The sequence below is a fragment of the Rhinatrema bivittatum genome, chromosome 19, assembly GCF_901001135.1.
Source record: "Rhinatrema bivittatum chromosome 19, aRhiBiv1.1, whole genome shotgun sequence".
Classification (NCBI taxonomy): Eukaryota; Metazoa; Chordata; class Amphibia; order Gymnophiona; family Rhinatrematidae; genus Rhinatrema; species Rhinatrema bivittatum.
The window spans coordinates 17,638,044-17,710,132 of NC_042633.1; the positions used below are offsets into that span (position 1 = coordinate 17,638,044).

The 72,089-nt window shown below is 47.6% G+C and overlaps 1 protein-coding gene across 1 annotated transcript; it reads left to right on the plus strand.

The window, feature by feature from the left end:
- The first annotated feature begins 1,244 nt into the window (after positions 1-1,244).
- LOC115080274 (vomeronasal type-2 receptor 26-like) lies at positions 1,245-54,364 on the plus strand. The gene is made up of 3 exons (XM_029584426.1): positions 1,245-1,517; positions 20,376-20,502; positions 53,469-54,364. Exons 1-3 carry the CDS (start codon positions 1,245-1,247, stop codon positions 54,362-54,364), a joined length of 1,296 nt encoding a protein of 431 aa, XP_029440286.1.
- Positions 54,365-72,089: the final 17,725 nt, after the last annotated feature.

Sequence of the window (72,089 nt, forward strand, 5' to 3'; positions counted from 1 at the left end):
CTAACCGGTCTGTAGTTACCAGCCTCTTCTCTGTTACCACTCTTGTGAAGTGGGATCACCACCGCTCTTCTCCAATCATTCAGCACTACTCCCGTTTCTAAGGATCTATTGAGCAGGTCACATCTCTGAGCTCCCTCAGTATCCTGGGATGAACCTCAGCAGGCCCCATGGCTTTGTCCACTTCCAGTTTACCCAGCTCTTCCCATACATTACTTACTGTAAATGGAGTTACATCTACTACACTCCCCTCCAGTTTCTTGTTAACTCCAGGGTCCTCTTTAGTGAACACCAAACTGAAGTAGTCGTTTAATGTTTCTGCCATTTCTTCGTCTCTCTCCACACATTGATCCTTTTCACCTTTCAATTTCACTATATCACTTTGAACTTTTCTCCTTTCTCTGATGTATCTGAAAAATGTTTTGTCACCTCTCTTTATCTCTTTGGCAATCCTTTCTTCCGCTTGAATTTTTGTCGTCTTGATTACTTTCTTTGTCTCTCTCAGTTCTACCAGATATTCTTCTTTGTGCTCCTCCCTTTGGGATCATTTATATTTCTTGACCGCTGTTCTTTTAGCCTTTATTTTGTCAGCCACCTCCTTTGAGAACCAAATAGGTTTCATTTTTCTTTTTCATTTCTTTACTTTTCTAACATAAAGATTAGTTGCCTTGGAAATTGCTCCTTTTAGTTTGGTCCACTGTTGTTCCACATCTCTCTTGTTCTCCCTGTCTTCTAGTTCTTCCTCCAGGTACGTCCCCATTTCATCAAAGTCTGTGTTTTGAAGACAGGCCTTGTGCCACGAAGCACCCTACACAGCCCCCCATGAGCTGGTCATGGACCACGATGGTGGCACGCCAGGAAAGGTGGACAAGCAGGAAACTTGGAAGCAGTACGAAGAGCCGGAGATGAGGACATCAGAACCAGGACTGGAACATCAGGCACATGGAACTCCGGAACATGGAACATTAGGAATATCAGGAACACAGAGTATCTGGACACGGAACAGGCGACGAAGGAGCTCTGATGAGGAACAAGACCAGGAACATCAGACGAAGGAGACCAGGTACATCAGGAACATCTAACAACAAACGAAGAGCCATCAAGACAAGCGAAGACCACGGAGAACCTTGCATGGTGAAGGAAGCACAGACCACTGTTAGGATTCATGCGAAGGCCCCAAGGAGAACAAGCTGAGTCTATTTATAAGGCTGGACGAGGCATGGAGTTATGAGCTCATCCGTGGGGCCATGGGGCTTTTCCCGCCGCTGGCCTTTAAATGCAGAGAAGAGGCACAGATGCCTATGCAGGGCCCAAGGAGTGAAGGAAGTCGGCGTCCTTGCTGCATAGATGAAGGCAACGGCGGCGGCACTCCTGCCGTGAGATGGTATAGTTGGCAGCGGCTTCCCCTGCCACGTGGAGGCAGAGACAGCGGCAGCAAAGGGGCCATGAAGATGGACAGCGGCATCGGGGAATCCAGGCCGCGTGGGAGTGGCCGACAGCAGCAGCTCACAACCGTGAAGGTCAGCAGAGCCAGAGTCGGGCCCAGAGAATGAAGGGAAGGTGGTTGGGCGCCGGCCCAATCTGCATGGCGCAGGCAGCGAGGTGAGAGACTGCTCGCGAGCCCAACCACAAGCAGCCCCCCTACCTGTTTGGTAGGGGGATGCATTCGTTTGCAACGTATTAGCAATCCACAACGTATATGTCCATATTCGTAGTATTCGTGGGGTCGCGAAACATATCGCGATTCCCCACGAATATAACATATCATCCATTCCATACGTTTGGAGGTGCATGCTTTTCTTAGCCGCCATTTGAAATCGGAGAATGCCCTTTAAGTGTATCCATAGCCAAAAAACAGCCTTTTCCTGTGAGTCATCAGTGACCTCACAGCCCTGTCAGATTGGGTCGGACAGGTTGGCAAGGAGACCAGAATGCAACATATCAGCGATAAGAAGTTTTGCAATGCAGCCAATCGTGCTCTCACTCAGTGGTCGGTGACGCTTTCCCTGATGACCCAGCACTATGTATATTTAAGCACACAGCGTGCCACGCACTTTCTTTGCAGGGGTGATCTGGGGAGGCCGGGAGGTGGTCTTTCTCTGCGGGACGTGGCTGCACGCAAAGCTAGTCTGAGTTCTCAAATCTGTATTCAATTGCTAGCTAGGCTAGTTACTTAGATAGAAAAAGATATTTGTTCTTCATTTGGCTGCAGAGCCAGCTAGCCCTGGTTTTTTTTTTAAGCACTTTTTTTTAGTTGATCTGAGATGGTCTCTCTGTGCCAGGGAGAGAAGCTTCTAGTAGTGGCATTTTGTTATTTAATTCACCACCTGGGGTAGGTTGCAAGCACCATTTGGGTGATATGGATGGGAGAGATGTATTCAATTTCTAGCTAGTTTGCTAGAATTTCCATTGAAAAATATATTTCATTGATTTTCCTGCTGTGCCAACAATTTTAGCTTTTTTGTTAACTGCATTTGTTTAATTGAACTCTCTCAGTCTCTCTGTGCACTGGGCATCAGTGCCAGTAGGCACTGGGTAGTTTAGAAGATTCAAGTATATTGGGAGAGCACAGCTTTCTGAAGCCAAATCCCCAGTGAGCCTCTTTTGTAGTTACAAGCTCGGTGTGTGCACACACATTACATTAGTGCATATCAAGGCATTGTGCCTGTGGGCAAGCAGTTTAGAAGACTCAAGTATATTGGGAGAGCACAGCTTTCTGAAGCCAAATCCCTAGTGGGCCTCTTTTGTAGTTACAAGCTTGGTGTGCGCACACACATTACATTAGTGCATATCAAGGCACTGTGCTCGTGGGCAGCCAGTAGGCAATAGGCAGTGACATTAAATTATAATATCAGGGAAATCTAGATGTGGTCGAGTGATTGGGACTGGCAGAGGAGGCACTTCAAAAGGCACTAGTGCCAGTCCCCCATTAAAGTTAAAAAGGGACCTGTTGCAATCTAAACTCTTTGGAGGGGCAGGTAGTTCCATCCAGAAAAAAATGAAATCTAAACATGATGCATCGCCACCACCTGTTTCTGACCCTGTAGTTTTGGAGGTGAGGGAAGAGGAGGCTGAGTCATGCAAGACAAAATGGCGACACCCAAAAGCAGCAGTGGGACAGCAGTCTCGACTTACTGTTGACAATGTAGCGCAGGCACTGTTTGCTTCTGATTCCGATGTAGAATCATCTTGTGTGGGATTCTCATCAGAAACGGAAGAAGTAATAGCTGACGAAGTTTTAGGAGGATCAGTTAGTCCTTTCTTAGCCTCCACTTCAGTGCAGCAGGGGAGAGATGAAACTGATGATGATGAGGAGGAGGAGGAGCAGTCAGCGCAGGCACAGAGAGTGACTGAGGCCCCTGGCATTGCTTCTCAGGGTGCACCCACTACTTCAGCTCCAGTGCCAGCATCCACCCCCAAGGCTATACAGAAGGGAGGATCACGAAAGACATCTGCAATCTGGAGCCACCTTAAAGTGACGGAGGGCCTGTGTTTTGCTCAGTGTAATTACTGTGGCAGGGCCATTAGCAGAGGCAAGCAAATGGGACATCTATCTAATTTTGGCATGACGCATCATATGAAGAGGCAACACCCAACAACAGTACTGCCAACTGGGGATGGTGGCAGTACCAGTCAGGGGACCCCTTCCAAGCAGCGTAAACTGGTTGAAAAGGAGCAGTGTCACCCCATGCCCTCAGCCTCTTCTAGCAGTCAAGTGGCAGGCCAGCAACCCCCTGACATGTGGCAGAAGCGACAACCCATCATGGAGGAAATGGGGTGGAGTGCGGTAACACTATCCCGGGGTAGGAGACAGGCAGCCTCAAAAGTTGTAAGGAGGAGCATTGGGGAAATGATTGCCCTTGATGACCAGCCCTTGCAGATAGTGGAGAATGAGGGTTTCAAGCATTTTCTGAAGGTCGTAGTTCCAAATTACAAAGTCCCTTCCAGAACCACATTTAGCAGAAAGGACATCCCCAGCCTGTACAAGCAGTATCGCAGTCGCATCCAAGTGCTGCTAGCTAAGGCAGAGGGAGTGTGCATTTCATCTGCGATATCTGGATCGCCATGAATGCTGCACACTCTTACCTCTCCCTGACAGCACACTTGTGGAACCTGGCTCAGGCAGGGGCAGGAAGAAGCTCTATTACTGAACAAGTATCAGGGTGGGAGGTGGGCTTTACTGCACACCCACCTGATGGACCAGGTCCATACCCCAGCCAATATTCTAGCAGGCATCAGACAGATGCTGGAGGGCTGGCAACTACACCAGTGAGACAGGAAAATACAGGCAGGGTTCTTTGTCACAGACAACGGTGCAAACATTAGGGATGTGAATCGTTTTTTGACGATTTAAAATATCGTCCGATATATTTTAAATCGTCAAAAATCGTTAGAGGCGATATTTAATAGGAATTCCCCCGATTTATCGTCAAAAATCGTAAATCGGGTGAAGGGGGAGGGGAAGGGGAGGGCGGGAAAACCGGCACACTAAAACAACCCTAAAACCCACCCCGACCCTTTAAAATAAATCCCCCACCCTCCCGAACCCCCCCCCCCAAAATGCCTTAAATTACCTGGGGTCCAGTGGGGGGGTCCCGGTGTGATCTTTTACTCTCGGGCCTCCGGTGCGTTGTAGAAATGGCGCCGGCGCTACCTTTGCCCTGTCATATGACAGGGCAAAGGTAGCGCCGGCGCCATTTTGTTTTTTGACCCCCGACGTCAGGAGCGTAGGAGATCGCTCCCGGACCCCCAGGGACTTTTGGCCAGCTTGGGGGGGCCTCCTGACCGGCGCTACCTTTGCCCTGTCATATGACAGGGCAAAGGTAGCGCCGGCGCCATTTCTACAACGCACCGGAGGCCCGAGACTAAAAGATCACACCGGGACCCCCCCTCTGGACCCCAGGTAATTTAAGGCATTTTGGGGGGGTTCGGGAGGGTGGGGGATTTATTTTAAAGGGTCGGGGTGGGTTTTAGGGATGTTTTAGTGTGCCGGTTTTCCCGCCCTCCCCCGATTTACGATTTACAGAATATTTTAAAAAACAAAACTGCGACGATCCGATTCCCTCCCCCCCCCCCCAGCCGAAATTGATCATTAAGACGATCGATCACACGATTCACATCTCTAGCAAACATGGTTAAGGCAATAACTGAGGTGCGCTTTAAGAACATCCGATGTTTTGCACACACTCTGCACCTGGTAGTGAAGTCGGCTCTGGGGTTGGAGTCCAAGCACCAAGAGAATGGATACTTGCAGGACTTAATATACAAGTGCAGGAACATAGCAGCACACTGTTAAGGCGGGGCAGGTTCTCCGACAAAAGCAGACTGATTTGGAGATGCCTCACAAGCGTCTCATTCAAGATATTGCCACCCGGTGGAATTCCATCTTTAGGATGCTGCAGAGGTTAGTGGAGCTGCAGACACCCCTTCATGAACTTTCTGGTTCAATGGACATAGGTGTGCAGAATCCCCTAGGGCATCATGATTGCTTAGTCATGAGTCAGCTGATAAAAATCCTGCAGCCCTTCAAGGATGTCACGGAGGAGCTGAGTTCCAGAAGTGCCACCTTGGCTGACATCATCCCTATGGTTAAATTCCTGGATGAACATTTGGAGGCCTTTAAACGGGAAGAGGGAATGACTGCTGAGGTGCTGTAGTGTCTGGACGTTTTGCAGCAGTAGGTGAAAGACAGATTAAGGCCTTTAACAGATGACCGCACATACTTGCTCGCCTCTGTCTGTGATCCCCGTGTGAAAGGTAAACTCGCCCTACAGACCAATTGTCTGTCATTTGTGAAGGAGCTGCTGTTAGCAAAGGTCCGTGAACAGGAGCGCCATAGGCGGAGACAGATTAGGCTTGAAGCAGAGGTGGAAACAGCAGGCACGTCAGAGAGTTGTGCTGCTAGCCCAAGCAGGAGCAGCACTGTGTCAGTGACAAATAGTACCTCCTCCTCCACGTCAGAACGCCCAAGGCATGTTGCCCATAAAGATTCATCAGTTGTGCAACGGGCGAGAGAGAAAGTAGCTGGATTGAGTGACTCTGAGCCCGCCCAAGCACAGGAGGAGACAGCAGCACAGCTGTCTGTGACATGGTATCTCTCAGAGCCGATAGAGAAAATGCAGACAGATCCGCTGGCATATTGGGCACACAAGTCCACTGTCTGGCCATACCTAGCCAAAGTGGCTCAGCGATATCTGTGATATCCACCAACCAGTGTGCCCAGTGAACATGTCTTTTCAATGACAGGGGATATAATGAGCCCTCACTGCTCAAGGCTGGCACCAGAGTTGATGGAAATGCTAGTGTTTTTGAAAGTAAACCTGCCTTTGCTTGGGTTTCCAAATTTTCCCTGTGAATGGCAAGATGAATGAAAGCAATTCAAAGCCTTGCAGCAGCTCCAATTGCCTCCTATGCTCCAGATAATATAAGCACTGCAGCACATGTACCTGACATGAATCGCTGTGCCTGATCGTCAACTGTCCAGGCCTTGTGTTCCTACAAGTGTTTGAACTTGATTGCTGTGCCTGTTCATCCAGGCCTTGTGTTCCTACAAGTGTTTGACTTTGATTGCTGTGCCTGTCAGTCCAGGCCTTGTGTTCCTACAAGTGTTTGACCTCGATTGCTGTGCCTATCCGTCCAGGCCTTGTGTTCCTACAACTGTTTGACCTCGATTGCTGTGCCTGTTCATCCAGGCCTTGTGTTCCTACCAGTCTTTGACCTCGATTGCTGTGCCTGTTCACCCAGGCCTTGTGTTCCTACCAGTGTTTGACCTCGATTGCTGTGCCTGTCAGTCCAGGCCTTGTGTTCCTACAAGTGTTTGACCTCGGTTGCTCTGCCTGTCCATCCAGGCCTTGTGTTCCTACCAGTCTTTGACCTCGATTGCTGTGCCTGTTCATCCAGGCCTTGTGTTCCTACAATGGTTTGACCTCGATAGCTGTGCCTGTTCATCCAGGCCTTGTGTTCCTACAAGTGTTTGACCTCGATTGCTGTGCCTGTCAGTCCAGGCCTTGTGTTCCTACAAGTGTTTGACCTCGATTGCTGTGCCTGTTCATCCAGGCTTTGTGTTCCTACCAGTCTTTGACCTCGATTGCTGTGCCTGTTCATCCAGGTCTTGTGCTCCTACCAGTGTTTGACCTCGATTGCTGTGCCTGTTCATCCAGACCTTGGGTTCCTACCAGTGTTTGACCTCGATTGCTGTGCCTGTCAGTCCAGGCCTTGTGTTCCTACAAGTGTTTGACCTCGATTGCTGTGCCTGTTCATCCAGGCCTTGGGTTCCTACCAGTGTTTGACCTCGATTGCTGTGCCTGTCAGTCCAGGCCTTGTGTTCCTACAAGTGTTTGACCTCGATTGCTGTGCCTGTCAGTCCAGGCCTTGTGTTCCTACAAGTCTTTGACCTCAATTGCTGTGCCTGTTCATCCAGGCTTTGTGTTCCTACCAGTCTTTGACCTCGATTGCTGTGCCTGTTCATCCAGGCCTTGTGTTCCTACCAGTGTTTGACCTCGATTGCTGTGCCTGTTCATCCAGGCTTTGTGTTCCTACCAGTCTTTGACCTCGATTGCTGTGCCTGTTCATCCAGGCCTTGTGTTCCTACCAGTGTTTGACCTCGATTGCTGTGCCTGTTCATCCAGACCTTGGGTTCCTACCAGTGTTTGACCTCGATTGCTGTGCCTGTTCATCCAGGCCTTGTGTTCCTACCAGTGTTTGACCTCGATTGCTGTGCCTGTCACTCCAGGCCTTGTGTTCCTACAAGTGTTTGACCTCGTTTGCTGTGCCTGTTCATCCAGGCCTTGTGTTCCTACCAGTCTTTGACCTCGATTGCTGTGCCTATTCATCCAGGCCTTGTGTTCCTACAATGGTTTGACCTCGATTGCTGTGCCTGTTCATCCAGGCCTTGTGTTCCTACAAGTGTTTGACCATGATTGCTGTGCCTGTTTTTCCAGGCCTTGTGTTCCTACAAGTGTTTGACCTCGTTTGCTGTGCCTGTTCATCCAGGCCTTGTGTTCCTACCAGTCTTTGACCTCGATTGCTGTGCCTATTCATCCAGGCCTTGTGTTCCTACCAGTCTTTGACCTCGATTGCTGTGCCTGTCAGTCCAGGCCTTGTGTTCCTACAAGTCTTTGACCTCGATTGCTGTGCCTGTTCATCCAGGCTTTGTGTTCCTACAAGTCTTTGACCTCGATTGCTGTGCCTGTTCATCCAGGCCTTGTGTTCCTACAATGGTTTGACCTCGATTGCTGTGCCTGTTCATCCAGGCCTTGTGTTCCTACAAGTGTTTGACCATGATTGCTGTGCCTGTTTTTCCAGGCCTTGTGTTCCTACCAGTCTTTGACCTCGATTGCTGTGCCTGTTCATCCATGCCTTGTGTTCCTACAAGTCTTTGACCTCGATTGCTGTGCCTGTTCATCCAGGCTTTGTGTTCCTACAAGTCTTTGACCTCGATTGCTGTGCCTGTTCATCCAGGCCTTGTGTTCCTACAATGGTTTGACCTCGATTGCTGTGCCTGTTCATCCAGGCCTTGTGTTCCTACAAGTGTTTGACCATGATTGCTGTGCCTGTTTTTCCAGGCCTTGTGTTCCTACAATGGTTTGACCTCGATTGCTGTGCCTGTTCATCCATGCCTTGTGTTCCTACAAGTCTTTGACCTCGATTGCTGTGCCTGTTCATCCAGGCTTTGTGTTCCTACAAGTCTTTGACCTCGATTGCTGTGCCTGTTCATCCAGGCCTTGTGTTCCTACAAGTCTTTGACCTCGATTGCTGTGCCTGTTTTTCCAGGCCTTGTGTTCCTACAAGTCTTTGACCTCGATTGCTGTGCCTGTTCATCCAGACCTTGTGTTCCTCCCAGTGTTTGACCTCGATTGCTGTGCCTGTCAGTCCAGGCCTTGTGTTCCTACAAGTGTTTGACCTCGTTTGCTGTGCCTGTTCATCCAGGCCTTGTGTTCCTACCAGTCTTTGACCTCGATTGCTGTGCCTGTTCATCCAGGCCTTGTGTTCCTACAATGGTTTGACCTCGATTGCTGTGCCTGTTCATCCAGGCCTTGTGTTCCTACAATGGTTTGACCTCGATTGCTGTGCCTGTTCATCCAGGCCTTGTGTTCCTACAAGTGTTTGACCTCAATTGCTGTGCCTGTTCATCCAGGCCTTGTGTTCCTACAATGGTTTGACCTCGATTGCTGTGCCTGTTCAACCATGCCTTGTGTTCCTACAAGTGTTTGACCTCGATTGCTGTGCCTGTCAGTCCAGGCCTTGTGTTCCTACAAGTGTTTGACCTCGATTGCTGTGCCTGTTCATCCAGGCTTTGTGTTCCTACCAGTGTTTGACCTCGATTGCTGTGCCTGTTCATCCAGACCTTGGGTTCCTACCAGTGTTTGACCTCGATTGCTGTGCCTGTCAGTCCAGGCCTTGTGTTCCTACAAGTGTTTGACCTCGATTGCTGTGCCTGTCAGTCCAGGCCTTGTGTTCCTACAAGTGTTTGACCTCGATTGCTGTGCCTGTTCATCCAGGCCTTGTGTTCCTACCAGTCTTTGACCTCGATTGCTGTGCCTGTTCATCCAGGCCTTGTGTTCCTACAATGGTTTGACCTCGATTGCTGTGCCTGTTCATCCAGGCCTTGTGTTCCTACAAGTGTTTGACCTCGATTGCTGTGCCTGTCAGTCCAGGCCTTGTGTTCCTACAAGTGTTTGACCTCGATTGCTATGCCTGTCAGTCCAGGCCTTGTGTTCCTACAAGTGTTTGACCTCGATTGCTGTGCCTGTCAGTCCAGGTCTTGTGTTCCTACAAGTCTTTGACCTCGATTGCTGTGCCTGTTCATCCAGGCCTTGTGTTCCTACAAGTCTTTGACCTCGATTGCTGTGCCTGTTCATCCAGGCCTTGTGTTCCTACAAGTCTTTGACCTCGATTGCTGTGCCTGTTCATCCAGGCCTTGTGTTCCTACCAGTGTTTGACCTCGATTGCTGTGCCTGTTCATCCAGACCTTGTGTTCCTACCAGTGTTTGACCTCGATTGCTGTGCCTGTCAGTCCAGGCCTTGTGTTCCTACAAGTGTTTGACCTCGGTTGCTGTGCCTGTTCATCCAGGCCTTGTGTTCCTACCAGTCTTTGACCTCGATTGCTGTGCCTGTTCATCCAGGCCTTGTGTTCCTACAATGGTTTGACCTCGATTGCTGTGCCTGTTCATCCAGGCCTTGTGTTCCTACAAGTATTTGACCTCGATTGCTGTGCCTGTCAGTCCAGTCCTTGTGTTCCTACAAGTGTTTGACCTCGATTGCTGTGCCTGTCAGTCCAGGCCTTGTGTTCCTACATGTGTTTGACCTCGATTGCTGTGCCTGTCAGTCCAGGCCTTGGGTTCCTACAAGTGTTTGACCTCGATTGCTGTGCCTGTCAGTCCAGGCTTTGTGTTCCTATAAGTCTTTGACCTCGATTGCTGTGCCTGTTCATCCAGGCCTTGTGTTCCTACAAGTCTTTGACCTCGATTGCTGTGCCTGTTCATCCAGGCCTTGTGTTCCTACAAGTCTTTGACCTCGATTGCTGTGCCTATCAATCCAGGCCTTGTGTTCCTACCAGTGTTTGACCTCGATTGCTGTGCCTGTTCATCCAGACCTTGTGTTCCTACCAGTGTTTGACCTCGATTGCTGTGCCTGTCAGTCCAGGCCTTGTGTTCCTACAAGTGTTTGACCTCGGTTGCTGTGCCTGTTCATCCAGGCCTTGTGTTCCTACCAGTCTTTGACCTCGATTGCTGTGCCTGTTCATCCAGGCCTTGTGTTCCTACAATGGTTTGACCTCGATTGCTGTGCCTGTTCATCCAGGCCTTGTGTTCCTACAAGTATTTGACCTCGATTGCTGTGCCTGTCAGTCCAGTCCTTGTGTTCCTACAAGTGTTTGACCTCGATTGCTGTGCCTGTCAGTCCAGGCCTTGTGTTCCTACATGTGTTTGACCTCGATTGCTGTGCCTGTCAGTCCAGGCCTTGTGTTCCTACAAGTGTTTGACCTCGATTGCTGTGCCTGTCAGTCCAGGCCTTGTGTTCCTACAAGTGTTTGACCTCGATTGCTGTGCCTGTTCATCCAGGCCTTGTGTTCCTACCAGTCTTTGACCTCGATTGCTGTGCCTGTTCATCCAGGCCTTGTGTTCCTACAATGGTTTGACCTCGATTGCTGTGCCTGTTCATCCAGGCCTTGTGTTCCTACAAGTGTTTGACCTCGATTGCTGTGCCTGTCAGTCCAGGCCTTGTGTTCCTACAAGTGTTTGACCTCGATTGCTATGCCTGTCAGTCCAGGCCTTGTGTTCCTACAAGTGTTTGACCTCGATTGCTGTGCCTGTCAGTCCAGGTCTTGTGTTCCTACAAGTCTTTGACCTCGATTGCTGTGCCTGTTCATCCAGGCCTTGTGTTCCTACAAGTCTTTGACCTCGATTGCTGTGCCTGTTCATCCAGGCCTTGTGTTCCTACAAGTCTTTGACCTCGATTGCTGTGCCTGTTCATCCAGGCCTTGTGTTCCTACCAGTGTTTGACCTCGATTGCTGTGCCTGTTCATCCAGACCTTGTGTTCCTACCAGTGTTTGACCTCGATTGCTGTGCCTGTCAGTCCAGGCCTTGTGTTCCTACAAGTGTTTGACCTCGGTTGCTGTGCCTGTTCATCCAGGCCTTGTGTTCCTACCAGTCTTTGACCTCGATTGCTGTGCCTATTCATCCAGGCCTTGTGTTCCTACAATGGTTTGACCTCGATTGCTGTGCCTGTTCATCCAGGCCTTGTGTTCCTACAAGTATTTGACCTCGATTGCTGTGCCTGTCAGTCCAGTCCTTGTGTTCCTACAAGTGTTTGACCTCGATTGCTGTGCCTGTCAGTCCAGGCCTTGTGTTCCTACATGTGTTTGACCTCGATTGCTGTGCCTGTCAGTCCAGGCCTTGGGTTCCTACAAGTGTTTGACCTCGATTGCTGTGCCTGTCAGTCCAGGCTTTGTGTTCCTATAAGTCTTTGACCTCGATTGCTGTGCCTGTTCATCCAGGCCTTGTGTTCCTACAAGTCTTTGACCTCGATTGCTGTGCCTGTGCCTGTTCATCCAGGCCTTGTGTTCCTACAAGTCTTCCTACAAGGACTTTGTATGTCAAATTATTAATCAGTCATTAAAGACTGGTATATTTCCTAACACTTTGAAACAAACTTCAATATTGCCCATACTAAAGAATAACTTTCAACCTTTTTTAGAGTTTTCGAACTTACGACCTATAGCATCCTTATCATCCCTAGCGAAAACGCTGGAATCAGTAGTTCTATTCCAATTAAAAGATTATCTGAACGAACATAGTATATTAAACACAAACCAACATGGGTTTCGTAAGGGTCATTCCACAGAAACCCTCCTGCTGTCATCTTTTGACACCTTTTTAAGAGGCTTTGATTCTTACACTGATTTTCTGGTAATCTTTTTAGATGTGTCAGCAGCTTTCGATACTCTGGACCATAAAATTTTACTATCTACCCTACAACTTATTGGTATTCACGCTACTGTACTAAATTGGTTTAAAAGTTTTCTCTCAAATCGTCCATGTCAAATTAATATTGATTCTCATTTCTCTCATCACTATCATCAGTCGACAGGAGTACCTCAGGGCTCCTCACTATCACCCATACTATTTAATGTCTATCTGCTTCCGTTATGTCATATTCTTTCATCTTTAAACGTACGGTATAAAATTTATGCCGACGACATCCAACTTTTTATTCCCTATAAGTCGTCGTGACAAGAAACATTGTGCTTGGTACAGTTATATATTTCTGTCATTGAAAAATGGATGGCACATAATCGGCTAAAATTAAACAAAAAGAAAACAGAAATCCTATTCCTGAGCTTTATATCAAATCCTATAAATACTCCCCCTGAAAATATTATGTTGGGTAAAGAAACAGTCCAAATTACTAAAATCGCACAGAGCTTGGGAGTGTGGATAGATTCAAGTTTGTCTCTTTCCCAACACATCTCGAAGGTTGTAAAGAACTCCTTTTTCAAATTTCATGTATTAAAAAGATTACGGCCTCTTCTATTTATCAATGATTTCAGATTGGTTCTACAAGCCCTGGTTCTTTCCGGGCTGGATTATTGCAACGGATTATATTTAGGGTTGCCGGATTCTGCCGTCAGACCTCTCCAGCTCATTCAAAATTCTGCGGCTAGACTTTTAACAGCAACCCCTATTAGACAGCATATCTCTCCCATATTACAGAAGTTACTGTTGTGGAGCGCTAGGAGAGCGATCCCACTCCTGGGTGATGTGTGTCCTTGGGCCACGGCTCGACCCCAGAGGGCTCTGAAGAGGTGCCGCGGGAGGCGTGGCATGCCCGAGCATGGGCTGGACGGGAGCAGGGCTGGAGTGACATGGAAGACAGGCCCTCCTTCGGACCTGCACACTTCGTAAGACCCAACAACGCAATGTTGGTCTTGTGAACAGCCCTCCGACCGTTCCCAGCCCTTTCGGACCTGCTGCAGGGTACGGCACGAAGCGGCAGGCCAGATGGAGGCCAGGGCAGCGAAGACTGGAACATGGATTCAGACGAGACTCAGGAACGACGTAGACTCAGGCATAGACGTGGACTCAGGCATAGACATGGAGGATCCTTAGACGTGGACTCAGGCAACGACGTGGACTCAGGAACGAGGTGCAGGATGCATAGAGGTGGCGTCAGGAACGAGGGCTGAAGGAAGACATGGGCACTGTCCCTCAGGGCGCCCTACTCAGACCACCCGTGGGACTGAGTCGCGGACCACCCTGCCTCATGTGCACCCTACTCAGCCCTGGAAGGCTGGTCGCGGACCACGCTGAGAGCGGGAGAGCACAGGAAAGAGGAAGCAGGTTTGCTGCACTCCTGGCAGCTCAAGGCAAGGATACGCTGCCCTCCTGGCAGCATCAAGGCAATGATACGCTGCACTCCTGGCAGCATCAAGGCAAGTTAAAGCATCAGGATCAGGAACAAGGATTAAGACAGACCTCAGTGCTGGAACAAGGACATCTGGAACAGCAGGAACAACAGGACTGGAACACGGATACTGGAACAGGAGACACACCTCAGGGCTGGAACATGGACATCTGGAACAGCAGGAACATCAGGACTGGAACACAAGTACTGGACGAAGAGACAGACCTTGGGACTGGAACGGCAGGCAGACATCAGGACTGGACGAGGAGCTCCGACAGGTAACAAGAAACACAGGACCGTGCAGAAGTGCTGGAACACGGACGACTTCCTGGAGCGAAGGATCTCAGGAGTGACCAACTCCTTGCGAAGGCAAAGACAGACTGAAAGCTGAGCCCTTTAGTAGGGCTGAGGTGAACAACGCCCAGGGAGGGGTCAGCAGGGGGCCACACCTGTCTGGCCCTTGAAGAGGAGCAGAGAGGAGCGCGCTCGCGCCCTAGGAGGCTGGAGAGAAGAGCTGGAAGCTGGTGGCGTCCTCAGCCACGTGGAAGGCCAGGGAAGCAGTGGAGCAGCCCTGGGCTGGAGCTGGGTGAAGGCAGGTCAGTGGAGCAGCTCCCAGCTGCAAGGACAGAAGCAGAGAGAGGTAAGGCTGGCTGCAGGCACCGGCAGAGAGAACAGAGAGCTGCAAGGACTGAAGCAGGAGGGCTGACTGCAGGAATGGCACCATGCCGTGAAGACAGCCCCAGGAGGAGAGGTAAGACTGCAGGCAGAGTAGAGAGCTGTAGCAGGCTGCAGGCACTGGCAGGGACGGCTTCCCAGCCAGGCAAGGACCCGGGCTGTAGCAGGCACCAGCAGAGACGGCCTGCTGACTGAAGGGCCCGGGATCGCAGCAGCACGTCGGGAGAAGGCAGGAACAGAGGAGCCGACCGCATGGGAACAGCTGCGGGGACAGCCCCAGCTGATTCAGGGAGAAAGCAAGCAGCAGCGTCAGCAGCCCGACTGGCTGTGAGAAGGTAAGAGCCTGCCCACGCTCCTTGCGGGCAGGATCACAACAGTTACACTGGCTTCCGGTTAAATATAGAATAAAATTCAAAATTCTAACATTGATTCACTCCTTACTAAATAGTATTGATTCTGTTTGGCTCTGTTCTGAACTGCGAATGTATAAACCATCTAGGGACCTCAGGTCCGCAGGAAAAAATCTACTAGAAGTTCCGGCAATAAAAAAGACCGCCTTAAATGTCACCAGGCAAAGGGCGTTTTCCGTTGCAGGGCCTTTAATGTGGAATGCCTTACCTGACCCTCTGAGACAAATTCAGAATAAAAAAGAATTTTAAAAAGCTTTAAAAACGTACTTCTTTAAAGAAGCTTTTGGAAATTTAGATCCCATTATAAGTTAGACCTTGATTTCTAAACATTATGTTTGCTCAATCTTTTATGCTTAGAAAGTGTTGGATTATTATTTTTTCTTTATCTTGTTTATAAATTAATGGTTAAAGTCACTACATTTAATTTTTATTTTGAAAAATTGATCATGAGTTTAATGTAATTTTTATTCTATTTTTAATTTTTAATTTATTTATTTTAATTAGTTGAGGAATTAGTTTATAGCCAATTTTCTTTGAAAATGTATTGTAAACCGCTTCGGTCATTTCATGTATTTGGTGAAACGTATATAAATGTTTTAAATAAATAAATAAGTCTTTGACCTCGATTGCTGTGCCTGTTCATCCAGGCCTTGTGTTCCTATCAGTGTTTGACCTCGATTGCTGTGCCTGTTCATCCAGGCCTTGGGTTCCTACCAGTGTTTGACCTTGATTGCTGTGCCTGTCAGTCCAGGCCTTGTGTTCCTACAAGTCTTTGTCCTCAATTGCTCTGCCTGTCAGTCCAGGCCTTGTGTTCCTACAAGTGTTTGATCTCGATTGCTGTGCCTGTTCATCCAGGCCTTGTGTTCCTACCAGTCTTTGGCCTCGATTGCTGTGCCTGTTCATCCAGGCCTTGGGTTCCTACCAGTGTTTGACCTCGATTGCTGTGCCTGTTCATCCAGGCCTTGGGTTCCTACCAGTGTTTGACCTCGATTGCTGTGCCTGCTCATCCAGGCCTTGGGTTCCTACCAGTGTTTGACCTCGATTGCTGTGCCTGTTCATCCAGGCCTTGTGTTCCTACAAGTCTTTGACCTCGATTGCTGTGCCTGTTCATCCAGGCCTTGTGTTCCTACCAGTCTTTGACTTCGATTGCTGTGCCTGTCAGTCCAGGCCTTGTGTTCCTACAAGTCTTTGACCTCTATGGTACATAGTCAACATAGGTTGATGATACTGCAGATTTGGACTTGAGTAGCAGTATTCTTATTTCTGAGAGCTCTTCAAGTTCCTTTGTCATCAGCTGAAGTGCGTAAGATCATAAGAAATTGCCATGCTGGGTCAGACCAAGGGTCCATCAAGCCCAGCATCCTGTTTCCAACAGAGGCCAAAACCAGGCCACAAGAACCTGGCAATTACCCAAACACTAAGAAGAACCCATGCTACTGATGCAGTTAATAGCAGTGGCTATTCCCTAAGTATAATTGATTAATAGCCATTAATGGACTTGTCCTCCAAAAACTTATCCAAACCTTTTTTGAACCCAGCTACACTATCTGCACTAACCACCTCCTCTGGCAACAAATTCCAGAGCTTTATTGTGCGATGAGTGAAAAAGAATTTTCTCCGATTAGTCTTAAATGTGTTACTTGCTAACTTCATGGAATGCCCCCTAGTCCTTCTATTATTCGAAAGTGTAAATAACCGAGTCACATCTACTCGTTAAAGACCTCTCATGATCTTAAAGACCTCTATCATATCCCCCCTCAGCCGTCTCTTCTCCAAGCTGAACAGCCCTAACCTCTTCAGCCTTTCCTCATGGGTGAGCTGTTCCATCCCCTTTATCATTTTGGTTGCCCTTCTCTGTACCTTCTCCATCGCAACTATATCTTTTTTGAGATGCGGCGACTATCCTACCAGTGTTTGACCTCGATTGCTGTGCCTTTTCATCTAGGCCTTGTGTTCCTACAAGTCTTTGACCTCGATTGCTGTGCCTGTTCATCCAGGCCTTGTGTTCCTACAAGTCTTTGACTTTGATTGCTGTGCCTGTCAGTGTTTGACCTCGACAGTGTACAGTCGGAATTCACTAGACGCCAACGGAATTCACTAGACGCCAACGATATTCACTAGACGCCAACGTAAACCCCCCACTCTAGGGGTGAACCCGTTCCAGGGAGTCCTTTCCTGCACAAAGGAAAGGGAACTCTCTCCTGGGCCAGCCTGTCTTTCCCATATCAAAACCACAGGGACCAGACTACCTCCACTCTGCCAGCCTGTCTTGCCCCTATCAGCTTTCTGCCACTTTGCTTTGCTGCCATACACCAGATGACTCAATCAACTCCTTGTGGTGTTCTTGCCTCTCATGGTTCCTCAGTGTGTTGGTGCTAGTCTATCTGCTTGCTATGTTCCCTCTTCATTGTCCTGTTGGTTGTCAATGCCACTTGTCTTGCCGCTTTGCCTGTCGTGCTGCCTTCGATGGTTCATGGATCTGCTATCGGTGCTCTGTTTTGAAGCTGTGGTGTGTTTTTGACATTCTCACTGCTGCTTTGTGCCTCTGTTAAAGCACTCTTGCCACTCCTGGTACCCCTTTGCACCTTTCCAGTGCCTTAGGCTATTCATGCCACTTTGGTGCCACTTTACCACAGTCTAAGTACCTTGGAGCTGTTTTGTTGTTGTGATGGTTGCTCCCCAGAAGTTTCATGAAAATTGATAAGAAAACCCCAATTCTGCAGCCAAAAATAGGCTGGAAATCCTTCCCCCATTGACTTTAATGGGAACCGGAAAACGTATTGACAGATCGACGTATGGAATTCTCCTTACGTCCGTATGGAACGGAATTGACCCTCCATGAATACGTATCACGAATACAACGAAAACATTTTGGCTGCACATCCCTAGTAGCCACTGCCAGCCTATCTCTTAGCATCTGTTGACCCATGTTGAACCGCTGTTTACATGGAAACCTCCTCCGCCTCGGCCTTGAAAATTCTCGTTTGTATATCAGCTAACTCTACCAGATTTTAAAAGACCAGCGAGAGTTCACTAGTCTCCAACGGAAACACCCCACTCTAGGGAGACCTTTCCTGCGCAAAGGAAAGGGAACTCTCCCCGGGTGTAGCCAGCCTGTATCTACCCTCTGCCACTCTGCCTTGCTGCCATACCCCAGATGAGTCACTCAGCTCCTTGTGGTGTTCTTGCCACTATCATGGTTCCTCAGTGTGTTGGTGCTAGTCTTTCTGCTTGCTATGTTCCCCCTTCATTGTGCTGTAGGATGTTGATGCCACTTGTCTTGCCACTTTGCCTGTCGTGCTGCCTTCGAGGGTTCATGCATCTGTTATCGGTGCTCTCTTTTGAAGCTGTGGTGTGTTTTTGACACTCTCACTGCTGCTTTGCACCTCTATTAAAGCACTCTTGCCACTCCTGGTACCCCTTTGCCCCTTTAAAGTACCTTAGGCTATTCATGCTACTTTGGTGCCACTTTGCCACAGTCTAAGTACCTTGGAGCTCTCTTCTTGTTCTGATGATTGCTCCCCAGAAATTTTATGAAAATTGATAAGAAAACCCCAATTCTGCAGCCAAAAATAGGCTGCAAATACTTCCCCCATTGACTTTAATGGGAACTGGAAAACGAATAATACGTATCAACGGATCGGGGCCGCCATTGAATGAATGCAACGTATTTGGTCCCCGACGAATACGAATACCGAATCGGATGAATCCGTACCTTCTGCACATCCCTACTGTTTGGCATTTCTCTCCTGATACTAGGTGTAGTAGGTCACAGATAGAGGGGCCGATACAATTCGAGCACGTAGAAAATAGGTGCTGGTATTGAGAGCCCATTTTCCTGATGCTTTCTCATCCACCTTTCCTGGGCATGTGATTCAATAAATAAAGAGCCGTGCAATAAAGGACATGCTAGGGATCAATTGTGATTCCCTAGCACCTCCTTGTCCTCAGGTGAACAGGAGATGTGACTGTGTGCAGTTTAGGAAAATGAATGCTCAATTTACGAGTATCCATTTTCCTAACCTGACCTCAGCAAGACATTTTTTTTTCCTGATGCAGCCTTCTGTAGTCAGAAAAGCAGAATTTTCTGCTTTTTTCTGGAGGCTTGGGTTGCGTCAAGATGTAACGCCAGCTCCGAGTTAAAACGTGAGCATCGGGAGTACAGTAATTGATTGCATAGGGAGTAATAGCTAATAGCCTCATCTACATGGCATTTACATACGATAAGTGCTATGAGCTATGCGCTAGTTTGGGCACGCTAATCCCATTATTAATTCAGGAGTTATTTTAGTGCGTCCAACCGCATGTCAAGCTGTGCGCTACACTGTGCACACTATATTGTGTCGGCATCAGAGAGATGGAGTGAGTTCAGTGTTCTTAACTAGACCTTTATCAGGAATGACAGCAGAATGCCTCCTCTCTCCTCCACCCCACCCGATATCTCTGTCTCTCAGCCCCCTCTTATTGGTGCATCCACTGTGATCCTGAATCTCTGTGTGCAGCCTTCTGCCTCCCGCCTCCCTGTATGCTGTCCTGCATAACATTGGAGATCCACCACACGTTACCCATGCTCTGCCTAGCAGTGAGGAACAGGACTCTGTCTCCCATCCTGCATGGCCCAACACAACCCCTACACATTCTGTTGTCCTGTGCTGGGCTGTGAATGTGGATCTTTATGATCTACCACATGAGGCGTGCTGGCTCCATGGTCTTTTCCTTCTCGGCATGGTGCCACCATCTGGGTGTTCTCCCAGGCCAGCAGGCCCCATTTTGCCGAGGAACGTGTGAGATGCTGCAGCATCTTCTTTCCCTCACTACAGTGCCCAATAAGGCTGCTATCCTGAGCTGGCCAGGCCTGCCTTGTGCTCTCTTTGCTCCAGGGCTTTGGTTGCCATCTGGTGATTTCACACCGCAGCGCCCCCATGTGGTGGATCCCAAAGCAGTAGAAGACAGATGGACAAGATATGGAAATGAGGCTTTATTAATTAATTTTTAGAAAGAAAACCTAAAAGTAAACTGTAAAAGGTAACAGTAGGTTATAAAAGCATCAAAGGTGCTGTTTTTAAAACCTGACTCTTAGCACCAGAGAAAATATTTAAATGTAATGGAAAAATCAAAGGTTTATTCTCTTACTGCTGATTCAAATTATTAATTTTAAGCGTAACCTGTATAATAGCTAGAAACATTGCCCAAGATATTGCCAGATCAACCAGATTGTCTGATTCCAGATTTCCTAGCTCTCCACAAATATAACAGGATATGTTGGTTGGTAATAAAAAACTAACTTATTTGAAATGGCTCCTATCTAGACCAAAGAGTAACAGTGCATTTAAAAAGTGACAGCCTAGTGTTATATCAAGTCATCCAGATTTTATTTTCTCAATGTTTAGTTACCTCTACGTGCCAAATGCAGTGATAGCTGCCCTCCTGGCTTCAGCAAATTACACAAGAGAGGAGAACCCGTCTGCTGCTATGGATGCATCCCCTGTCCAGAGGGAGAGATCTCCAACCAAACCGGTGGGTGATATCATCTTATCATGCGGCATTACCTATCTCCATGGCTCTTTGAGATTATGAAGCTGCCAAAGATTATGCAGATGAATACATTTTCAGGGGGCACAGCCAGTTATTTCCCAGGCAGGCCTGGCTGTCTCTCTTTATTTGAAGAGTGAGGAAAAAAATGTCTAGATCCATATATTATTGTTTTTCATCTATTTTCGTTGTGCAGAAAGTTTGTAGTATTATGGCTTAGCTGCCTTCAAACTGCAAGTGTCCTTGTGCTATGGGAAAATTCTAATTCTAATTTGATTGGGTCCTGACATTCGCAGATAATAAGTCTTCTTTCAGTAAAGTACTGTGTTACTTGCAGAAATGTTCCTTTAGAAAATTCTGCATACTTTATACACAGGGAGCCTAACTTCCAGAAATGTCTGCGTGGCCCCATATATTCATCTATAGGGGTCTGCAGAGACTTCATCAAGTATTTCAGAACCTGCAGTGGCCATCAAACACCAGCACTACTCCCTACATTAGCACTCCAGCCCATGCTTCCCCCACAGGTCAGCAGGGACCTCTTCAGGATTAGCCTCCCCTGCCTGCTCTCCCAGGATCAGCGCCTCTCAGCAACCTTCCCTTCCTGCCTCTTCAACACGATCTAAAGGGAGGTAATTTGCTATGAAGCTGCTTTTAATTGCAACAAAAAATTATTTAAAGAATAAGTTCCATGATTACGCATGACCCGTATTTGATAGCTGAGGAGTGAACTGGAATATCTCCCTGCCTCATGGCTGTTATGATGGAGCACATACACTGCACAATTTATGTAGGCAATGATGATAATTATTGGATGCTTTTGGTACTTTGTGTTGTACACCTGTTTCAGTACCAGAAACCCAACCTCTCTAAGCTATGGGTTCCACTGTTCAGAAGATGGGAGAAGCTTGCACTGACCTGTGAGCATTGCCCATTATCAAGAGGGTCTCACAGCTGCTTTTGAGCTCATTGTCATGTGCCCGCTCACCTTGAACGATGAGCCGTGCAGAGGAGGCACCAGCGGCAACGCTAAACAAACATTTAAAAAAAAAAGCCAAAAAGGAAGAGGAGAGGGCAGGGACAAGAAAAAACCCCGACGCCACGCGGTGAGTCTAGCCGCGCCCCCGGAACGGCACTAGGCCTATCAGAGGGCAGCTAGAAGCCCTTTAAATCACGAATCCTCCCGGCGGCGTCCCTCTCTGCGCCCTCCTGCGCCCGGCATCGATCCACTCCCCCCTCCTCCTCTGCCGGGGCTCGTGCGGCCGGCGCAGCCCACTCGGGGCAAGAGCCCGCTCACCTTGAACGGTGAGCCGTGCAGAGGAGGCACCAGCGGCAACGCTAAACAAACATTTTTTTAAAAAAAGCCAAAAAGGAAGAGGAGAGGGCAGGGACAAGAAAAAACCCTGACGCCACGCGGTGAGTCTAGCCGCGCCCCAGGAACGGTACTAGGCCTATCAGAGGGCAGCTAGAAGCCCTTTAAATCACGAATCCTCACGGCGGCGGCGCACGCCGGGCATCGCGCGCCCGAAGGAGCGCGACCTAAGGGGCCTGCCCCTTAGCGCGCCCCTTGGAGTGCCCCAGGTCCAGGGCCCACCCTTTTAAAATTGGAACAACTGAGATCTTCCTACCTCCGTCGAACCCATCGGCCTTTCACGCGCCGTTACCACTGAAGGATGACCCGCTAAGGGAGCTGAGGGGAAGAGCTTCGCAGCCAACGCTAGGCACATCGGGGTAAGGTGCTCTCACTAGGCTCTTCTACTCTCACCCCAACGGGCCACGTTAGCCCCCCTTCGTACACCCCAGAAGTACACACACCCTACAACCGACAACTCAGACAACCACTGACTCTGACAACTCACCAGGATTCCTGCATCCATTCAACAACTCCACACTCACCAGGACTCCTGCATCCATTCAACAACTCCACACTCACCAGGACTCCTGCATCCATTCAACAACTCCAAACTCACCAGGACTCCTGCATCTCACTCAACTACAGACTCAGACAATCAAACTTCACAGACGACTCCACACTCTGACATCTCACCAGGACTCCTGCATCCATTCAACAACTCCAAACTCACCAGGACTCCTGCATCCATTCAACAACTCCAAACTCACCAGGACTCCTGCATCTATTCAACAACTCCAAAATCACCAGGACTCCTGCATCTCACTCAACTACAGACTCCGACAATCAAACTTCACAGACAACTCCACACTCTGACATCTCACCAGGACTCCTGCATCCATTCAACAACTCCAAACTCACCAGGACTCCTGCATCCATTCAACAACTCCAAACTCACCAGGACTCCTGCATCCATTCAACAACTCCACACTCACCAGGACTCCTGCATCCATTCAACAACTCCAAACTCACCAGGACTCCTGCAGCCATTCAACAACTCCAAACTCACCAGGACTCCTACAGCCATTCAACAACTCCAAACTCACCAGGACTCCAGCATCCATTCAACAACTCCAAACTCACCAGGACTCCAGCATCCACTCAACAACTCCACACTCAGACAATCAAACTTCTCAGACGAATACAGCATCCTCTCTGACGACGCCAACATTTAAAATTGACCAAGCCTCTAAAATGCTTTCAACCTTTCCAATCCCAATCCTACACCATTGCTTCTCACAGAAAAGAAATCTAACCAGACAAGCATACCATCGCAATCTAAAAACACTCACACCAATCCTAATAGCTCCGATAACCCAGCTACTAGGCCTCACCCTATTTACCCTATCGCTATTCAATGCGCAATCTATAACCAAAAAATCACTAATCCTTAATGACTACCTCTCTGACGCTAAGCCAGACATCTGCGCAATAACAGATACCTGGCTGAAACCCTCAGATACCGCAATAATAAACCAATTACCGACGACAACTTACGACATCTTCTCCCTTCCTAGACTGAAAATGTTACGATCCCCCCTGTTGCTGCGCTACAGGTGGTCTCTCACCTTCCACCGGAGGCCGCTCCGAAGCCAGGGCCTCGCCTGGGCACCATCCGGGACTTGCTCCAGGGCCTGAGAGGCCTAGCTGTGCCTGTGGCTTGCATGCCTCTGCGTTTGGACTTCCTGTTTGGCGACGCCCTTCTCCTAGGGGCCGGCCCGCAGCTCTCTACCCCATTTATAGGACCAGTGAGGGGCGGTCCTGGCAAGCTCCTCCCAGGGAGTTGCCTTCTACCTCCGGTATATAAGGACTTTCTTGTCACTTGCAACTTGCCTTTGGATCGAGTGCTACAGTTGCCTGTACCTCTTCCTCGATCCAGGTCATCCGTGGTCTTGCCTGTGTTGATGGTGCCTTGTCCTGTCTTGATGTCTCGCCTTCGGATCGAGTGCTACAGTTGCCTGTACCTCTTCCTTGATCCAGGTCATCCATGGTCTACCCTGTTTTGATGGCTCCTTGTCCTGCCTTACCTTGATGTCCGCTACCTGATGTTACTGATGTCTGCCTTGATGTGTTACCTGATGTCTGATCCAGTTCCTGCTTTTCCTTGTTGTCCTCGTCTGGCTCCTGAGCCTTCTGTCCTGTTGGGCCCTGGAGTGGCCAACAGGAGGGATTCGTCCCACGGGCTCTTGAGCTTCCCTGCCTGCCAGCCGAAAGGGCTTCGGATGTCAGTATCCCAGCATCGGAGTTCCTGTTCGCCTGGATCTTCCACTTTGTCTTCCCTGCACCCTCCTTTCCTCAGCGTGGTCCGCGACCAGCCTTCCTGGGCTGTGTAGGGCGCGTCTGGGACGGGGTGGTCCGCGACTCAGTCCCACGGGTGGGCTGAGTAGGGTGCCCTGATGGACAGTGCCATGTTTCCGTCCTGCCTTGTCTACAATGTCTTGCTTCAGCCCTTGCCCTGATGTCTTCGTGTCTCTGCCTTGACCTACATCCTCGTCTGTCTGCCCTCGCCTCTGTCTGGCCTGCTGCCCATTGCCGTTCCCAGCGGCAGGTCCGAAAGGGCAGGGAACAGTCGGAGGACCGTTCATTAGTCAACTTCCCCGTGTTGGCTACCATGGGCATGCAGGTCCGGCGGAGGGTCGGACTCCCTGCTTCTGTTCCTGCCTGCCTGGCTCACCATGCCTGCTCAGCTCACCTCCCACGGTGTGGCTTGGGGCTCCTCCTTGAGTCCTGCCGTGGCCCAAGGGCTCACCACCCGCTTACGACGACCGCGCCCGCGCACGCTCGTAACAGAAAAAGAGGGGAGGGGGAATCCTCCTTGCAACGAAAAAAGACCTCAGATTCTCACACCATCCAGTCCAGTCCGATACCAAACTTGAAATTGGCTTCTTCACATCACACCAACTTCAAATCCTTCTCGTCTATGCCCCCCCGGGACTCATAGAATCTGATGTCTCACCCATCATTGAAATAACCACAACTCTCCTCAACCTGGACACACCAGCGATAATCTTAGGAGACTTCAATCTACACATAGACAACCCTTCCCTCTCCCCCAGCTGCCAAACACTACTCCTAGCCTTCTCAGCGATGGGTTTCTCCCAAATAGTCAATAATCCTACACATAAAGCAGGTCATACGCTGGACTTGATCTTTATCAACAAAGGCATAAAATTGCCTTCCCCACCAAAAAATATGAAGGTACCCTGGTCGGATCACTCCCTCATCTCCACCTCATTCTCGTTGGAAAAATCTAGTGCCCCTCATACACCCTCTCCTTCCTTTCCCTACAGGAAATCTTGCCACCCGGATGACCTCACCGATCATTTGACCAAACACCTCCCCGCTATAGTTCTCACCGACCCCAATACTGCTATCTGCTCCTGGAATACAATCACAGAAATCATAGCCAACAAGCTCTGCCCTTTAACAACAAAAAAATCCCACCCAGACGCCTCCAAAAAACAACCCTGGTTCACCGACGATCTTAGAAGGCTCAAACAAAATTTAAGACAAAAGGAATCTAACTGGCGGAAAACTCCAAGTGCCAGCACACTCTCAGCCTACAAACTAACGCTTCAACAGTACAAGGCCTGCACCTCCAAATCAAAAAGGGACTTTTTTGCCTCCAGAATTCACAACTTGGTCTTTGACGCGAAAGCTCTATTCACCTATGTTTCCACCCTCACCCAAGTACCCTCACCAGAATGCCCTAGTAATCAAGCCCAAGCTAAAGCAGAAGAACTCGCTACATTTTTTCAAAACAAAATCACGAAACTTCTTACTCAACTTCCCTCTAAGAACGCCCCCCTACCATCGGCTCTAATGCCTCACATCAAAAACACTCACCTCGAAATGTTTGAACCTACCTCCTCCTCCGAAATTCAAACCATCCTGAGAAGAATGAAACCATCTTCACACCCAGCGGACCATATTCCCACAAAACTTCTCCTCTCAATCCCAGACACCATCTCCAAAACATTGGCGGACATCATCAACTGTTCGCTCTCACACGGTTCCTTCCCAGAAGACCTCAAACAGGCCTCACTCAAACCACTTTTAAAAAAACCCAACTTGGAACTAAAAGACCCCAATAATTACCGCCCAATAGCCAATCTCCCTTTCATAGCTAAGATCATGGAAAGGCTTGTGAACTCCCAACTATCGGACTACATTGAAGAAAACAAACTTCTATCCGTCTCACAACATGGATTCCGCAAAAATCTGGGCACAGAATCCCTACTTACCTCCCTAACAGACCTCCTCATCCTAGGTACAGACAAAGGCCAATCCTTTCTATTGGTCCTTCTGGATCTTTCAGCAGCTTTCGATACCGTCAATCACTCTATCCTCATCAACCAGTTAGCTGCGATAGGAATCTCTGGACTGGCGCTCTCCTGGTTCAAATCGTTTCTAACCAACAGAGGTTATAAGGTAAAAATCCAGAATAAAGAATCTTCATGCCACGACTCGGTCATTGGAGTCCCACAAGGTTCCTCTTTATCCCCTACACTCTTTAATATTTACCTCCTACCACTCTGCCAACTTCTTAACAACCTCAAATTAATACACTTTCTCTATGCAGACGACATCCAGATCCTGATCCCCATCAAAGAATCATACTCAAAAACCCTCGAATACTGGGAATCCTGTCACCTAGAAATCAAAAATCTCCTCAACAGCCTAAATCTGGTACTAAACTCCTCCAAAACTGAAGTTTTACTCATAACTCCTGACAACAATCTCACTTCTTGTCTTCCAACCAACCTACAAACCACTCATGTGAGGGATCTAGGTGTGCTAATCGACAATAAACTGAACTTCAAAGCCCACATCAATAAAACTACCAAAGACTGCTTCTATAAACTGCAAGTTTTAAAAAGGATAAGACCACTCTTCCATGCCAAAGACTTCAGAACCATCCTCCAAGCCCTCATTTTCTCTAAATTAGACTACTGCAACTCTACCTTGCTTGGCCTCCCTTCCTCATATATAAAACCGCTCCAAATGGTTCAAAACTCAGCAGCCCGTCTACTAACAAACTCCAGGAAAAGAGACCACATCTCCCCGGTCCTAAAAGACCTCCACTGGCTACCAATTCATTTCAGAGTCATTTACAAAGCCATCACCTTGATATACAAAATCATTCACCAACATACCATAATCGACCTACAAATTCCTCTTCGCTTACACAAATCCACAAGACCGACCAGAGAAGCCTACAGAGGATGCCTCCTTGTTCCATCCACCAAAACCACTAATCACAGCACCTTAAGAGATCGAGCACTTTCCACAGCAGGCCCACAGTTATGGAACACCATCCCCCCAGATCTCAGAAATGAGCCATGCCTCCTAACCTTTAGGAAAAGACTCAAGACATGGCTGTTCAGGCAAGCCTTCCCGAACTCCACCTAACACGCACCACCAATAAATTCTCTACACAGAAGCTGTATATTGTGGACTCCATATATATATTGTACTCTTGTATTTAATTAACCTATCTCTTTTTATTTCCTCCTATCCAAGTTCATCAGCCCTGTTAATTGTAACTGCATCTCTTTATCACGTTTATTTATGTTCTTGGTTGTATTCTTCACACCCCTGTTTTTTATGTAAACCGACATGATGTGAACGAGTTCATGAATGCCGGTATAGAAAAACCTTAAATAAAATAAATAAATAAATGTGCCAAATGTCACTGCCCCCAGCCTCCTCACTGCTAAGCCTATCAAGTTCCTGGGGACTTTTTGATATATAAATTGCTATGTCCCATCTACCCGTTGGAAAATTTTCAAATCTCTCTCTCTCTCTGTATATATATTGATTGTTTGTTTTAGATAATATTTAGATAAACTTTTATATTTGTTACCTTTTGTGTATTATCTCACACTAGTTTCAAAGCCCTTACAAGGCAGCCTAATACACTCACTCTCACACCTGCTCACTGACCAGCATTTAGCTGTACGGCCGGCTCATTCCAATAGCCTCCACCCTTCACTCTCTCATCCTGACAGCAGTTTCAGTTTCGCTCCTGTATACTAGGGCGACAGTTCTAGACTAAGCCCTCCTGAGTGTCCTTGCTGTAATGGATATAACACTAGGGCTCGGATTTTAAAAGCCCTACGGGCAGGTGCAACAGGTAAGATAAAGATCGGGGGGAGGGGCTAAGTGAGGGCTAGGGGGTGGGAGGTTTAGGGGAAGGGGAAGGGGAAGGGAGGCTAGGTTAGGGGGTTGGGAAGTTCCCTCCCAGGACGTTTCGATCTCGGAGCGGCCTGGGAGGTAACGGGGGAAGGCTGCGGGCATCGGCGCTCGCAAGTTGCACAATTGTGCACCCCCTTGTGCACGCCAATCCCCGATTTTATAACACGGGCGCACAAATCGGGCATCCATGTGTGCACGCCGGGTAGCACACACACATGGATGCCCACGCGCACATTTTAACATCTACCCCTAGAGTTATATGTCATTTCTTAGGTCTTATCTCCTGTAAGTGCCAGAAATATGTGTATAGCAATACCACAAATACAGGTATAGCTTTTAGGGGGTCACTTCCTGTTAGCATCATCACTACTACCATCACACAATGGGGAGACAAGCTGCTGAAAAAATGTGGCCCGTTCACCACCAAGAAGCCTTCTAGCAGAGACGAAATGTCATAGATGTGAAAGTAGAAGCTCTTTTTAAACTAAATTGTCTGCATCCAGTTCTGTTCATCCACCTCTGTCTATCAAAATCTAATAATGCCAAAACAAGTAATACATATGGGGGCGGATTTTCAGCGCCCTGCTCGCCTAAATCCGCCCAAAACCGGGCGGATTTAGGCGAGCAGGGCCCTGCGCGCCGGTAAGCCTATTTTACATAGGCCTACCGGCGCGTGCAGACCCCGGGACTCGCGTACGTCCCGGGGTTTTCGGAGGGGGGCGTGTCGGGGGCGTGTCGGGGGGCGGGCCCGGTCGTCGCGGCGTTTCGGGGGCGTGTCGGCAGCGTTTTGGGGGCGGGTATGGGGCGTGGCTACGGCCCGGGGGCGTGGCCACGCCCTCCGTACCCGCCCCCAGGTCGCGGCCCGGCGCGCAGCAGGCCCGCTGGCGCGCGGGGATTTACGTCTCCCTCCGGGAGGCGTAAATCCCCCGACAAAGGTAAGGGGGGGGTGTAGACAGGGCCGGGTGGGTGGGTTAGGTAGGGGAAGGGAGGGTAAGGTGAGGGGAGGGCAAAGGAAAGTTCCCTCCGAGGCCGCTCCGATTTCGGAGCGGCCTTGGAGGGAACGGGGGAAGGCAGCGCGGCTCGGCGCGCGCAGGCTATACAAAATCGATAGCCTTGCGCGCGCCGATCCAGGATTTTAGTGGATACGCGCGGCTCCGCGCGTATCTACTAAAATCCAGCGTACTTTTGCTTGAGTCTGATGCGCAAGCAAAAGTAGGCTGATCGCGCTTCTTTTAAAATCTACCCCATGGTGAATAACTTGATATGGTGAACTGGATTTAAACAGATAGAAGAAGTTAAAAAAATTGGAGAGGAATTCCTTTAGAGTGCAGTATCCCAAGCGATTGGTACAGTATTTCATTTCATTTCATTTCATTTATATTTATTAACCACACATGCCTTACTTATATTGCTGATCAAGTTGTTTCGCAACAATCCAATACAAAAATACATCATTTGAAACTTAAAAACATATTGCAGGCAAAATTCTTTTAAGCACAAAGAAGAGAGGGATCTGGGGTCATCATATTCAATGATCTTAAGATGGCCCAACAGGTGGATAAAGTGATGGTAAAAGTCAGAAAGCTGCTTGGCTGCATAGGGAGTGGAATGGTCAGCAGAGAAATGGAGGTGACATTGCCCCTGTATCAGTCCCTGGTGAGACCTCATTTGGCTACCTGAATGGTCAGCGGTCTCCTTTCCAAAGCATGTGGGGATAGACTTAAAGATTTAAACATGAATATCCTAGAGGAAAGGGGAGAAAGGAGATATATGATAGAAATATTAAAATATCTCAAAGGTTTCCATGCATAGAAGGTGAGCCTCTATCAATGGAAAAAGAGGGTCATAAGATGAGAGTGAAAGGGGTTAGACTCAGGAGTAATCTTTGGAAATATTTCTTTGCAGAGAGGGTAATGGAATGGCCTCAGTGGAGGTGGTGGAGACAAAAATGGTGTCTGAGTTCAAGAAAGCAGGAGACAAAAATGGTGTCTGAGTTCAAGAAAGCATGAGAAGAATACCAGGGGTCTCTGAGGGAGTGATGGGAAACGTAAAGCTAAATTAGTTAGGTGGATTGCAGACTAGATGGGCCTTGCGGTCTTTTTCAGCCCTCATGTTTCTATGTTTCCATGAAGCTACTAGAGGCCAATTTTCCCTTTATTTCTACAAACACCACCTCTCCTCCCAGGAAAGGGCCTACTTTCCATTACAAGGAATCCTTTCATTATCTTTCCAACACTAACGTCCCCCTCATGCTATGGAAATCTGCTTGCCCTTACAGCATTTCCCCCAGTGCCACTGCCTTCTACCTGACACAATGGCACAAGGAGTATGGAAAGGCTTTCTTATAAAAGCAGACAGCTGTGAACTATCACGGACTATAGATGTAACCATCAGCTCATCACCTCACCAACCTGAACCCCTTATAATGGAGAAGGAATCACACAAAGCTTTCCTTTAGTATCTGAGTAAAAGCACCTGGTGAGAAATGTCTCTGTCAACAGCAACCTCCTGTCCAGACATACACATTAAAAAATAAAACATGGAGTACGATGTTTACACAGAGCAAAGGTAACCCTTTGGAGCACAACACTCTGAAGGTTTCTAATACAAAGCGGACAAACGATGACTCAGATGAGTGTATAGTGGTGAGAGAAGGCCTCTCCCTCTTCTCTATAAGGTGAAGTGCTTAGGCCATGGTCATAATGGAAAAGGCTTCAGAAAATGTGGTCATCATCCACATGTGCCTTTGATCTCTAATATTCAATACTATATTTGCCAACTCTACACACACATATAAGAAAGTATTATGCATATACCACAAAAAAGTGGCCTTATACATGCAGTATATACATCTGATAAAAAGTGCACATATACAGGTTCCATGCTAAATATTACTTTATCTATATAAATAAAAATGTAAATGTTCGTTTGTTCAAAATCTTAAATCTCCGAAAGGTCTTCACCGATTGCTTTGAAATTTTGACACAACGTTGCATTCGAATACGCGCGTGTTTTTATATACCTATATTATATAGATGTCACACCTGTGACAGGTAAAAACAAGCTTTTTTGGAAAAACAGCACCATCTGTTGGACGTAAAAGCAACACACACTATCTACAATATAAATGGGCTCTGACCGACGGACCGCAAATACGCAGTAGAGAGCAGCTCTACCGCGCATGTGCGGACCATAGAGCTCTGCGCTACGTGCTGGGTGTCACAGAGGGGAGGAGGAAAGGGCAGACGAGTCGCCACTCCGATAAACAGCTCAGCCCGTTCCTCCGCCACTGGGACAGGGGGGAGGGAGTAGGGACTGCCGGACAGTTACACACAGGAGGAGGAAAGGGTAGAAGAGTCGCCGAGCCAGTCCGTCCACCGCCAGGGAAGGGGGGGAGGGAGTTAGGAAGGCCGGAGCAGAGCAAATGCAGTAGAAAGCGGCTGTGAAGAGATCACAAGCAGCTGCAGCCTGCAGCAGCCAAAGCGCAAAGAGCTGAACAGAGAACAGCTCGCCCTCCTCCCCGGCCCCCTGAGTCCCACAGATAAGGAGAAGCCAAGTAAATATCCCGCAACTGCGGGGGGGGGGGGGGGGGGGAGGGGAAGGCAGTGCTGTCCAGCCACCCGTGGGTCTCAGCCAACACGGGAAGAGTTTACATGGGCATCGTTCCACCCCCACTCCCAGCAAAGCACCGTCACGAAAGTGAAAGCCAGAGCCCTGCTCCCTCCTCCCTCTCAAGCCCCCGATCGGATTTCTTAAAGGCACAGGTCTCCCAGAAAGAGCAAAGTAAGCTAGGCAATGTGTCCCAAATCTGTTGCAGTGCCTGCCGCCTGCCCTTTGCGAGGGGGGGGGGGATGGAGTGTTTTCCTCACTTTCCCAGACACAACAGGCATGGGAACTTTGCAAGCTCTTGCGAGTGCAGAGCAAAGACTTAGGTGGAGAGGGGGCAAAAATATTGCCCTTTTTAACTGTGTGAGAGAGAAGTGTGTTAATGTGCGCTGAAGGCGAGTGTGAGTGCCAGAGAGAGAGGGAGACTACATGAGGGATTGTGTATGTGTGTGAGAGGGATTGGGCGTGCATGTGTGAGGGACAGAGGGAGAGTGTATGTGCAAGAGAGAGAGAGAGAGGAAGCCTATGTAGGGGGCTGTATGAGAGAGAGACTCTCTACCCCCCCCCCCCCCCCAGCTCCAGCTCTCCACTTATAGGTTAGAGTGGAAGGGGTTGAGTGTAGAGGGGAATGGGAGAGCAAAGGAGTTGGGGCCTGTAAGGATAGAGTGAAAGGGGTCTGAGCCTGTCCCTCCGCCTCTGGGGAAGGGGGGAGGGAGTTGGGATGGCAGGACCATTACGCCTCACGAGATCCCCCTCCGCCACCGCTGCAGCTCCTACCACCGCCGCCGCCTCTGGCCCTTCATGGTGCTGGGAGGGGGGGGGGAGGAGCAGAGCAAAGATGAAGGAGGAGAGGGGACAAAAATCTCGCCCGTTTTAATGGGCTTAACGGCTTGTACTAAATATTTTACGATTCCATTTCAATGTTTCCGATTGCATTGTTAAATTGAATTTTCATAGATTTCAATTTATTTTCTCGTGTGACATTGCGTGGAAATTGAGCTGTGTCCTTTACCATACCGTTCATTTGCTGAGTATAGTTTATTTTTATCTTTTTTCATTCTTTTTCATTTCTAGAATTATGCGGTTTACATCTAGACACGGATTGCTTCTCACATGGACAATTATATGTTGTGTGATCTAGAGTCGGCAAACCAGACAATCTCTATATCTGCACAGACAATGGAACAACAAAAAATATTTTATACCCACAAGCATTGTGAAATTAAACATATTAGAAACGTGCGCTTTCTCTTTTCTTTCTTTTCCATTTAACCAGACTGAGCCACAGCAACGCGTGGCCGGGTACAGCTAGTTTTTAATAAAAGTATACATGCTAATTTTCTGTGCATTTAAACAACCCCATATTGCCTGTAACTACATTCCCATTAGGATATTTAAGTTAAGCACCATAGTTTCAGGCAAAGGACCCCTACTTAGGAAGCCTAACTTCCAGCCACAGGAGGTGGACCTACCTTTCAGGGAGGTAATGAAGGTTCAAAACATCCTGTATGGGAAGGAGTCAGGGAAAGCTGGATTGCATAGAAAGGAGCAGATATGGGAGGAAATCTGCCAGAAACTGAATGAAGCCTTCCACAAGAACAACAATGCACAGGACTTCAGCTACAAGCGGTGAGACCTGAAGCACAAGGTCAAGGAAAACCAGGCAGGAATGAAGTTCTGAGGGGTCCTTCAGCCAGATAACATTCATCTCTGCAGAAGATATAGTCCTGGGCAGCAAAGGGGGGGAGGCTGCAGTGCCAGGGGCTGGTGAGCAAGATCACCTCACGGTCAGCACAGAGAGAAAGTGAACACTTATTGTAAGAAAGGCATTAAAGTACTTGCATTTAGGACCTACTGTAAACTATCTAACTATATATATACACTGTATATATGTACTGTATATATATGGAAAACAGAATCAGGAGGATAGCCATATATTTTAAAATTAATGTTTGAAATGTTTATCACACATTTTTATTACAGCTTACAAAAATATAAAGCTTAATTATTTCAGTAAATAGCACTCACCAAAAAATGTTAAAATCACACATCGATCATATGCATTCATCCATCTCAATCATAGAAACATAGAAAATGATGGCAGAAAAGGACTTAATTGCCCATCCTGTCTGCCCAGTAAGCTCACATCCAATTTGGTTCACAGACTGTCAGGGTCTAGGCCTTATAGGTTACTAGTTTGAGATCAATTTGTTCTTGGCTGTTGTGACAGAGAACTCTTCTGGGATTATCCCACTTGTGTCATGGTTAATTGTTGAAGGGTAATATGTTTCCCGCAGCTGGGATTCCCAACATTTGCCATGTGTCTAATCCTTTTCCTTAGATTTTGGAAATCTTTCTGTACTTTATGGGTATCGTTTCCCCAGATGGACGATATCATTGATATCAGAGTTCCTACTTTCTATTATAATTGCGTTCACCACCTGGTTGGCATTTCTGTTAGCTGAGGATCCTGGAAAGCATTTATCTGTTGTGTCCCCATCAAAATGAGTTCCCAAACTGCTCCTCTGATGATCCTGTGTGGTGAGCTCATCTTTAATCTTCCCAGAAAGGCCTTCCATGAATATGGCAACTAGGGTGTCTTTGTGTCACTTCAGCTCGGATGTCAGCATCGGGAGCACCACCGCATATTCGACTAGAGTTCAAGAGCCTTGATGGAGGTAGAGCAAATCGGAGGTCATTGCTGCTGCACAACCTGGCTCCTTGAAGACCGTACAAAACTGCTCCATAAACTATTGTAGGTTGAGCAGGATGGGGTCCCCTTGCTCCCAGAGGGAAGCTGAGAAACTGGCTGACTGGATATAGCAGGAGACAGCAGAGCTGGTGCAGGTGGAAGCAGCACAGGAAGAGTGGACAGTGCATTGAGGCAAATGGAGAGCCGGACCATAATAGTGGCCAAGAGTTCCAGTGTACCTTGTAGATCTTGTAGCCATGGGCTATGCCAGGGATGGCTTGCAGTGAATTCAAGTCCACCAAATCCATGGCCTCAGCAAACTGGCCATACCCATACGGGTATGGCTGGCGCCGGCCATACGGGTATGGCCGGCGCCATTTTCCGTACGGAAAACGATTCGCGGCAGGAAATCGCTCCCAGACCCCCGCTGGACCCCCAGGAACTTTTGGCCAGCTTGGGGGGGCCTCCTGACCCCCACAAGACTTGCCAAAAGTCCAGCGGGGGGTCTGGAACGACCTCCTGCAGTCGAATCGTGTTGGTCTATGGCCGCCGCCATTTTGCGGTGGCCATTTTGCAAAATGGCACCGGCTGAAGACAACACGATTCAATAGCAGGAGGCCGTTTCAGACCGCCGCCGTTCCGGACCGCCGCTGGATCCCCAGGTAATTTAAAGCATTTGGGGGGGGGGGTTCGGGAGGGTGGGGGATTTAATTTAAAGGGTTGGGGTGGGTTTTAGGGGGTTTTAGTGTGCCGGCTCACGATTTTAACGATTTTCACGATACTTTACCCACCCAAACGGCAACAATACGATTCCCTCCCCTTCCCAGACGAAATCGATCGTTAAGACGATCGAGGACACGATTCACATCTCTACTATGAAGAGCCCAAGGACTCACAATAAGGCAAAATGTAACCAAAAATGGTCAGAGGAGCAAAGCAGCAGCAGAGGGGCCATAACACCCCATGGCTCCAAAAGTGGAATAAACAACAGTGGAAATAACACCCCAATGCTCTACAAGTGGGACAAATAAGCACCAAGTGTGCCAGGGACAGTTCAAGACACCATGAAGGGGGAACAAAGTACCGAAAAAGGCAGAAAACCCACAAGACAGTAATAGAGGCTCAAAACAACTGAAAAAGAGGAATAAACACCTCAACATATCATGAGAGTGGCAAAATAGTCACCCAGAGGGGAAAGAACACCTTAAGACTCCAAAAGGCACCAGCCAAATTTGTTGAAAGCCCTAGGTAGTGTTAATGGCGATAACCTCTGACCAATAATTCAATGAATACCAGCTCCAAAGAAGTTATGCAGTGAAAGGTTTATTAATGAGGAAAAGGGGAAAGGTGTGGTTTCCCTGGGGAAGAAGTGAATACAAAGCAAATGGTGTATAATTCAGAATCTGCCCAGCGCTCTAACGTGTGTGCTCAGACTTATAAGGGTCCTGGGATTGCTGATACCAGACATCTGCATAATCCACACCCATTACCTTTAATAGCCAATCAATATATATTTTAACATGTGTACGGCAGCTTGCTCTTACTTATAGGCCACAGGCCTCTTCTTATCAGTTAGAATAACAAACTTAGTTCCATCCTTCCAGGAATGATATCATCCGTGCTGGATGATTCTCTGGTAAGTTCAATGATCATAGTACTTCACAGTGCTATAACTACATATGTGCAGGATATATGCAGTTCACTATTCTACAGTAGTGAGAAGCCTGAGGACATCCCTAGAGGAAGCCTGATATCTTTTCCATATGGCATTATTAGGTGAAGGAAATGCCTGTTCAGGCTTGGAGTTGATCTTCTCTAGATGCTAAGATGTTACTGACTAGACACACCAAATGCTCTTTAGTCACTAGCTGTCTAATAACCTGTGATTCAGGGTATCCATGAAATAATTCTTCTTCTGAATCAGTTTTTCTAAATACTGCCTCCATCACCTGAGAAGCAGTAATAATGAAAGAGTGAGATACTTGTTTTGGGAGCTTCACTAATTCTGCCTCTGACTATGGTATAATCTGTCAAATAGGTAAATGATTCTTAAAGGTATACAATTAAAGGTGACTGAACCACTAAAATACTATAATATTATAAGGACCCACTTCTATTTAAACAACTTTAAGTTGTAATAAACATGGAAAGTGTCAAATGTTATCACACAATGTAATATCATAAGAACATAAGAACATGCCATACTGGGTCAGACCAAGGGTCCATCAAGCCCAACATCCTGTTTCCAGCAGTGGCCAATCCAGGCCATAAGAACCTGGCAAGTACCCGAAAACTAAGTCTATTTCATGTTACTGTTGCTAGTAATAGCACTGGCTATTTTCTAAGTCAACTTAATTAATATAAGGTAATGGACTTCTCCTCCAAGAACGTATCCAATCCTTTTTTAAACACAGCTATACTAACTGTACTAACCACATCCTCTGGCAACAAATTCCAGAGTTTAATTGTGCATTGAGTGAAAAAGAACTTTCTCCGATTAGTTTTAAATGTGCCACATGCTAACTTCAGTTCAAAGGCTTTATTATTTTTGCAAAATTAGAATTAAAAATCTATCAAATTATATATCTAAAAATGCTACAGATTAGACTAGATTACAAGGGCATATGCAGACTTGTGTAGATTTATATGTAATATGTTTAGGAAGAACATATTTTTTGACAAAGGTGGATGCTCAAAAGTATGACTACACATGACATGAGAGCTTATAGAACACTCCCCACATGGGAATTGGCCACATAATCCCAATGTATTTGATTGAGCAGGCACCACAGAGGAAGTAATAAATTGTCTCAGATAGCAGTTCTTTTTGGAAGTAATAATGGAAATTCTTTGACTATCTCATCAGTTTGTAGTATGTGCCAATGATTTCTGATGATAGCTTTGATCTTATGTGAATATTGTTAATACGGTATAGTGCATATAAATCGAGTAACTGGAGACTTGTGTGATCTTGCAAAAGAGTCTCACTAATGATGTCATCTCAGAGGGCTGTAGGGCTTTTCCTGCCACTGGCCCTTTAAAAATTAAGCTGAGGCACACGCCCATGCCTAAGGAGAAGCAGGAAGCAGGACCAAAGACATCAGCGTGCAGGCTGCGTGAAAGGCCCGACAAGGGACGGCTCCCTGCCACTTGGAAGATGGACGCAGGCAGGGAGCTGAAGATGTTGTAGAAGGAAGAAGTATCAGAGCACATAGTTAAAACGAAGTCGAAAGGTACAAGAAGGCTAGCATTCCAGCAACTCTAGGTAGCAGAAGCTGAAAGCAAGGAGTTCAGATATCAACCCAGGATGCGTCAAGAAATAGCCATGGTATTACTGGGAGACTGAAACCATTCCAATAGTTGTCCAAGTTTGGATTATAAACATGGAGAAGCATTCAGTATTGGACACCAACCAATGGTTCGGGAGCCAGACCTTAGAGAATTCTGGTGAGCAGGTGACTAGGCAGTCTCTTAGATAATAGAATGTTGAGGCAAGCGTGAGCTCCTAGTATTGTTTAGACTCACTCAGACTGGAGGTACCTATATTATGAACTGTAGATAGTGTAGTATATGTAGAGCTGAGACAAATATATTGTGTGCTGTAAATATATTGTGTGCTGTAAATAATGAATTAATTCTTGTCATCCAAGGGCTTATAACTTGAGAGGTCCTATTATGATCAAGTATAAGAAAGGAGAGGGAAAACCTTATAATTGCAACATAAAAATAGTAGAAAATATTTAAATTACCGTATTTTTTGCTCCATAAGTCACACTTTTTTCCCCAAAAGTGGGGGGAAAATATCTGTGTGTCTTTTGGAGCAAATGTAGCGTCACAGACCGTGATGTGTATTACCTGACCTGTCAGCGGCGGTGGCAGCTGTTAGAAGAGGGAGCGGTGGGCCCACGCGAAATCCCGGGGGATGATTAAATGTCCCACTTTACTGGTGAATCCCAGGGTGTCTGGTCAGTTGCCGCCCCTGCTGCCGTCTGCAGCCGCCTGACACTCCCAGCTACAACCGCTAACCTGCCGAACCAAATAATGGGTACGAGGCTCAGTACCAATTGCCAATTGTCTTTGACACTGGGCGGGGTCTGTGTCAGTAGAACAGCCTCCAATCACCAATCACTGTGACTTAAGCTCTGCCAATCACGAGAGGCAGATGGGCGGAGCTGGAGTAACATGCCCTCGGCTGGCTGCTGTTTCCGTTAGATGCTGCTGCTGTATCGTCTACCTCCACACTCTCTCCAGTGCACACCAGATTTCTGTGTGAAGAGGCCAGCAGTAACTGGGTGAGCAGCCAAAAATGTTGAAGTTTGTAGTATATAAAGGGAGTTATGGTGGGGTTACTAGTCTAGTAGTAACACAGGCACTGAGGGGTTTAAGGGGTATCACTAGCCTGTGACTAGGAAGGTGTCCCCCTAAGAGTCCATTCACACGACCGTATCAGTTTGCGGATCCGAAAAACACTGATGACGTCCATGTTGCGTCCATGTTTTTTTGCAGACCCATTGACTGCGGAAACAAAATACGGTCGTGTGAATGGGGCCTAAGAAAGTGTCCTCCAATAAAGTGTCCCCCTTATAAAGTGTCCCCTATAAGGGTATAACCCTAATAGTGTCCCCCATAACAGTGCGTCAGCAGCAGATCCATCCCCATAACAGTGCGTCAGCAGCAGATCCAACCACATAACAGTGCGTCAGCAGCAGATCCATCCACATAACAGTGCGCCAGCAGCAGATCCATCCCCATAACAGTGCGTCAGCAGCAGATCCAACCACATAACAGTGCGCCAGCAGCAGATCATCCCCCATAACAGTGCGTCCAGCAGCAGATCAATACACATAACAGTGGTCAGCAGCAGATCCAACCATCCATAACAGGCACCAGCAGCAGATCCTCCGCATAACAGTGCGTCAGCAGCAGATCCAACCACATAACAGTGCACAGCAGCAGATCCACACCACCATAACCAGTGCGCCAGCAGCAGATCCATCCACATAACAGTGTGTCAGCAGCAGATCCAACCACATAACAGTGCACCAGCAGCAGATCCATCCACATAACAGTGCGCCAGCAGCAGATCCAACCACATAACAGTGCGTCAGCAGCAGATCCAACCACATAACAGTGCGTCAGCAGCAGATCCAACCACATAACAGTGCACCAGCAGCAGATCCATCCCCATAACAGTGCGTCAGCAGCAGATCCACCTGTATAACAGTGTGTCAGCAGCAGATCCACCTGTATAACAGCGCGTCAGCAGCAGATCCACTCGCATAACAGTGCATCAGCAGCAGATCCCCCATAACAGTGTGTCATTCCCTGATGTTCTCAGCTACAGTGCCCTCATAACAATGACGGACATAGTGCTGACATTTCTTTCATTACTGTATTTTCTTGCAGAAAAATACCAGTCTCATGCTACATACAAAGATGTCAAAGCAGAAAAGCTACCTCCTTTTAAACTGGAGATAGTAAAATACGCTAAGGAACATGGAAACAGAGCAGCGGAGTGACATTTTGGGGCACCTCCAACTGAAAAAATGATAAGGGAGCGGAGGAAACAGGAAGATCAGCTGAAAAAGCAGACAAAAGTAGGCACACTTTTCGTGGGCATGGTGCAAAGTGGCCACAGTTAGACGTGGATATGAAAGATTGGATCAATCGTCACAGGAGTAATGGCTTCTCAGTCTCTACAAAAATGATAATATATGACTGCTCATCCTCTATGTTGAAAACATCACAGAATTGTTGAAGATATTTTCATCCCTCCCGACGCAGCCTCGCGGCGAAACACGGGTCCGTGTCAAGGGACCCGCTCGTATATAAGTTTGCTATATGAAAACACTGTGGAGTTGCTGTACCAAGAAAACATAGTTTGATCACCACTAAAACTGTGCGTGGACATTAAATTTATTCTGCACATTCTCTTGTATAATTTAGACAACAACCTGAAATTTACTATGCATTTTAATAAGTCATCAATTGTGTTTTTAGACATTCTTATTAGTTATAAAGAGGGAAGGTTTTATACAGATATATATAGAAAAGCTACTGACACCAATATATAACATTATTGTTATGCTCCTAACCTTTTTCGACGCAGCCGGTGTGCTGGGTCCTTCCGCACGGCCCGGACCGCTGCCGAGCCGTGCTTCTCCTTGCGGCCTGCCGCCACTTCTGCCGCTCCTTCGGTGGAACTCCCCCCGCCGGGATTCCATTTTTCCTGTGCGGCTGGAACCGCGCCGCTGACTCCCTCGTTGGGGGAATTCCCCACCGGGATTCCCCTCCTCCACAGGCCCGAGCACCACCACCGGAGTCCTTCTTCACGGTAGGGAGCCACCGCCACTATTTCCATCTTCAGTGCCATTGTCGGGCCCAGCACAGATCCTCTTCAGCGGCAGAAGCCACCGCCGGTCTTCGCCTGGCTTCTCTTCTTCCCACGACGTCTCTGCAGGCCTCAGCTTCACCAACCTGTGTTCCAGGGTTCCCTCTAGGGGCTGGCCACATAGCTTCTTCTTTCTTTTAAAGGGCCAGCGACAGGAAGTTCTTCTTCACCCCCTGGATGACGTCTTCAGGGCTCTTCCTGGTCCTGCCCTATAAAAAGGCGCTGCTTCAGTTCCTCAGTGCCTTCGGATGGAGTTACGACTGCTCCACCTTCCATCCTCATAGTTACACACTCCAGGGAGTTCCCCTTCGGAGTTTCACCATCCTATTCAGAGTTCCATCTTCTCCATGTTCCATCTTCAGAGTTCCACAGCTTCCAACATGGTTCATCTTGCTGCTCCTGTCCGGAAGACTTCGAGTTCCAAGTCTTCTTCTTGATGTATTCTTCCTGATGTCTCCATCTGGCGCCTCAGGTCTCCCCTGTTGTTGGACCATCCTCGTGGTATGTTCCAGCCCTTGGCTTCCCTTCCTGTAGCCTCGGGATCCTTCATCTGTTCCTAGATGTCCCTGACGATCTGATGTCCCGATGCCCTGACGCCCAGACGTCCACCTGTTCTGAGTTCCAGATGTCCTGGCGTCCAGAGGTCTACCCTCGATACAGAAGTCCAGGTTTCCTGATGTCCAGATGTCCACCTGTTCTGAGTTCTAGATGTCCTGGTGTCCAGACGTTCTCCGTCCTGATGTCCGTTCATCTTCTTCTCTAAGACTTCCAGATCCTCCCTCATCCAGAAGTCTGTTCCTTCTGTTCTCCATCTGTGCAGATGTCCAGAAGCCCTGGCATCCAGAGGTCTACCCTTGATCCAGATGCCCAGGTTTCCCAATGTCCAGATGGCTTGCGCCTGAGGTACCATTCTCTTGCATGCCTCTTCTTTACTTCACTTCACGATCCAGGAGAAACCACCAGCAGCCCTTGTCATTCCCTGGACTTCATCCCCAGTCAGCCTTCCAAGAGCATTCGGCATTCCCGGTGTCAGTCTTCTGGTGACTGGTATCCTCTCCGGCTGGACTTCTCTCAAGTGCTGCCCGGATCTCTTCTCCTTTCTGTGCTCATCCCGATCCTAGCGTGGTCCGTGACCAACCTTCCAGGTTGTGTAGGGCGCGCAGCAGGACAGGGTGGTCCGTGACCAATCCTCGGCAGGCTGTGTAGGGTGCCCTGAGGGACAGTACTTCCCAATTCCAAGAGCCTCATCTCTTCTTCGTATCCTAGAGAGTTCTCCTCTCTTCAACATACTCAAGAGTTTCATATTGTCTTCGTACTCAAGAGTTTCGTCTTGTTTTCGTCTTCAAGAGTTTTCGTCTTGTCAACATTTCCAAGAGAGTCTCATCTCTTTAACGTCTCCAAGAGTTTCGTCTCTTCTTTCTCCATGTCCATGAGACCTCATCTGGTCCACGTTCCAGGAGTCCTCATTTACCCTATGAACTCTGACTCTTTTACTTTCCTAGATCCGGAGTCCCTGGTTCCTCCTCCTCCAGAGTTCTTGCTCTGCCCATGCTCATACTTTCTCACCTTCCTCGGAGTGTTCTTGGGGCTCCTCCCTGAGTCGCCTCGTGGACCAAGGGTTCACTCTCTCGCAGGAGCAAGCGATCATGCCTCCACGCCCCTTCCTAGGGCTTGCTGGGCATGTTCGTAACAATTATAACAGCTGCCACAAAATATCGCTAGTAAAGAATCTTCCATATTCTCAATTTTTAAGGCTATGCAGATTCGAGTAAATTTTTAATCGGCCACGCACATAAAAAACAGGGGTTATGCACGTGGCTGGGCCTTGTGTGTGCTACACGCATTATCAAAGTGGCCCTGCCAAGTGCATGACTACCATTATTTATTTATGTATTTATTTATTTACTATTTTTCTATACCAGCTTTCATGACAGGTATCACATCAAACCGGTTTACATTTAACAGGGTGTGCAATATACAGAGAACTCGAGCAACTATAACAAGTGCATGGTTAACGGAAATGCAGTTACAATAAAACAGGGAAGTACACAACTGGGAGGGGAGGAGGAAGAAGAAAAGAAAGATTAACTGACAGCAAATTATTTACAGAGATGCAAAATTAATTCCAATATAGAAGAATTGATATTGTGAGTGAGATTGATGACATAGTGTTGGTGTTGGTGAATGGTTTCTATTTGAACCCATTGTTAACAAAGTGTTTATGATGTCGGTAGCAGGGATCAGTCGAAGTCTGGATTGGCTTTTTTAAAAAGCCAAGTTTTCAGCCTTTTCCTGAAAGTCAGTAAGCACGGTTCCTGTCGCAGGTCGGCTGGGATGGAGTTCCATAAAGTTGGTCCTGCTGTTGAGAGAGCTCTTTCCTTGAGGAATTTATGTAGAAAGGTTTTTGCGTGTGGAACATGGAGTGATTATAACACTCCCTAATGGGTCTGGTGGAGGTGTGTTTTTTGAAAGGAATTTGTAAGTTGAGCGGGTCGTGTTGATGGATGACTTTGTAAATGGTGGTGATGGACTTGAACATGATTCTGTAGTGAATTGGTAACCAATGAAGGGCTTTGAGGATTGGGGTGATGTGGTCAAATCTCTTGGAGTTAGTCAGAATTCTGGCGGCTGTATTCTGCACCATCTGTAGAGGTTTGGTATGGGATGCAGGGAGACCTAGTAGAATAGAATTACAATAATCTAGTTTGGAGAAGATTATTGCTTGTAGAATTGCTCAGACGTCCTGGGTGTGGACGAGAGGCTTAATTCTTTTAAGGATATATAATTTGTGGAAGCAATCCTTAGTAGTTTGATTGATGAATGGTTTTAGGTTGAGACGGTTGTCAATGATCCTAGGTCTCTTGCGTGCGAAGTTTGAAGATTGGCTGGTAGGTTTGAAGAGATGTTATTGTTTTCCGGGGATAAAAGCAGAAATTCCGTTTTTGAAGCATTGAGAATTAGGTTTAGACTGTTGAGGAGGTGTTTGATCTCAAGTAGGCAGCTGTCCCAGAAAGTGTTTCAGCTTTAGTTTCATTAGCAGTTGGCAGAGTGGGAGCAGGTAAACATTAAAAAGGGTGGGTGAGAGGGAGGAGCCCTGCGGAACCCCTAGCGAGGATGGATAGTAGTGAGATTCTTTAGTATGAATTTTGACCTTGTATCCTCTGTTCTCCAGGAAGGTTTTAAACCAGGTCAATGCTGTGCCAGTAACTCCGATGTTTGCCAGCTGATTTAGAAGGATGTGATGGTTGACTTAATAGATAAGCGTGACCTTTGTTGATGCCGGCGAGGAGGAAGTCTGTAAGAGAGAGTAGTAGCGTTTCAGTGCTTAATGCTTTGCAAAATCCATATTGATTAGGGGACAGAATTTGGTAATCCTCAATGTAATTCAATAATTGTGTGTTTACTAAATATGCAACTGATCTGATGTGCAAATGCGCAAAACCAACACCAAACAACTAGCTCTATAACCCCAAGAGAACTCATAACATCTCCAACAAAGATCCATATGATCTCTTTAACATTAGCCACTTTAACGATAATGTTAAGAAACTAAATAGCATATATTATTCAATGTTATAATGTTATAATTGTTAAAGCAAAACATAGATGTAGTTTTTTACAATGTTACAATGTAAAGATAATATGACCGCCGTCACATTATCATAAAGTTATAATGTAAACCGATGTGATACCCATGAGTGAACGTCAGTATATAAAAACAAATAAATAAATAAATAAGAAGTGCCAGGCCAAAGGAAAGGGGCAGTCAGGGGGGGCAGGGAGGGGCAGGGCTGGAGGCAGCCGGTACAGCGGCTATTTGCTGCTGTGCCGGGGAAGCGCGTGCCGGCAGTCGGCCAGTGCGTGCAAGTTGCTTCTGCTCTGGAGGAGCAGCAATTTAAAAAATAAAAATAAAAAAGTAAGGTAGGTGAGATTTAGGGGTTGGGGAGGAGAGGGGAAGGGGAAGGGAGGTTAGGTAAGGGGTAGGGAAGTTCCTTCCCAGTCCGCTCCTTAATTGGAGCGGACTGGGAGGCAGCTGGGGAAGGCCAGGATGCGTAACTACATGAAATTTGCATAAGTAGCCCCCTTGCGCGCACTGCCCACACATGTGCGCGCGGCCCCTGGATTTTATAACATGTGTGCGCCGGCATGTGCATGTTATAAAATCGACGCATCCGTGTGTGCGTGCCGGGAAGTGCGCGCACATGGATGCGCCCGTGTAGGTTTAAAAATCTACCCCTAAATGTGCAGATGATAGGACGCTCCACATCAGATCAGTTGAAATGAAACAAAGAGTTATAGATAGAAACTACCCAGAAAGACATGTCATAAATGAGCACAAACGAGCAACTATGCAAAATAGAACAGATTTATAACAACCAAAGGAGAGCAAATCTGATGATAGAATTGTTTGCCCTATCACTTTCACATTTATGTCTCACAGTATTGCTAAAATATTGAAACAATTTTGGCCTGTCATGCAAGCGCTACCTATTTTTGGAAACAAAAAATTAATGATTGCAAACAAACATGCCAAAAACTTGCATGATCTACTTCCACCATCTGCTTTAGCACAAAAACCATGTAAAGATATTAGGCCAGCTGGCCACTGTCCATGTGGCAGTTCTTCAGTTTGCAATGTGACTATGATAACAGACATTTTGAATATTCCTGCCCTTAATGAAGCTTTGAAATTAAAAAAGCTTTACTAATTGTAAAAGTGCAGGAGTTATTTGCACTGTGATTTGCCCTTGCAACAAAATGTACATGGGCAAAACAATCAGACCACTTACTAAGAGAATGATTGAACATAAGAGTAATGTTGTCGAGTCAGCCTTTAGTTGAGCATTCTATTTTGGCACATCATAACTTTAATGAATATAAATTCTGCTTAATACAAAACACTGCAGTAAATTGGAGAGGAGAAAACTTGGATAATTTGCGATTTAGACTTGAACAGAAATTTTAAAACTATGGCACCAGATGGCTTAAATCAGGAGACTGATTTCTCAATGTTTTTATGAAATGCTTTGGTATTTTCTGCGTTTTTACCATCCTTTTTTTTCTTTTTTTCTTTCTTTTTCCCTTTTATTAATAATTTTTCAGCAGAGGTTATATCATCAATTGCTGATATCCTTTGTTTTATTGGGTTTTTGTTAATATTTGTCTGCTATTAGTTTATTCCCTTAGAGGTTGTCCTTGCTATGGCATGCACGTATGCCGTTTTCCTTCTATTGCCTTACTGCTCTTTGTTACTCATATTTGTGTATAAACATTTTTTAATTTTTGTTATTTTTTTGTTTTTTCATTGATATAACGTAGGGATGATTATTTACATATCTTTTAGTAAATTATGCAATCTCTTTAAACTATTGCATTTTGGCACGTAAATTGGTATTTAAACTTCGGTTTCCCGTTACCATTTTTTTAACCAGCATTAAGTTGCTATGAAGCTTAGTTGTTCACGGCAGTGCAAGAAATAGGTAAAAAACGTTTCTAAATGCTTTCTTACATGTTGCTTAAACCACCCTGTAAATGTTCTTAGTGAGTAATGTTTGCGCACTCATTTTAATTTAAATAACTAACAGGTCGATACAGTAACGTTGAGTTAAAGATTCCCCGTCTGTAACGTGCTGGGAGCGCACAATACAGACGAGTAAGGCCATCCAGCGATACAGTCTCCAGTTTCACGCGTCCTTAGCGCTTCCTAAACCCTTTCCTAAACCCTTTCCGCACCCAGCATGTAAATGAACGAAAAAGCTGTATAATGAAGGAATTAGCTATTCCCCTACGATACTGTAACGGGCGCTGATATTATCTCCTCCGTAACCCGCTGTTCTGCCGCGGCCTTAACCTGCTAGTTTACCGCCTCCCCCTAGTAGGAGTTAGTGTAGTGTAGTGTAAAAACATTGCTTACCCGCCCTGGTCCCGTCCGGTCTCCTGCAGCCCCGTCCGGTCCCCTCCTCCCGAAGCAAAAAAAAAAACAAACGAAAAAGTAGCAAGGCTCGGGCCTGCTACGGTAAGTGTAAAAAGTGTAAAAAACAAAAAACCTGTGTGTTATATAAAAAAATAAAACAATTTTAAATACCTGTCGGAGGGCCGTGGGTCCAGGCGGCCGGTGGGCGGCGGGCAGCCATCAGCAGCATCCGGTAGTCCCTTCTCCCTTCCTCCCTTCCTCGCCGACGGCGAACGACCTCCCTTCCTCCCTTCCTCCCTTCCTCCCTTCCTCGCCGTCGGCGAGGAAGGGAGGGACGGCAAACGACCAAAATCGCACGGGCGGGTCGGCAGCGGGGGGGGGGGGCGGCAGCGGGGGGGGCGGCAGCAGGATCCGGGAGCGGCGGGTAGGCAGCAGCGGGGTCCGGGGGGGCAGCGGCAGCAGGATCCAGGGGCGGCAGCGAGATCCGGGGAGCGAGTAGCGGCAGCGTGTTCGATCGGGCAGGCAGGTAGGTGGCAAAAAAAAGATGGCCGCCTGCACGGGAAAAGCGTGCAATTGGCCGCTGAAGACGTGACGTCACGACGTTTGGCGTCACGGGGTGTGAATTCACGTCTTCAGCGGCCAATTGCAGCTTTCCCCCGTGCAGGCGGCCATCTTTTTTTCCCACCTACCTGCCCGATCGAACACGCTGCCGCTACTCGCCCCCCGGATCTCGCTGCCACTGCCACCCCTGGATCCTGCTGCCGCTGCCCCCCGAACCCCGCTGCTGCCTACCCGCCGCTCCCGGATCCTGCTGCCGCCCCCCCCCCCCGCTGCCGACCCGCCCGTGCGATTTTGGTCGTTCGCCGTCCCTCCCTTCCTCCCTTCCTCGCCGTCGGCGAGGAAGGGAGGAAGGGAGGGACAGCGCCTATACAGTAAAATGGGTTGCGCGGGCATAACCCTTCCCTAACGCTTCACAGCCGCGGCATGCATTTGCATGCGATTAGAAGAGAGAATCAGGCGTTAGGTCAGGAGAACTGTGCGTGCGGGGAGGAAGGATGCGCCTGACACTGCCGCACTGTTTTTACCGCGGCCTTACTGTATCGAGCCGTAAGGGGGTTATTTTCTAACCCATCCCTTTTCGCGTGCGATAGCTAGATCAGGGCAGCGTCAACACCGGAAGAGGAGGAGTCGGGGCGGAATCGGGGCAGAAACTACGCTGGCGGCGATAAGGTAAGACCCCTTATTGCTGCCAATAGCGCGCCCAATAGCGCCACCTTTCACAATGGTGCTATTGGGTGCGAAAGCCGGCAGCGATAACACCACAGTGGGGTAATCACTGCCGGCTTTCACAGGCCCGCCCCCCGTTACCACCAAATTCAGAGAGCTGTGCGACGTTAGAAAATCCAGGCCATAGTCTTTTGAGAGATTCAGTTCGAGTTGTACTGTTTGCATTCTGTCTAAACGTGAATAATGGATTTACATGACAGGCATTTTTATGGTATTTTATTTATAATAAAGAAATATATATTATTGTTATATTTTATATTAAAAGATATTTTCATGTTCAGGAAGTTGTTTTGCCATTTAGTTGGAATCGCATAGTTTAACCTACAGTTTCCCGTTATTCAGCAATCGTACTAATGTCCGTGTTCAATATTATTTAAGACTGCTTTTTTAATCATGCAAAGTAATGTTTTATTTCACTGTTGATTAGCATTTTTATCTTTTTATTATTTATACTGTTTTTTATTTAGACTGTCCATGTATTCTTCGTGTGACACTGCTCCAGTTTCTGAGCCGGTATGGTGTCTCTATATTTTGATAGGAGCCATTCACACTTCTTATTAATTTATTGTTTTTTTAGATAATATATTAACATCCCTTTTGATCAAGCACTTTGCCATTTCTTTGATATATTCACGGTAGAGGTATTTTTGATAGCCATGCCATGTAGCTTTCCATTAGATTAAACATTAAGGTATAACGGCTCAATTTTTAGTTGATATTTAATATGGGTTTAATTTTTGTTGATTTGCCTCTTGTTACAAATAAGATTTTGGTTGCTGGTTAAAATTTTTTAGGGTTGGTTCCTTAAATATTTTTTGTCTAGGCTGCCTCATTTATAAATAGATACTGTTATGGTTGCCGCTTGCGAGGCCCTTTCCGCGAGCAGCCCCTCACCTCTCTTGAGCTGCCTGCGCCATGCCGTTCAGGCCAGTGCTCGACTGCTGCCTCTCTTCACGGCCCAGATGCCGCCAATGCCTCTGTCAGCTTTGCAGTAGGGGAAGTCGCTGTTCTCATCTCCACGCGGCCGGAAAGCCGCCGCCATCGGTCCTCTCTTCACAGCCCTGATGCCACCACCACTGCGCTTCACTTTGCAGCAGGAACGCCTCCAACTCTGCTACCTCTCTGCCTGTTCCGGGTCCTGCATAGGTGCGTGCGCACGCTTCTGCTCTTCTTTTAAAGGGCCAGCTGTGGGAAAAGCCCCGTGGCCCATCGGATGATGTCATCAGCCTGCTCCTTCACCAGTTCTATAAAAGGGCTCTGATTCCACTCCTCAGGGCCTTCGCATCGGATCTTCACAGTTGGCTGTGGTCTCTCTCCAGTCAAGTTCTCCATGGTCTCCTTGTGTTTAGATGGCTCTTCGTTGGATGTTCCCGATGTTCTTGGTCTTCTTCATTGGATGTTCCTAGATATTCCTGGTCTCCATGGATGTTCCTGTTCTTTGTCAGAGCTCCTTTGTCACCTGTTCTGTGTTCCTGATGTTCCAGTCCTGGTCCTGATGTTCCCATCTCTGGCTCTTCGTCCTGCTTCCAGGTTTCCTGCTTGTCCACCTTTCCTGACATGTGACCATCATGGTCCGTGACCAGCCCATTGGGTGGCTGTTTAGGCTGCTTCGTGGCACAAGGCCTGTCTTCATGTCTGCAGTGCAAGTCTCCGGAAAGCCCTTGCTTTTAATGCCTAGGTCTCTTCCTGAATTTGAGTTCTGAATCCTTGAATCCTGAGTCTTGAATCATTGAATCCTGTTCCCGGTCTTCGGAGTTCCATGTTCCTGCTTCCATCCATACCCCAGACTCAAGCCAGAGCCTGCTCCGCTTCAGCGTGGTCCATGACCAGCCACAGGTGGCTGTGTAGGGCACACCTCAGTGCAGGCCTCTCCTGAATCTTCGTCATGTTTCCAGTTCCAAGTCTTCACCTTCACATCTGGAGTCTACCTCGCTTCCAATGTGGTCTACAACCAGTCATGGGTGGCTGTATAGGGCATGCTGTGGTGCAGTACTCACCCTGTACTAGTGCCTGAATCCCGAATCCTCGTCTGAGTCTTACAAGTTCCTCAAGTCTTTTTCTGAGTCTTACAAGTTCCTCAGTGCCATCCAGCGGGTCGGGAAGGGCTACAGAGTGGCTGGAGGGCTACTCTTGAGACCAGCATTGTGTTGCTGGGTCTTACCTGTGGGTGTGTTTTGAAGTAAGGTGCATTACACCATTTCCGTGGCACCAAAAGTAGAGGACCAGCAGAGGGATGGAATCCCATCTCCACAGTGACAGAAGAAGTGGGCTGGCTGTGGCTGAGGAAGAGGCCCTGTATATATATATGTGAGTGAAGGCATCTGTGTGTTTATGTGAGAGAACTGGAGCCTGGGTGCATGTGAGAGTGGGAGCCTGAATGTATGTGTGTTTGTGTGAATGGGAGCCTGTATGTATAAGCGTGCATATGAGAGTGGAAGCCTGGATGTGCATGTGTAATTGAGAAAGGTGAGAGAGTGGGAGCCTGGATGCCTGTGTATGTGAGAATGGGAGCCTGTGTTAGGAAGTGCTAGGAGAGCGGTTCCACTTTCTAGGGGATTGTGTGTTCTTGGACCACGGCTCGACCCCAGAGGAACTCCGAAGAGGTGCCGAGGCAGGCGAGGCATGCTCGAGCAGGGGCTGGACAGGAGCAAGGCTGGACTGAAGACAAATGATGGAATCTGGAGCAGGAGCAAGGCTGGACTGAAGACTAGGATGACTGAAGGCACTGACCCTCCACCGGACCTGCACACTTCGGGAAGACCAACAACGCAATGGTGGTCTTTGAACAGTCCTCCGACCATTCCAAGCCCTTTCGGACCTGGCACTGGGTAACAGCAAGAAGCGGCAGGCTGGACAGAGGCCAGGGACAGACAAAGGCCTTGGAATATGGAAGGCTCAGACGAAGACTCCGGTGAAGACGTGGATACTTGGACGAAGACTCAGGAGCAAGGTAATACAGATGAGGATTCAGGAGCAAGGTTCAGGCTCAAAGTCAAGTACTAGGTTGAGGCTGCGACGCAGCACGCCCTACACAGCCCACCCGCGGGACTAGTCACGGACCATGCTGGATGCGGGGCAGACTCCAGACGAGATAGTGGACCAAGAGAGAGGAACATGTCCCAGGAACCGTAGAGGCCTTCACCGGGGCGCGCCCTACATAGCCGACAGTGGCTGGTCACAGACCATGCTGGAGCTGCACAGGATCAAACAGGGTCTGAAACATGGACGGAGCAGGCACAAGGAGGTCCGAGGGCTGAGACAAGATTCAGAAGACCGGACCTAGATGGGACTAGGCTTCAAGCAAGGATGACCCTCCGGAGGCTTGTGCTGCAGGAGAGAAGGCAGGCCTTGTGAGACAAGGCGCCCTACACAGCTCGCCTGTGGGGCTGGTCGCGGACTATGACATGGCAGGACAGGAAGGGTGGCAACGAGGAACCAAGGGTTCAGGACATCAAGGTTGGATCATGGAACATCAGGACTGGATCACGGACATCAGGATCATCAAGATTGGGTCACGGAACATCAGGACTGGATCACGGAACATCAAAAACTGGAAAACAGACATCAAGACTGACCATGGACATCAGGACAGAAGACGGACATCTGGACTGGATCACAGAAATCAGGGCAGGACATGGAGCTCCAATGAAGAACAAGGAACACAGGACCTTGAAGAAGCGATGGATCAGCGAAGACTCCTGGAGCGAAGACAGGAACATCCAGGAGCGACAAACTCCTTGTGAAGGCAACGATGGACTGGCAAGGGGCCCCTTTTATAGGGCTGAAGCAGGAGTGGTCGATGACATCACTGAAGAGGGCCACGGGACCTTTTCCCGCCGCTGGCCCTTTAAAAGATGAGCAAAGGCGCGCGCCCGCACCTAAGGAGAGCTTGGGGAAGAAGGCTAACACGCTGGTGGCGTCCCGCCACGTGGAGGGCCTGAGAGAGCTGCTCCCAGCCACGAAGAAGGAGAAAGGAAGGCAGGCAGGCTACAGGTACCGGCAGGGATGGATTCCCTGCTGGCTGAGGACCCCTGGAGCGGCTCCAGCCACAAAGAGACTCATCAGGGAGCAGGAGAAGCAGCAGTGGCATCGGCCGTGAGAGAAGGCTCCCAGCGGAGCACAGCCCTGCCACGCAGGGCAGAAGACTGCCGCTGCCTCCGGACCGCGGAGGACGGTGGTGGCGGTGGACTGCCGTGCTGGAACACGTCAGAGGCCCAACTGGCTGCGAAAGGTTAGGGGGACTGCCCTCGCTCGTCACAGGCAGGTTCACAACAGCCTGGATGTAGGTGTATCTGAGAAGGGGATTCTTGGTTATTTAACATTTTCTATAATGACCTTCTATACCGACCTGGTGTGTGTGTGTTTGTGTGAGAGAGAGTAAAATCCTGGGAGTGTAAGTGAGAGAGAGTGGGAACCTGTGTTGGTGGAAAAGCATGTGAGAGTGAATGCTTTTGTGTGGGGGGAGAGCTTGTGAGAGATTGTATGTGTGGCGGGGACATCAAGTGACAGTGAGAGCCTATGTGTGTGTGTGGCAGGGAAAACATGTGAGACACAGATCTTGTGTTGTGTGTGTATGTGTGGAGAGCATGTAAGAATGAGAGCTTATGTGTATGTGTGAGAGAGAGAGCTTATGTGTTTGCGAGAGCGTGTGAGCATGAGAGCTTGTGGGGAGGGGGGAGAGGATGTGAGAGTGAGAGCCTGTGTGTGTGAGGGAGTCTGCAAGATAAAGCATCAGTCTATCTGTGAGGGAGAAAGGGAAGAAGATAGGAGGAGAGAGAAAGAGACCCTGAAAAAAGAATTAGGAAAAGGCTGACAAGGGGAAAGTGACAAGAAAGAGAACTGATTAGAGAAAATGAAAAGATCAGACAATAAAGGGAAAATACATAAATATATATATGTATATATGGGGTTTTTGTTTTTTTTTAGTTTTTAGATATTTGGACCATGCCATCCATTTCTTATATTTTCGTATTTTTCTCTTTCTTTAGAGTTCCTCTGTTCAGAGTCTATTTTCTCAGTCTATTTCAGTTTTGTCTGCATGTGTTGTTTTTTTAATTATCGGGGGTGTTATGAAGGTCCCAAATACATAAATAAATTGTGTGGAAATGTTGATATGATAAAACCATAGCACCAATACTATAAAAAACAAATATTCATGATACAAAACACCCCAAAATGACCACTCACTACATTCAATAAGTATTCTCTTGAGAGGAAATATGCACGACATTTTGGCTAAAATATCAGGCAAGTCAAGTGCAAACTTCCTTTTGCCAGCATTAAATGTGACTAATCTTTTAATAATTGCTTCCAAAATACTACAGCACTGCAAATTCTGTAATATTCTAAACTAAAGAATCAAAAAATCCCTAAATATTAAGAAATGTGTTTATTCATGGGCCTGAAATTGAAGCTGTCTGTAAGATACTGAGGAAATATTCTCTCTTCTCAGATATGGATGCCTGTACAAAGTGCCCAGAGGACAAATGGTCCAATCAGAAGAGAGATGCCTGCATCCCAAAAGTGATAACCTTTCTCTCCTATGAAGAACCTTTGGGGACAGCCTTGAGTTTAATCAGCATTTGCTTCTTTCTCTTCACTGCTGTCATTCTGGGAATCTTCATTAATTACAAAGACACTCCCATAGTGAAAGCCAACAACCAGGAACTCAGCTACATTCTCCTTGTTTCCCTCATGCTCTGCTTCCTCTGTTCCTTGATATTCATTGGCCGTCCTGAGGACATAACCTGCATTCTCCGAAGGACTGTCTTTGGGATCATTTTCTCCATCTCTCTCTCCTCCATTCTGGCAAAAACCATCACTGTGGTCATGGCCTTCCAAGCCACCATGCCTGGAAGCAAGCTCCGGAAATGGATGGGCTCCAGGGTCTCAAACTCTATTGTCCTTTCCTGTACCCTTCCTCAAGCCGTTTTGTGTCTTGTGTGGATATGCGCTGCTCCTCCTTTCTCATATCTTAACATGCAATCAGAAACTGGAAAAATACTAATTGAATGTAATGAAGGGTCAATAATTGCTTTTTATTGTGTTCTGGGTTATCTGGGACTTCTGGCTGGTGTCAGCTTCTTCATAGCTTTCCTAGCAAGAAATCTGCCTGACAGCTTCAATGAGGCCAAGTACATCACCTTCAGCATGCTGGTGTTCTGCAGTGTTTGGGTGTCCTTCATCCCAGCGTACCTGAGCACAAGGGGCAAGTACATGGTGGTGGTGGAGATATTTGCTATCCTGGCCTCTAGTTCTGGACTGCTGGGTTGTATATTTATCCCCAAATGCTATATTATTCTGCTGAGGCCTGAAAGGAACAAAAGAAAGTACCTAACAAAAAACTAGAATGATTAATATAAATATATTGAAAAGCATGGGTCCCAGTACAGATCCCTGAGGCAATCCTCTGCCCACCCCCCTCCACTGAGAAAATTGTCCATTTAATCCTTCTCTCTGTTTCTTGTTCCTCCATGAGGCAGAAAACCCACAAGACAGTGATAGAGGCTGAAAACAATTGAAAATGAGGCATAAAGACCCCAACACATCATAAGAGTGGCAAAATAGTCACCCAGAGGGGCAATGACACCTTAAGACTTCAAAGGACACCAACCAAATTGGTAGAAAGCCCTAAGCAGTGAGAAGTCTGAGGACATCCCTAGAGGAGGCCTGATGTCTTTTCCATATGGCTTCATTAGGTGAAGGAAATGGCTGTTCAGGGTTGGCGTTGATCTTCTCTGATGCTAAGATGCTACTGACTAGACACACCAAATGCTCGTTAGCCACTAGCTGTTTAATATCCTGTGATTCAAGGCATCCATGAAACAATTCTTCTTCTGAATCAGTTTTTGTAAATACTGCCTCCATCACCAGAGAAGCAGTAATAATGAAGGAGTTAGGAACTAGTTATGGGAGCCTTTTGTCTCTGCCTTTTGTCTCTGCCTTTTGCCTCTGCCTTTTGCTATGATATAATCTGTCAAATAGGTAAATGATTCTTGAAGTATACAAATAAAAGTACCTAAACCAATAAAATACTATAATATTATAAGGACCCTCTTCTATTTAAACACCTTTAAGTTGTAATAAACACATGTATAATGTCAAATTTTATCACACAATGTAATATCAAAATAATATTTTTATTCACTACAAAGGCTTGTTTTTTGCAAAATTAGAATTAAAAATCTATCAAATTATGTAGCTAAAAACACTGCAGATTTGATCAGATTACAAGGGCATATTATTGTGTAAATGACTTGTGTAGATTTGTATGTAAAATGTTTGGGAAGAACATATTGTTTTGACAAAGACGGATGCTCAAAAGTATGAAGACACATGACGTGGGTGCATATAGAACACTCCTCACATATGAATTGGCCACATAATCCCAATGTATTAGATTGAGCAAGCACCACAGAGGAAGTCAATAACTGTCTCAAATAGCGGTTCTTTTTGGAAGTAATAATGGGAAATTCTTTGAAGATCTCTTCAGTTTGTAATATGTGCCGATGATTTCTGATGATTGTTTTGATCTTATGTGAATATTGTTAATACAGTATAGTGCATATAAATCAAGTAACTGGAGACTTGTCTGATCGTAGTAAAAGATTCTCACAATTAGTACAGTTGGCTCTTTTATAAACATGATTAATACAGGATTGAGGATAACCCCATTCTGCAAAGTGTGAGGATAATTATTGAGTTTTCAAACAGCCCAATTGTAGTACATAATCCGTGCAATCTTAGAAATTGGTCAATTGGTATATTATCTTTTAACGATTTAGGATTGAAGGTATAAAAGTACAGTCATGTACTTTTGTCTGTGAGTTGTAAAAAATCTTGCAGGCTTTTGGGTTTCCATCATACAACGGTGGCAAGAGTAGAAGGAGAAAGCCCATAGGTGGAGGTGCAGGCTCCGAAGTAGCTGGTGAAAGAGGCAGGTGTGACCTGGGTCTGCAAGTGATCCAGCCTCGTAGAAGTTCTGCAGTTTTTGTATCATCTAGGCCTGGTTTGTATGCTGCTCTGAATTTCCTATGGGAGAGGCCCCATAGGAAATTCAGAGCAAAACTTCATATGAGTACATGGCCTCAGCAATCTGTAATGTTGCATGGAGTGGACCCTTGGGCTGATGTGAGGAGGATGTTCCATGAGGTGACTGTCCCACTTGGTAGACTGTAGGTCGATGAGAACAAAAGTGGTCAGAGTCTGAGGTGAGGTCATGGCAGGCTGCAGGCAAAATTATGGTTGAAGTCCAGGCAGAGTCATAGCAGGGGACAGGCAAGGCCAGGTCAGTGTCCGGTCTGAAGTTAAGGCAGGCAGAAGGGAAACGTGTAGGTGTGATGCAGTACGACCTGGCCAGGGGCAGAAGCAGCCTGGATATAGAAAAGCAGAAGCAGGCAGTACCAAACCTATCCACCGGAGGGCGCTGAGGAAAGCAACAAAGACTACACTTCCCAGGTTCCCTGAACCGGCACCTGACCCCTGGCTGGAGAGTGAGCAGGAACAGTTGGAGGAAATAGGGACTGATCCCTATGACTCAGCAGAGTCCATGGAAGCTGAGGAAGAGGGCATGCTGCCGTGGTGGAGCTGGCCACAAAAGCCCGGCTCCTCAGAGTCAGAGGAGGAGGAGATGGAGGTAAGCTGGGGAGAGGAAAGCTCCAGATGTTCCTCTATGGAGGTGGAATAACCAGGAGGTTGGGGGATGGTAAATCCTGTGTTGGTAAATGGATCTATGAGAAAGGATGGAAGGGAATTGTGGTTTTAAAGGCTGTTTAACACTGGGCTTGTTAAGGAGAACCTAAGAGGTTGGGCTTGGGGCTTGTAAGGACAACTAGGCATTATTACAGGACTGCAGCCGGTGAGGCTACAGGACCACATTAAACCCTTTTATGATAAAGACCTTTTTCTGTGTACTGTTTGGGAGTGCCAGGAATAGGCCTGGCACTCTGACTAGAGACTTGGAGGAGTCCATAGCAGCGGTGTGCAGGAGCTGTACGAGTGGACAGACAGTGGTGTATGAGCAGAAAGGGATTCCTGAAGCCCATCAAGGCCCACACAGAGTGCTGAGCAGAGGGGCGTGATCGTGACAGTATGTGAAGTCTAGGCAGAGTCATGGCAGGCACCCAGCATGACAAGGTCAATGTTCACTCTGTCAGCAAGAGAAGATCAAAGCCAAGGAGCCGAAGACCATATAGACAAAGACAAGGCAGAAAGACAGAACTAGACAGGAAGGCTGGCACACAAAAAGGCAGGAACAGGGCAGGAGCCTTGGAACACGGCAAGGCAGAAACACTGGAACAAAGCAGGACAGGGACAAGAAGCAACTAGTACTGCAGGCAGGAGCACAGCAGGAGACCTGTGGCTGAGGAGCTGAGTGGTAGTACTGAGCTTCCTTTTATACTAGAGAAATGATGACATCATCAGTCAGTGTCCTGCAAAATTGCTGGCTGCATGGCCTATATAGGGTTTCAGGAAGTGCAGGAGGTTCCTTCCAGGCCCTAGGATTGAATACGTTGCAGAAAGCTATGGGGGTCATTTACTATGCATTTTTTCCATAGACACAGAATGGGATAAAAGCCTTAATAAATCCAGCCCTATGTCAGGTGTGTCTGGAGGTAAGGGGTATTACACCATCTCCATAGCACACAAAGGAGAGGACCAGCAGAGGCAAGGCTGCCATGGGATCCCATCTCTACAGTGGCAGAAGAAGTGGCCTGGCTGTGGCTGAGGAAGAGGCCCTGTATATATGTGTGAGTGAGGGCATCTGTGTGTTTCAGAGGGAGAGACTTGGAGCTTGGGTGTGTGTGAGAGTGGGAGCCTGAATGTGTGTGGGTGTGTGTGAGAGTGGGAGCCTGAATGTGTGTGTGTTTGTGAGAGAGTGGTAGCATGAGTGTTTGTGTATATGTGTGAGAATGGGAGCCTGTGTGTGTGTGAGAGAGAGATTGAGAACCTAGGTGTGTGTGTGTGTGTATGTGTGAAAGAGTGGGAGCCTGGGTGCCTGTGTGTGAAAATAGGAACCTGGATGTAGGTGTATCTGAGAATGGGATAAGGGTGTGTGTGTGTGTTTGTGTGAGAGAGAGTGAGATCCTGGGAGTGCATGAGAGAGAGAGAGTGGGATCCTGTGTTTGGAAGAAAGCATGTGAGAGCGAATGCTTTTGTGTGGGGGGAGAGCATGTGAGAGTGAGATATTGTGTGTGTGGCAGGGACAGCAAGTTAGAGTTTGTGTGTTTGTGGCAGGGAGAACATGTGAGACTGAGATCTTGTGTGTGTGTGTGTGTTTGTGGGAGACCATGTGAGAGTAAGAGCTTGTGTGTGGGGGGAGACAGCAGATGAGAGTGAGAGCTTGTGTGTGGGAGGGAGTCTGCAAAAAAATGCATTAGTCTGTCTGTGATGGAGGAAGGGAAGAAGATAGGGGGAGAGAGAAAGAGACCCTGAAAAAAGAATTTGGAAAAGACTGACAAAGGAAAAGTGAAAAAAAGAGAAAACTGATTAGAGAAAATGAAAAGATCAGACAATAACGGTTTTATATATATATATATATAGGGCCGGATTTTTAAAAGTTTATGCGCGCCGGGCCTATTTTAAAAAGGCCCGGCGACTCGCGTAAAGCCCTGGGACATGTAAAGCCCCGGGGCTTGCAAAAAGGGGTGGGGAGGGGGTGGGGTGTGGATGGTCCGGGGTCGGGCCTGGGCGTCGCCACAGGCTCCAGTCACAGCGGACATTTGCCGCTGTGCTTGGGATCGCGCATCGGCACTTGGCTGGTGCGCGCAACTTACTTCAGCCCCAGGGCTGAAGTAAGTTTGGAAACAAGAAAAAAAATGAAAAATATAGGGGGAAAAGGGCGGGGGAGGTAGGGGAAGGGAAGGGAAGGTGGGGTGGTGGGGTAGGGAACGGGGGAAGGCAGCGCGGCTCCGAGTTGGCTCGGCGCACGCAAGGTGCTCAATCATGCACCCCCTTGCACATGCCGACCCCGGATTTTATAACATGCGCACGCCTGCGCACGCATGTTATAAAATCGGGCGTACATGTGTGCGCGCCGGGTAGCGCGGGCACATGTACGCCCGCGCGCAACCTTTTAAAATCTACCCCTTATTTTTTTGTTGTTGTTGTTTTTAGCGATTGGACCATGCCATCTTTGGGAACGTGCATGTCTTATATTTTTGTATTTTTCTCTTTCTTTAGAGTTCCTCTGTTCGGAGTCTAGTTTCTCAGGCTTTCTATTTCGGTTTTGTCTGCATGTTTCTGTTTATAATTTGTTGTCCCTTATTTCTGAATCAGATAAAAGTTGGTCTGTGTTCTGCCTGTATGTGACTGAGGTGCAGTATTTCTGCTAGCGTGTTGTTTCTCTGTAGGGATTTGTAGCAGTCTGGTTTGATCTGTTACCCCTGTAGGTCATGTATTAATGCTGTAGGACCTGGTGTATTGGTGTTGCTGCTTTTTCATCAATTGTTTTTTTTCATATTGGGCTGTTTTTCAGCACCTATACTTATGATTATGTTATTTTATTGTAGTAATGATCATCTTTGCCTTTCTGGAATGAGGATTCATGAAACAGTACATTGAGATTTGTTGTATTGCATGATTGATTGGATCTGATGTGTGTTATGTGTTCTTTGTTTGCTTTTTACATGATATTATTGTGTATTTATAAACTGTAATAAATATAAATGAATTCATACAGATTCATAATCATTTTAAATGTTAAGTGACTGAATTAAATTATTTATTTGATTCATTACAATATTCATTTTTTTGCCTATAACAATATGTGCTAGGTGAATTTACAGTGATTTATTAAACTGCAGAATACAAGTATAAAATATACAAGCAATTACCATTTTACAGTAATTTCAAGGGTCAGTCATGAAACATGATGGCTGTTGCAGACTGCTTAGAAACCCATTGTAGGGTGCATGCTAACAGGTAAATTATTAAAGGACCGCGCATGCACCCATAAACGTGCAGATAGGGCACGTAAGCAAAGATACACTGAATACATGCGTATCATTTACAATATTCCTGCCGTGCGTAATCACACAAGTGAGAGAGAGAGAGAGAAAGAAAGACACACACAATCTGACACTGTATATCTCCCACTGTAAGAGGGACACTTTCAACCTAGGGTGGGTTTTAAGGGGGTCAGTGTTACAAGGGTCTACAGATCCTTGTGCCCTAGGCAGACCAATGTAACACCGCCCCCGCCCCTTACAGTGGGAGATATAGAGTGTCAGAATCTCTGTTTCTCTCTCTCTCTCTTGGTGTTTGTTCCCTTTGCAAAATTCGGGGTTACAGGTATAAGTCTTGGCCCCTTCCTGGAACGCCCATGCCCCTCCCCTTTTCTGCCTCCTTATTCTTGATGTTCGTACTTCCCGGCTTCTTAAAATTTGCGTTGCTTGCACTTGGCCCACGTATGCATATATGGGGCTGTTTTTGCGTGAGCAATGCTTTTAAAATCTACCTGTAAAGAATTATTTATCGATAAGACTATAACTAGTAGGGCTCAGACCTGTATGCCTATGGCCCAGCCATGTTAAGCTTAGACCCACCCAAAAAATCAGTTCTGCCTCTGCCACTGCTCACCTGAAGACCTCATCTGTGGAGTAACTCAGGGTTCAGTGCAGTCCCCAATCCTCTTCAACATATACATTCATTTAATCGGTGATTTCATCCAGTTCTTCAGTATTGAGTGTCACCTTTTTGAAGATATGAATTCCAGATCTCAAAATGAGTAAAGTCATTTGAACAATTGTTAACTAATATGTTTCTCAAAAAAATTTTTTTGGAAAGAGAGGAACGTTTCATATATAATTGTCATAAATCCCCGTAGGGGTAATATGATTGTAGTTATAATCATAAACGGACCTCCTCCATCCAGTATTGTGCATAAACATGTGATGACACCAAGTGACAAATTTTTCAATGTATTTTTTGTATATAAAAATATCTTGTTGATATGGTGAATAAAATCACTCTAGCAATAATGAATTAAGGTGTAAATGTCCCGGCAAAATTGTAATGATCCCAACAAAGGGGTATAGATGAATATTTAAAGCGCTTATAAAACAACCTCGCTAGGCATAAGAAGTTATTTCAAAAGGCTTAATGGTTAAGCTCATTCAACATCCCGACTTATCTGCTGGTCTTAATGGGTGACCGACGTAGCCACGTTTCAGGTCCATTCAAGGACCTTTCATCAGGGATATCGTCCTCCTTGGATGTCTTGTTTGTGAATGTTGAGTCGTTGCCTACTAGGTCTCAAACGTGAGTCCGTTGACTCTATCCGGGTCTGACAACGCTGAAGATTACCGGGTGCGCCGTTTTTGAACTTGGTAGTGGAATAGCTGCGTAACCAATCCCAAGCAAGCTCTGAGGTCATGACGTATACGTCTGGACAACCAATCAAAAGAAACACTATCAATTCGGTGCTCGTTCAATGATTTAATGACGAGTTATAATATGGAGTTCCAGTCCAATAATTCGTTCAAACCTGACGGGGCTTGTGATTTCAATGTAAAGATCCAAAAGGCCTCCCGCTTATTTAAGAGTCTGATGCGATCACCCCCTCAGGGAGATGGCAACACTTGATCCAAAATCGTCCATTTTAAGTCTGTGAAAGCGTGGCTTTGCTGGACACAGTGTGAAATAATAGGAGCTGTCAAAGTCTCTGTGTTTAGTTTGGATTGGTGCTCATTCAAGCGAATTCTGATTTTTCTAATAGTTCTACCAATGTATACCTTAGGACAGATACACATGATAGCATAAACAACGTGATCTGAATCTCATGTAGTGTGTGATTTTCGAACAACTTTGTATCCTGTCAAAGGTTCGATCCATATTTCTCCATCCATGCTGTTCTGACAATGAGCACAATGGCCGCACTGATTGTGACTGCCACTGGGTTTGTCACTACGCCCATGAGTAACCGCATGAATCAACTTATCACGTATATTAAGGCCCCGTGTTGTAACGATTAGCGGAAGATCTTTAAAAGCCTCGTGTAAGGCTAAAACAGGCCAATGTTGGCGAATTGAAGATGCTATGACAGATGTAGCAACTGATTGATTAAGTACACAGACAAGTGCAGGATCTTGTTTGATGGGTTTGTAAGTTAACAGCGACAATCTGTCCGAATATTTAGCCCGTTTGTATGCCCGTTTGACAACAGACTTTGGGTAGCCCCGTTCTAAAAATCTTTCACGCAGAATTTGAGATTGTATTTCAAATTGGCTGTGGTCAGAACAAATTCGTTTAATTCTAAAGAATTGGCTGACAGATAAGCCACGCTTAAACGAAGGTGGATGATGACTATGAAATTTTAAGAGATTATTTTTATCAGTAGGTTTCCGGTACACGGTAGTACTAAGTTGTCCATTATTTAAACTCACCAATACGTCTAAAAATGGAACTTGATGGAATGACTGTTGTTTAGTAAACTGAAGATTGGGGTCCTGCAAGTTAATCCACTCAAAAAAAGATGTCAATTTATCTTCAGTAGTTTTCCATACAAACAGTATATCATCAATGTACCGCACCCAAATGAAGATCTCTCGCCACCATTCGGACACATAAACGATAGTATTTTCAAAATGAGACACATATATATTAGCTGTGGTAGGAGCTAAAAGAGAGCCCATTGGAATGCCATGTATTTGAGCAAACAATTGATCGTTGTACATGAAGTAATTGTTGTATAACACAACCTCCAAAAGCTGCTAAATAACTGAATTGGGAATTCTTTGATAAGATAACCTGTGTGTCAAACATTGTTGAATGCAATTGGGGAATGTTAGTGTATAATGCACTAATGTCCATGGTTACCAATATGTATTGTGTATGGTCGTTCAAAGATATATTTTGCAATTTTTGTAACAGATGAATGGTATCTTTGATGTATGAAGCTGTTGATGTAGCATAAGGTTGTAAAAGTTTATCCAACAGTATCGCCGGAGCTTCCAATACCGAATCGTTGAGAAACAATCGGACGTATAGGCGGATTCTTGAGATCTTTGTGGATTTTTGGGAGGGAGTATATTACAGGAAGCCGAGGATGTTCAATGATCAAAAATCTTTTCTCCTTCTCAGTGAAGCATGTAGACCGGTCAACAATACCCTGTAATAATTTTGATAATGCAGGAGTAGGATCAATCATCAACTGTTTGTAATATTTGGGATTGTTTAAATATTGATACATGACACGGTCATAAACTATTTTATCCTGTAAGACTACCCTTCCCCTTTGTCCGCTGGCTTAATAATTAAATCTGAGTTTTGAACAAGCGACTGTAGGGCTGATCTCAACGGAGCTGAAAGATTGTGTTGCCAACGGTGTTCTTGGTTCTCATAACTGATCATGTCACGTAACACCAATTGTTCGAAGGTCTTCACGTGAGAATCAATGGCTCCTGGTGGATTCCAAGTTGAACGTGGATGAACAATCGACATGTCTTGTATGCTCTGATTTTCAATTTGAGAAAAAAAAAACAGTTTTAATTTCAATTTGCGTATAAAACGATGAAACATGATACGAGCCTCAAATGGAGAGTGTTTAGTAGTGGGCACGAATGATAAACCGTGATCGAGTACAGATATTTGTTCAACAGATAATGCAGTAGAGGATAAATTAACAACAGCTGATGTCATTTGTGTCTTGTTCTGGTGTTGATCCCTGACTGTGGCGGAGCTTCTGCGGTATTGTCTTGACGTGAACGTCCTTTGGGTCGCGTGGGTGATTTGCCGCGAGATGGTAAAAAATCCGGCTGTGCTTGTGATTTTGATGCCGGAGCGGAGCTCTCTGCCTCGTCTGAACCGCTAGAATTCTCATCAGATGAGAAATTAAATCTAACGCGTTTATGTTCAACTTGACAGGGCAAAGGTAGCGCCAGCGCCATTTCTATTAACGCAGCCGTGGCCCGAGAGTGGAAGATCACACCGGGACCTCCCCACTGGACCCCAGGTAATTTAAAGCAGGAGGGTGGGGGATTTATTTTAAAGGGTCGGGGTGGGTTTTAGGGTTGTTTTAGTGTGCCGGTTTTCCCGCCCTCCCCCTTCCCCTCCCCCCTCCCCCGATTTACGATGTTTGATGATAAATCGGGGGAATTCCTATTGTATCGAGTCTCTAACGATTTTTGACGATTTAAAATATATCGGACGATTTTTTAAATTGTCAAAAACTGATTCACATCCCTATTAATCATGCTCTCTGTTTCCTGTCTTTTAACCAGTTTGTAATCCACTAAAGGACATCATCTCCTATCCCATGACTTTTTAGTTTTCTTAGAAGCCTCTCATGAGGAACTTTGTCAAACGCCTTCTGAAAATACAAATACACTATATCTACCGGTTCACATTTATCCACATGTTTATTAACCCCTTCAAAAAAATGATGCAGATTTGTTAGGCAAGACTTCCCTTGGGTAAATCTATGTTGACTGTGTTCCATTAAACCATGTCTTTCTATATGCCGCCAGCCATTGACCTCTGCTTGTTCCTGACTCCGCTTCTGCCTGCCGCCAGCCACTGACCTCTGCTTGTTCCTGACTCCGCTTCTGCCTGCCGCCAGCCACTGACCTCTAGAGATGTGAATCGTGTGATCGATCGTCTTAACGATCGATTTCGGCTGGGAGGGGGAGGGAATCGGATCGTCGCCGTTTGGGTTTTTAAAATATCGTGAAAATCGAAAACCGGCACACTAAAACATCCCTAAAACCCACCCCGACCCTTTAAAATAAATCCCCCACCCTCCCGAACCCCCCCAAAATGCCTTAAATTACCTGGGGTCCAGTGGGGGGGAGGGCGGGAAAACCGGCACACTAAAACAACCCTAAAACACACCCCGACCCTTTAAAATAAATCCCCCACCCTCCCGAACCCCCCCAAAATGCCTTAAATTACCTGGGGTCTAGAGGAAGGGTCCCGCTGTGATCTTCCACTCTCGGACCTCCGGTGCTTGTAGAAATGGCGCCGGCGCTACCTTTGGTTTTTCCGTATGGAAAAACGATTCGCGGCAGGAGATCGCTCCCGGACCCCCGCTGGACCCCCAGGGACTTTTGGCCAGCTTGGGGGGGCCTCCTGACCCCCACAAGACTTGCCAAAAGTCCAGCGGGGGTCCGGAACGACCTCCTGCAGTCGAATCGTGTTGTCTACGGCCAACGCCATTTTGCGCAAAAGGCCGCGAATCGTTTTTCCGTACGGAAAATGGCCGCCATTTTGCGCTGCCATTTTGCGCAAAATGGCGCCGGCCGTAGACAACACGATTCGACTGCAGGAGGTCGTTCCGGACCCCCGCTGGACTTTTGGCAAGTCTTGTGGGGGTCAGGAAGCCCCCCCAAGCTGGCCAAAAGTCCCTGGAGGTCCAGCGGGGGTCCGGGAGCGATCTCCTGCCGCGAATCGTTTTTCCGTTCGGAAAAACCAAAGGTAGCACCGGCGCCATTTCTATAAGCACCGGAGGTCCGAGAGTGGAAGATCACAGCGGGACCCTTCCTCTGGACCCCAGGTAATTTAAGGCATTTTGGGGGGGTTCGGGAGGGTGGGGGATTTATTTTAAAGGGTTGGGGTGGGTTTTAGGTTTTTTTTAGTGTGCCGGTTTTCCCGCCCTCCCCCTTCCCCCGATTTACGATTTTTTGACGATAAATCGGGGGAATTGTTATTGTATTGCGGCTCTAACGATTTTTGACGATTTAAAATATATCGGACGATTCACATCCCTACTGACCTCTGCTTGTTCCTGACTCCGCTTCTGCCTGCCGCCAGCCACTGACCTCTGCTTGTTCCTGACTCCGCTTCTGCCTGCCGCCTGCCATTGACTTCAGCCTGTGCCTGACTCTGCTCCTGACTGCTGCCTGCCTCCGACCCTGCCTGTTCCTGAGACTGCTTCTTCGGGCAGCCCGGCCGGACTGGGGTTCGCCTCCGGTTCTGCTCACCATCTGCTTCAGCCCTGCTGCACGCTACAGACTCCAGCCTTGCTCGCCTCCGTGTCTACTCATCACCTGCTTCGGCCCTGCTGCACGCTACAGACTTCAGTCTTGTTTCCAGCTGGTTACAGTATCCATTACGTTACAGACTCTGCTCCTGTTAACCCGCTGTTCCACTCCACAGATTACTACAGACCTTGGCCTGTTCTCAGACTGTTTCCATTCTACAGGCTAAGACTCTAGCTGGCCTCCCAGCTCCCTGTTTTCTGGACTCTTTGCTTTACCCCTTGCCCAGGCCTTTCTCTATAAGACTGTTACTGTGCACCTAAGTCCCAAGGTTCCAGGACCCTACGGGCTCCTCCTGGGGGTTTCCTGGTTCCCGGGTGAAGACCTTTGCCTGTGGCTCCGCCTCCCGAACTATTCTGCCTTCGGGGTAGTTCGGCTCAAGGGTTCACACCAGGACCGCAGCTCTCAGACTGCAACAAAGGGTTAGTTGATGGTTCGGGAAGGTTGTTGTGCTTTGATGTTTGAGATTGCGGGTGGCGTTGTTGGTGATATGTAGGATTTCAGTTTTTTTATGGTTGAGGGAGAGTGACAGCTGAGCAAGGAGTTGAGTTATATCTGACAGGTGGGTGTCCCAGGTGTTTTTGAGGGATGATTTGAGGGGGAGAAGAATCTGTACGTCATCTGCGTATATGTAGTAGGTAAGGCCTTTTTTGGAAAGTAGGTTGCAGAGGGGAGCATGTAGATGTTGAAAAGGGTGGAGGAGAGGGATGATCCTTGGGGTACACCGTGTGGTACGGAGATTTGTTTGGATTGAGATGATTCTATTCTTACTTAGTAGGATCTGCCAGAGAGATATGAGTCAAACCATTTAAGGGTGGTGTCACATAGACCAATTTCTTTTAGTCTGGTTAGCAGGGTGTTGTGGTTGATAGTATCGAATGCGGCGGAAATGTCAAGGAGTATCAGGAGGTAGGATGTTCTCTTGTCCAAGTCTCTGAGAATGGAGTCGTTGAGGGATAGAAGGAGTGTCTCTGTGCTGAGGAGTTTTCTGAAACCATGTTGAGCTGGGTTTAGAATGTTGTGGTGTTCTAGATAGTACTAGATAGTACTTTTTCTTTTTAAAGAGAACTATGATATATTTTTGAAATAGGGTTTGATTTTTGTTTTTCACTACTTACACCACTGGTGGGTGAGTGGGAAATATTTTTCACACCTGAGTTTAACTGTTTCAGATACCTAAAAATATGATTATCAGAATATGCACTTCCAGTGGGAGGTGCTGATGAGCAAGGACAGATGACCATACTTCATCACAGGTGGAGAGAGACCCAAATGACTGCACATGTGGAGCTTTTGATAAACAAGCCATGTTTAGAGCAGTAGGCCTGATTTTGAACACATGCCGGAAAGGTGGCCTATATATAGCTTGATGAGCCAGGTGTCCCTTGAAGTCAGAATAGGCTAACCACATACAACTACCAACATGAAGATTGCAATGGATGGTTGCTATGGTTTTAAATTGGTCAGCTTTCTGGGTCAAGTAAAATCCAGGTATACTTGAGCATAAATGGGGTTTAGATTTTATTGATACGGGTCATGTGACCAATTACATAGAGTGAGCAATAGAGCAGCGGTTCTCAACCTGGGGGTCGCGACCCCGGCGGGGGTCGAACGCCCACAACACAGGGGTCGCCTAAAGCAGGGTCCCCAACCACCGGTACCAGGCCGTTGGGGTTTTTTGCCGGTCCGCGGCTATTTTTTCTGCCAGTTGCGTTTTTTTGGGCTTGTTGGGCGGGACTTGTGCTCTGAATCAGGGCGGACTGTAACAGAGCACAAGTTGGGCGGGACTTGTGCTCTGTTACAGTGATTGGCTGCTGCTGCTGCGATGAAGCCTGTCCATAGCAGGCGCACCCTATCCCTATATTGCAGCAGTAAGCCAATCAGAGCAGGAGCTGCAAGCCTTGTTGATGCATACGTCAGGAGCACATTTTGTGGGCAGACCCAGCCAGCACAGCATCGCACGTGGGCGGAACGGGAAGACCAGCAGCACAGCGTTGGAGAAAAACAGCAAAGGAATCCAGAGTGTGCAGCTACAGCCAGGTATCAGGAGGGAAGGAGTTAGTATGTTGGGAGAGGGTAATGAGTGTTTGGGGGCCGGGGATGTACTGGGGGGAATGAGTGTGTGGGGGCTGGGGATGTACTGGGGGGAATGATTGTGTGGGGGGCCAGAAATGTGCTTGGAGAGGGTTAGGGAGGTGGGAATGAGTGTGTGGGGCCAGAGATGTGCTGGGGGGGAATGAGAGTGTGTGGGGCCAGAGATGTGCTGGGAGGGGGGGGGAAATGAGAGTGTGTGGGGCCAGAGATGTGCTGGGAGGGGGGGGGAAATGAGAGTGTGTGGGGCCAGAGATGGGAGGGAGGGGGGGGGAATGAGAGTGTGTGGGGCCAGAGATGGGAGGGAGGGGGGGGGGGAATGAGAGTGTGTGGGGCCAGAGATGGGAGGGAGGGGGGGGGGGGAATGAGAGTGTGTGGGGCCAGAGATGGGAGGGAGGGGGGGGGAATGAGAGTGTGTGGGGCCAGAGATGGGAGGGAGGGGGGGGGAATGAGAGTCTGTGGGGCCAGAGATGGGAGGGAGGGGGGGGGGAATGAGAGTGTGTGGGGCCAGAGATGTGCTGGGAGGGAGGGGGGGGGAATGAGAGTGTGTGGGGCCAGAGATGTGCTGGGGGGGGGGGGGGAATGAGAGTGTGGGGGGCCAGAAATGTGCTCGGAGAGGGTTAGGGAGGTGGGAATGAGTGTGTGGGGCCAGAGATGTGCTGGGAGGGAGGGGGAATGAGAGTGTGTGGGGCCAGAGATGTGCTGGGAGGGAGGGGGGAATGAGAGTGTGTGGGGCCAGAGATGGGAGGGAGGGGGGGGGGGGAATGAGAGTGTGTGGGGCCAGAGATGTGCTGGGAGGGGGGGGGGGGAAATGAGAGTGTGTGGGGCCAGAGATGTGCTGGGAGGGGGGGGGGGGGAATGAGAGTGTGTGGGGCCAGAGATGTGCTGGGAGGGAGGGGGGAATGAGAGTGTGTGGGGCCAGAGATGTGCTGGGAGGGAGGGGGGAATGAGAGTGTGTGGGGCCAGAGATGTGCTGGGAGGGAGGGGGGGGGGGGAATGAGAGTGTGTGGGGGCCAGAGATGTGCTGGGAGGGAGGGGGGGGGGGAATGAGAGTGTGTGGGGCCAGAGATGTGCTGGGAGGGAGGGGGGGGGGAATGAGAGTGTGTGGGGCCAGAGATGTGCTGGGAGGGAGGGGGGGGGAATGAGAGTGTGTGGGGCCAGAGATGTGCTGGGGGGGGGGGAATGAGAGTGTGGGGGGCCAGAAATGTGCTCGGAGAGGGTTAGGGAGGTGGGAATGAGTGTGTGGGGCCAGAGATGTGCTGGGAGGGGGGGTATGAGAGTGTGGGGGGCCAGAGATGTGCTGGGAGGGGGGGAATGAGAGTGTGGGGGGGCCAGAGATTTGCTTGGAGGGGGCTGGGGAGAGGGGTATGAGTATGTGAGGGCATTAAACTGCTATAAAAAAATAAAATGTTTCAATCTCATGTGTTTTGGGCTTGTTTTTTTGGAAAAAAGTGCTTGTTCGTTCATGAAAACCTGGCAACACTGCTGGAGCCGCACGGGCAAACCTGGCAACACTGCCGGAGCCGCACGGGCAGGAAGGAGGAGGCGCTTCAGCTGCGTGCAGAAGAGGAGCAGCGGGCCGGGAAGACTAGGGCCGCTGCAGAGCCCATCCTATGGCAACCCGTAAAGAAGAGGCCCAGAGGTAAGAGAGAGGTGTGTGCGAGTATGAGATGAGTTGAGAGACTGTGTGTGTTTGCAGAGACAGCATGTGAGAGCCTCTGTGTGTGTGAAAGAGACAGCATGTAAGAGTGAGAGCCTGTGCTTGAGCAAGGCAGCATGTGGGGGTGTGAGAGAGCCTGTGTGTGAGACTCAGACAGCCTGTGCCAGTGAGAGCCTGTGTATGTGTGTGTGAGAGAGAAATGCATGTGAGAATGAGAACCTGACTGTGTGTTTGAGGGAAGAAGACAGGTGGAGAGAAAAGAAATAGAAAAAAAGGCAATATTAAAGGAAATGGCAAAAAATTAGAAAGGGAAGCAGATGTAAAAAAAAAACATTTTATTTTTTTATAGCAGTTAATGCCCTCACATACTCATACCCCCCTCCCCACCCCCCTACAAGCAAATCTCTGGCCCCCACACTCTTTCCCCCCTCCCTAACCCCTCCTAGCACATCTCTGGTCCCCACACTCTCATTCCCCCCCCTCTGTAACCCCTCCGAGCACATCTATGGCTCCACGCACACTGATTCCCCCCTCCCTAACCCCTCCTAGCACATCTCTGGCCCCCACATACTCATTCCTCTCTCCTCAGCCCCCTCCAAGCACATCTCTGGCCCCTCACACACATTCCCACCTCTCTAACCCCTCTGAGCACATCTCTGGCCCCCCACACGCTGATTCCCTCCTCCCAGCACATCTCTGGTCACCACACTCTCATTCCCCCCCTCCGTAACCCCTCCGAGCACATCTCTGGCCCCCCACACTCATTCCCACTTCCCTAACCCCTCCGAGCACATCTCTGGCCCCCCACACACTCATTCCCCCCCTCCAAGCACATCTCTGGCCCCCCACACACTCATTCCCCAGCCCCCTCCCAGCACATCTCTGGCCCCCACACTCATTCCCACCTCTCTAACCCCTCCAAGCACATCTCTGGCCCCCCACACACTCATTCCCCCTCCCTACATCCTAATTCCTCCCCTCCTGCTACCTGGCTGTAGCTACACACTCTGGATTCCTTTGCTGTTGCACTCCAATGCCGTGCTGCTCTTCCCGTTCCGCCCATGTGAGATGCTGTGCAGTGCTGGCTAGGTCTGCCCACAAAATGTGCTCCTGACGTGTGCATCAACAAGGCTTGCAGCTCCTGCTCTGATTGGCTTACTGCTGCAATATAGGGATAGGGTGCGCCTGCTATGGACAGGCTTCAGCGCAGCAGCCAATCACTGTAACATGATTCAGAGCACAAGTCCCGCCCAACAAGCCCAAAAAAACACGACTGGCAGAAAAAATAGCCCAATTAAAAGCAACCCGCGAATCGGAAAAAAAACCCGCGAATGACTACAAAAAGAAGCCCAATCTCGCGGTAAATAAGCGAGGTTGGCAACACTGGTGCCAATAGCAGCAATCAGCGCCTCCCCAATAGCCAAGTGGCAGCAGTGGCAGTAATTAGATTAATTGTTTGACTCAGCTGGAGGTGACAAAGTATGAAGTGGGATGTGAAATCAGCTTGATCTGGTGGAGAATTAGGATTGCTGTTACACATGAACTGTATTTGGCAAACATTAAATTAAACTTATTAAAGGGAGCCAGGATAATCAATTGAAGCCTGCAGCTGAGGACTGATTCATTATGACTCATGTAGAAATTAGTGCATTTTCCAGATTAGTCTGCATAACACAATTCTCAACATTCAGCATTATTTCTGCTGCATAGAGTTTTATCTGAGAGGCTCTGAGGTTGTGAGGGAGCCAGTAAGAGTGAGAGTATGAGTGTGTATGAGAAAATCCAGGGGAGTAAGAGTGTGTGTGAGTGGGGGGGGGGGGAGAGAGTGTCTTACACCCTGAGAGTGTGTCAGTGTCTGTGAGAGCGAGAGGTTATGGTGCATATAAGAGCATGAATGTGTATGTATGTGACAGTATATGTGTGAGAGAGAATGGACATGTGAGTATGTGTGTGAGAGAGAGGATAACCTCCTAATCCTCGACAATATCAGGGTGACTGGAAATCAAGAGCTCCCATGTATGGACAGCAGGGGCTTTTTAAAATCCTTATTAGTTTTAATTATTGTGTGTTATTTGATATATGTGCTGTTTTGAAATATTTTATTGGTGTTTGGGAAATTATAAAAATGTATATGATTTTAATTAATAGAAATTCTATTTATCAGTAATTTTAAAGTATTCTTTTATTAGTATGGTTTTACTATTATAACTGATGCTTTATGTTTCTTAATTGTATTGTTTTATGAGGAATGGTGGTTCTGTTTATAAATGTCATAATAAATAAATATGCACTAAAATCCAACCCCATCCATAACCCTGCCCCCATATGACCAAAGCCCCACCCTCGT

Bases quoted from the DNA above. Each gene is read 5' to 3' on its own strand.
- LOC115080274 (XM_029584426.1), top strand. From the start codon at position 1,245: ATGGGGCTTTTCCCGCCGCTGGCCTTTAAATGCAGAGAAGAGGCACAG. The intron at 1,518-20,375 runs GTCAGCAGAGCC...CTCAATGTTTAG, and splicing joins AGCAGCTCACAACCGTGAAG to TTACCTCTACGTGCCAAATG. The intron at 20,503-53,468 runs GTGGGTGATATC...CTCTCTTCTCAG, and splicing joins AGAGATCTCCAACCAAACCG to ATATGGATGCCTGTACAAAG.